Below are 72,089 nucleotides of genomic sequence, written 5' to 3'. Positions count from 1 at the left end.
GGTGGTTAAGGCCATCCACCCCCAAGATATAAGCTATTATTGAAGTGAAACTGATTCCAAAATGTGTAACTTCCATTCTAATCACTCCTCTGAGTGTCCCACTAAAACCTGCTCATTGACCTGCATGCGCTATACTGGAAGACAGTTTTAAACCTGCGTAGTCAGTGGCTCAGACGGTAAAGCGTCTGTCTGCAATGCAGGAGACCCAGGTTCAATCCCTGGGTTGGAAAGATCCCCTGGAGAAGGAAATGGCAGCCCACTCCAGTATTCTTGCCTGGAAAATCCCATGGACCGCGGAGCCTGGTAGTCTACCATCCATGGGGTCGCAAAGAGTCGGACAGGACTGAACGACTTCACTTTCACTTAGTCACTTGAGCTGTATTCCCAAATCACCTTTGACTCTGGTCTCTTTCTTATCCTTCACATCCAATGCATATCCAAGTCTGGTCAATTAATCTGGCAAATGGCTCCAGCTTCTTCATCCTCAGGGTTACAGTCCCGTGCCAGACTTTGTTCATTTTTTGCCTGGACTATTGCACCAGGCTCTTGGCTTCTTCTCTTTTTCTAGTTAGCTTGTTCCTGTTTCAGCTTTCGCTTGCTAGAATTATCTCTTTAAAACAACAATGCGAGCAACATTAAGATTGTCTGTTTCCAAAGTCAAGTATATTTTGAGACCTGGACTTTCAACTAAGTGTATGACTTTGGGAAAGATACACTGTCTCTTTCAGTTTCTTCAAGGGCCAATGGAGTAAAAACAGTATCGATCTCAGGGGATTTTTTGACAGCTAAACGGTACATATAAAGCTTTCAGGAGAAAATTCATCCTACAAAAATTCTCTATCAAATGTGGGCTCCTGTTAAATTACTATCATGATCATTTTCACCATTAAACTGGGTAGACTCCTGAGTATTGAAAAGGTAATTACTAATCATCATTCAATAAAAATGGTCTTTATTAAGTGAATTAACTCTAATGAAAAGTAGGTTGATTGCAAATCAATGCCTGCAATTTGGAACCTTTGCTCTCATGGCTTATAGTTGAAACCACTATCTATTCCTTTGTTCGTAGTATTTTATTTTGTTGTTAGTTCTTCCCCGTCAACTGTCATACAGGCCTCTTTCTGCCTTTTGAAGGATAGCTGCTTCTATGGCCCCCTAAAGTAAATTTAACATTTGTCAAGAACTTGCTCACCAACTCAAATGTAAATTCCAAATTTGACGAAGTAAATTCAATTCTTTTGCTATGATGAGGTAAAGGGCACTCAGAGGAGCTAATATATATTGAAGTTGTTTTAAAAATTGATGCTTTTTTACCCTATTCAAAAATTCAGCACTTCATGATCTGGCTTAAATGTACATTTCTGGGTTTATTTCTTTCCACTATTCAGTTCCCTCAAAGCAAACACAATGTTTTACATGTTAGCAATACTCATGCTTTTATTTTATTTATTTATTTTTTTCTGACTGTGCCAAGGGGCTTGCAGGATTTAAGTTGCCCAATCAAGGATTGAACCAGGCCCTCAGCAGTGACAGCGCAGTCCTAACCACTGGATCCCCAGGGAATTGTCAGACTGCATTTTCTTAATGTCTTTCTTTATGGGCCCAGAATCCTCTTCTCTTGCTCTGCCTAGTAACATATTGTCTTCTCCTAGGTCCGTATGTTGGTCCTACAATTTAACCATTCCCATGACTGACCTCCTTACCATCTAAAACTTTCTTTTGGAGTACACAAATAGCATTTTAACTATCATGTTGATGAATAGATCACATCTTTGTGTAGTTAACGGGCTTCCCTTGTAGCTTAGTTGGTAAGAATCTGCCTGCAGTGCAGGAGACCTGGGTTTGATCCCTGGGTTAGGAAGATTCCCTGGAGAAGGAAATGGAAACCCACTCCAGTATCCTTGCTTGGGAAATCTCATGAACAGAGGACCCTAGCGGGCTGTAGTCCATGGGGTCACAAATAGTCGGGTGCGACCAACACTTATTTACTTGCATAGTTAACTTTGTAGATCTGAGTCCCTTGATTAAGTAGTTAGCTTCTTTAGGATCATTAGTCCTTCTACAAATAATATCTAGTGCAGCACCTGGTATATAGATACTGATTGGATCTTTGCTTCATAAAATGGTATTATAATGATGTTTAGTACACTTTTGATAAACTTTGATTGGAGCTACTTCCAAACAAATTTTCCTAACTAGATTGTCTCCTGTGGGCAAACGTCATGCTTCATTCTTCTTTATATTTCTCAGAAAGGCTATTATAGCCTTTTGACCACAGGAGGGGCATAAACTGGCAAAATATTAATATGAGAATAGATATTACATTTTATTTGATTTTGGCATTTTAACTATTACATGCACAAAGGCTTTTCTAGAAAAGAAATGAAGGGAAACTCAAAGAAGCAGTTAAATCCAGGGGTTTCTATATCATTTTAACAAAAGGTAATAAATTTGGGAAGACATGATGAGATGAATAAAAAGGGATTTGAGCTTCTAGGGGTGGTAAGTTATGAGAAGATAAATATACAGGGTAAACTAATGGAAAAAGAGGGTCATTTTAGTAAGATTTATTTGTGCAGGCCCATCCCAATGCCTTCTTTCGTCTCCAGTGATAATGATTGCTTTTGCTTCCTGGTACAGGAAGAAAAAGAGGATAAACCTTCACAAACAGGAATTTATTTCTTGCTTTTAGGCAGGCAGGGGGAGGGCAGAGACCCCTTTCCATGTTTGCTGTTTTTTTGATTGATTTCAGCTTAAAACAAGTCTTATGCTAAAATGGCATATTTGGGGATGGCATATTCTGATCCTTATCCTATAACATAGGTGACATTTTAAAGTCAAAGAGGAAATGATTGATTGTTTAATAAATGATTTGGAGTGTACTGACAACTGTCTGGGGGACAAAAGTAAGTTTGTCCCCTTTAAGTACAAGTACATTCAAAAGGAAGGAATAGTCAAAAGAATAAATTAAAAAGAAAACAGAAAATAAAAATTAAAGGAAGATATGTGAGCTTTTTCTTTCAATTAAAAAAAAAGACTTTTTATAACACCAAAACCAGGAAATTTAATGTAAAATAGTGGCGGGTGGCTACATAGTTTTTTTTGAATTGGCAAAGACATAAATGAAGTTGAAAGACAGTTTTTTATCTATCTTCACCTACCTACTTATATATCTACTTATACCTATTTACCTATAGAGGGAGATCTCTTTTAAGAAAAGATGAGCCAAATCATACAAAATGGACAAACAAAAAAAAGTTGAAAAAATTGTGCAAGTGAAATATTGAAAGATGTTTAAGTCAATAACAGGAAAAGAAAGGAAAAAAAAATGTTACTTATCACCTTAAAAACTGATAATGGTTAAAAACAAGATTATGGGGCTTCCCTTGTAGTCCAGTGGCTAAGACTCCATGCTTCTAATGCAGGGGGCCCAGGTTCGATCCCTGGTCAGGGAACTAGATCTCACATGATGTAGTTAAGATCCCATAGGCTGCAAGGAAGATTGAAGATCCAACATGCAGCAACAGAAGACCTGACACAGCCCAATAAGTGAATATCAAAAAAAGAGGCCCATAATTGAGGAAACAAAGATTGGTACAAACTTTATAGAGAACTAAGGTGAAATATTAATAATATAAAATATATATCTTATATATTTTATAAATAATATTTTAAAATATGCATACTCAAATACTGTAAATAGATTAAAGACAACTGTCTTTGGGAATTATTAGACAAATATCATAAATTTTGTATCAAAAGATGTCTAATGCACATGTTTACAACAGCTACTATCAAGCAACCTAAATAGTGATTGTTATAAGATTGTTAAATATATTATGACATAGTTATGTAAGGAAAAGTGTTTCATTGCATGTATCAGTTAAAAAAGGATGCCAGATGTCCATATTAATGGTCAGACATGAAAAATATCCAAGAAACAGATCAAAGAGTAGTTTGTATTTCACATCTCATTCTTGGAAATATGGGTGTGTTTGTATTACATGGGTGTGTTTCTGTTTCTTTAAAGTAGGATATACACCAAATTGTGAATAGTGATGATTTTGTCTGAGGATAAAATACACAGAACATACATTTTATTCATTACTGAATCATTTACTAGAACACTTTCAAATTCTTTCTATTGGTTTTACTTTATTTTTTATTGGATATAGTTGACTCACAATGTTGGGTCAGTTTCACGTATACAACAAAATGAATCAGTCATACTTATATATATCTACTCTTTTCTAGAGTCTTCTCCCATACAGATCATTACAGAGTACTGAGTAGAGTTCCCTGTGCTATACAGCAGGTCCTTATTAGTTATCTATTTTATATCTATGTGTGTTCAGTCATGTATGGATGTGAGAGTTGGACTATAAAGAAAGCTGAGGGCCAATGAATTGATGCTTTTGAACTTGTGGTGTTGGAGAAAATTCTTGAGAGTCCCTTGGACTGCAAGGAGATCCAACCAATCCATCCTAAAGGAAATCAGTCTTGAATGTTCATTGGAAGCACTGATGCTAAAACTGAAACTCCAATACTTTAGCCACCTGATGTGAAGAACCAACTCATTTGAAAAGACCCTGATGCTAGGAAAGATTGAAGGTGGGAGGAGTAGGGGACGACAGAGGATGAGACAGTTGGGTGGCATCATGGACACGATGGACAAGAGTTTGTGTAGGCTCCTCCGGGAGTTGGTGATGGACAGGAAAGTCTGGTGTGCTACCATCCATGGGGTCACAAAGGGTGGGGCATGACTGAGTGACTGGACTGACGGAACTGTGCTCCATCACTCAGTTGTGTCCGGTTCTTTGGAACCCATGGACTGTAGTCAGCCAGGCTCCTCTGTCCATGGGATTTTTCAGGTGCGAATACTGGAGTGGGTTGCCATTTCTTCCTCCAGGGGATCTTCATGACCGAGCGATCGAACCCGTGTCCCTCTACCTCTCTTGCACTGGCGGGCAGATTCTTTACCACCGAGCCACCTAGGAAGCCCATATTTTACATACAATAGTGTGTATATGTCAATCCCAATCTTCCAATTTATCCCTCCCCCCACATACCCACTGATAATCATAAATTTGTTTTCTACATCTGTAGCTCTATTTCTGTTTTATCAGTTCAGTTCAGTTGCTTAGTCATGTCTGACTCTGTGCTACCTCACGGACTGCAGCACGCCAGGCCTCCCTGTCCATCACCAACTCCTGGAGTATATTCAAACTCATGTCCATTGAGTCAGTGATGCCATCCAACCATCTCAACCTCTGTTGTCGCCTTCTCCTCCCTCCTTTAATCTTTCCCAGCATCAGGGTCTTTTAAAATGAGTCAGTTCTTCACATCAGGTGGCTAAAGTATTGGAGTTTCAGCTTGAGCATCAGTCCTTCCAATGAATATTCAGGACTGATTTCCTTTAGGATGGACTGGTTGGATCTCCTTGCAGTCCAAGGGACTCTTAAGAGTTTTCTCCAGCACCATAGTTCAAAAGCATCAATTGTTCGGCGCTCAGCTTTCTTTACAGTCCAACTCTCATATCCATATACGACTACTGAAAAAACCATAGCTTTGACTAGATGGACCTTTGTTGGCAAAGTAATGTCTCCACTTTTTAATATGCTGTTTAGGTTGGTCATAACTTTTCTTCCAAGGAGTAAGTGTCTTTTAATTTCATGGCTGCAGTCACCATCTGCAGTGATTTGGAGCCCAGAAAAATAAAGTCTGACACTGTTTCCACTGTTTTTCCATCTATTTCCCATGAAGTGATGGGACCAGATGCCATGATCTTTGTTTTCTGAATGTTGAGCTTTAAGCCAACTTTTCACTCTCCTCTTTCACTTTCATCAAGTGGCTCTTTACTTCTTCACTTTCTGCCATTAGGGTGGTGTCATCTGCATATCTGAGGTTATTGATATTTCTCCCACCAATCTTGATTCCAGCTGTGCTTCATCCAGCCCAACGTTTCTCATGATGTACTCTGCAGAGAAGTTAAATAAGCAGGGTGACAATACATGCCTTGATGTACTCCTTTTCCTATTTGGAACCAGTCTGTTGTTTCATGCCCAGTTCTAACTGTTTCTTCCTGACCTGCATACAGATTTCTCAAGAGGCAGGTCAGGTGGTCTGGTATTCTCATTTCTTGAAGAATTTTCCACAGTTTGTTGTGATCCATACAGTCAAAGACTTTGGCATAGTCAGTAAAGCAGAAATAGATGTTTCTCTGGAACTCTCTTGCTTTTTTGATGATTCAACGGGTGTTGCTAATTTGATCTCTGGTTCCTCTCCCTTTTCTAAAACCAGTTTGAACAACTTGAAGTTCACAGATCACATACTGTTGAAGCCTGGCTTGGAGAATTTTGAGCACTACTGTATTAGCGTGTGAGATAAGTACAATTATGTGATAGTTTGAGCATTCTTTGGCATTACCTTTCTTTGGGATTGGAATGAAAACTGACCTTTTCCAGTCCTGTGGCCACTGCTGAGTTTTCCAAATTTGCTGGCATATTGAGTGCAGCTCTTTCACAGCATCATCTCCTTTTTAAAGTTCATTTGTCTCTTTCATTTTGTCTAGATCCCACATGTAAGTGATATCATAATGATAGTTGTCTTTTTCTGGCCAATTCACTTCAGTTAATACTATCTTCTCTAGGTCCATCCATGTTGTTGCAAATGGTATTATTTCATTCTTTTTTTAAGGCTAATATTCCATTGTGCGTAATTCACGTGTTCTCTAGCCATTCACTTATTGATGGACACTTAGGTTGCTTCCGTGTCTTGCTTATTGTAAATAGTGCTGGCAGAACATTGGAGTACATGTACCTTTCCCATTACAGTTTTCTTGGAATATGTGCCTAGCAGTGGGATTTCAGGATCATATGGACGTTCTATTTTTAGATTGTTTAAGGAACCTCCATACTGTTCACCATAGTGGCTAAATGAATTTACATTCCCATGAACAGTTGGAGGGTCCCACACCTTCTCCAGAATATATTTGTGTCCTCTTTTAATAATGGCCATTCTGACTGGTGTGAGGTGATACCTCATTGTAGTTTTGATTTGCATTTCTCTAATAATTAGTGCTATCAAGCATCTTTTCATGTGCCTGTTGGTCAGAAATGTACTCAATGATAACAAAACCTTTTAGCTCTAATTCAAAACAGTGCTGTAGGAACCCTGAGTTTTAATTACGTTGAATATTTACTTCTGTGTCCCTTGGTTTCCTTAAAAAAATATTCTGAGGCATCTCCCTTAGTCTGTAGTTTTCTTTCTAACCACTGAGGTAGCATCATGCTTTGACATTTAGATTTTAATTTGGGAATGTTTTGCACATTGCTGGTTGCTTTGCCTACATTATTTCTTTTGGGATATTCAGGTTTTGGCATATCCAAAGCTTCAGCAATCTAGGTATAGCCTTACTTATAGTCACCAATCTCAAAACTGTTATAAAGAGCCATGAGCAGTCTCTACCATTGATTACTAGATAAGGTAGAGCTGATGAAAAAATGAGATTCAAGCTTGCAGCCAAATTCACCTCCCAAATCAAAATTAAGCCAAAAGAAAATGCAATAAAACACAATTTGCATTGAGCTAAAAGCAGTGACTGAAGGGAAAAGGGCAAATGCCCTAGTTATCTAATGTAGACCTCTTTTTTTCCTTTTTAATAAAAAGCCTACCAGCAAATTACTCATTGTCCCAAACTCTATATGCGCCAGTGAAACCAATATCTAATTTCATCATTACACCTTATAAAAGGAAACTGGATAACCTTTTTATTATTTTTTTAACCCAGGAACTCTTGATGGCCAAGCTCTATTATTTGATGAGGGATAGTCTCTAGAAGGCAAGGAGTTAAAGACGTCACTTTCAATGACAAAAGCTAAACACTTTACCCCACTTTCAGTCTCTCATCTATTCACCCTTCTCATTGTGACTGATTTCAGCTTTCCAAGCTCCTCAACTACCTGCCCTTCATTTGTATTCCTAGCGAGAAGCCTGGCTGGAGATTTTGCATTTGTGTGCTAATGCTGATGAGCTTCCTTCTCTGGGGGAGGGGAGAGGAGGAAACTACAGAGCTGCCTGGGGGTGGGAGTAAAGGTGCTTGGTTTGCCTGGAGAGTCAGGCTGAATTTTAACCTTGAATTGCCTCCTACAGAGCTTCTAACAAAGCCTTACTGGTTTTGAGAAACCCTGTTCAAACGACTAGGTTAGCCAAAAGTGAAAGGTGGATTTAGGGAAATTATTTTGTTGTTATAATGATAACTAAGGAATAATAGGGAGAAGGCGATAGCACCCCACTCCAGTACGCTTGCCTGGAAAATCCCATGGATGGAGGAGCCTGGTAGGCTGCAGTCCATGGGGTCACTAAGAGTCGGGCACGACTGAGCGACTTCTCTTTCGCTTATCATTTTCATGCATTGGAGAAGGAAATGGCAACCCACTCCAGTGTTCTTGCCTGGAGAATCCCAGGGACGGGGGAGCCTGGTGGGCTGCCGTCTGTGGGGTCGCACAGAGTAGGATACGACTGAAGCGACTTAGCAGCAGCAGCAGCAGCAAGGAATAATAACGTTCAAAACCTCCCAAGTATATCAGTGCCTCAGAAATAAATCAAGAAATAGATAGATTTACTGCTCAGGCAAGGGTTTCCTGGTTGGCTCAGTGGGCAAAGGATCCGCCTTCAATGCCTTAGACACAGGAGACACAGGTTTGATCCCTGAGTCAGGAAGATCCCTTGGAGAAGGAAATGGCAACCCACTCCAGTATTCTTGTTTGGGAAATCCCATGGAGAGAGGAGCCTGGTGAGCTACAGCCCATGGGGTCAGAAAGAGTCAGCCCCGGCTGAAGCAACTGAGCACGAGCACCTTAAGCAAGTGTTAGGTAGAGAGAATAGGAAACAGGAGTCCAAAATGGTGGTGGCTAAAAGACAAGGAAGGGAAAAGCAAAAATAGAAACAAGGAAGGTCCAAGAACCTGAGTGAGGACCTCAGGTAGAAAAAACAGCACTCCTGGGTAGCCCAATTTACATAGGGCAGGCCCAGGGGGAAGAAAAAAAACATATAAAAGAGGAGCCAAAGCTCTCTTGCTCTCTCTCGCCCGCACGCTGGGTCAGCATGCCCTCATGCCTCCAGGATGGATTCTCTTGCTATTTTCTAAATAAAATAGAGCTGTAACATTGATTTGTCTAAGAGCTGTATCACGGTCTGTCCAAGACCCAAGAGCTGTGATGCGCCAAGGGCTTTAATGTCCATCACTCCAAATCTTTGTTGCGATGAGACAGAACCGAGGAGCATACCCTCACCTGCCAGAAGGGAAAAAGGGAAAGAAAAAATGTCAAGTATTTTACTGAAAGAAAGGGACAAATTTTCTTCCCCATTATTAGTAGACTAGGAGAAATGAATTGTCCAAGAAAATCATTTTAATTAGAATCATCATTTCAGATATCTTCATAGTTTAGAAATATTAATGCCCTGATTTAGTCATACCTGGTGTTTCATTCTATTTCTGAGGGCACTATGCAGTCAGACTAAATGAATGAAATACTTCTGATCTGCTATGTGTCAAGCTAAATAGCAGCATGCACATTATTATTATTTTATATACATGTAATTTTTATTTATTTATTCTTGGCTGTGCTGGGTCTTCCTTGCTGAGTGGGCCTTTCTCTAGTTGCCGTGAGCAGGGGCTACTCTCCAGTTGTGGTGCACTGGCTTCTCATGCTGCAGCTTCCAGGCTTTAGAACACAGGCTCAATAGTTGTGACACACGGGCTTAGCTGCTCCTTGGTATGTGGGATCTTCCCGGATCAGAGGTTGAACCCGAAACTCCTACACTGGCAGGTGGACTCTTCATTACTGAGCCATCAGGAAAGCCTGCTCATTGCTTTTGATTAACTTAAAAGCGGTAGCAAAACATCTGCCAGAAGGCACAGCTATGACCCATTATGGAAGAGTATTAATTCACCAGCTAACAAGGGGAAATTTCATTGCTTCTCATCAGCTATATCCAAACTCAAAATTCTCATAAAGGTGTAGAAGATCACTGGCTTTGTCTGATCAGTTACTATTCAAGGTTGTTGTGTGATCCTTTTTGAAGATGAGAGTAAATCATATTTTTTAACAAGAACAATTTTAAATGCAATCCTTAAAATATTTTCTGAAGGGGATGGCAAAAGGATCTTGAGAAAAAAGGGCATTCATTCAGGACATCACAAGCTAATGGACAAAGCTCTGAAGTAAAGGAGCAGAAATCAGAGATCAATGTTCAAACTGTGCATGGAGTACAAGTCCCTCAGATAAACAGTAGGATATCGTCCTCAAATTGACACTTGCCATCTACCACTATTGGAGAAGGCAATGGCAACCCACTCCAGTACTCTTGCCTGAAAAATCCCATGGATGGAGGAGCCTGGTAGGCTGCAGTCCATGGGGTCGCTACTAGTTGGACACGACTGAGCGACTTCACTTTCACTTTTCACTTTCATGCACTGGGGAAGGAAATGGCAACCCACTCCAGTGTTCTTGCCTGGAGAATCCCAGGGACAGGGGAGCCTGGTGGGCTTCCGTCTCTGGGGTCGCACAGAGTTGGACACAACTGAAGCGACTTAGCAGCAGCAGCAGCACCTACCACTACAATGATCCTGTACTTTTGCAGCCGCTGACCTTCAACACCCGCTGAAAGGAGTTCAGGGTGGAGAGCAGAAATGAGGCACACTGTGCTCCAGGAAAAACTGGCAGAACAGGTCTTCAGATAGTTAGATATTTTCAGGAGCTGATTTTATGAGCCCAATTCTTGCATCTCCTCATATCCAGAGAAGCACTAAATCCCTTCATGTTGATTACTCCTCTTGACTAGCAGTAACCTTCCACAAAAAATGTGTGCTTTATAGCTTCTACTCCCCCTTTTCACCAAAATCACAAACATCATGTTTCCGCTACCTCTTTGGAGTAGTTTCTCAGAGCTATCTGAAATTCTGTCTCTCGTGCAATAATCTTCATTGTGCCCCAATAAAAGTTCACTCTCACACTGTGCATTTTTTTAAGTCAGTGATGAATTTGCATGCCCTTGACCTTTCTATATCTCAGTTCTTTTATTTCTCAAATTAAGCTAATTGTAAAGAGAGAATAACAAAAATGCCAAAAAAGTTCTTAAGTGAAGTCGCTCAGTCATATCTGACTCTTTCAGATGCCAGGGACTATATAGTCCATGGAATCTCCAGGCCAGTATCCTGGAGTGGGTAGCCTTTGCCTTCTCCAGGGAATCTTCCCAACCCAGGAATCAAACTGGGTCTCCTGCATTGCAGGCGGATTCTTTACCAACTGAGCTATGAGTGAAGGCAAAAAGGTCTTAAATAGCCTTAAAAATGTCAAAAGGGATTCTTATTTTCCCACAAATAGTGCAAGCACTTATTCACTGGAAGGACTGATGCTGAAGCTGAAACTCCAATACTTTGGCCACCTGATGGGAAGAACTGACTCATTGGAAAAGACCCTGATGATAGGAAAGATTGAAGGCAGGAGGAGAAAGGGAAAACAGAGGATGAGATGGTTGGATGGCATCACCAACTTGATGGACATTAGTTTGAGCAGGCTCTGGGAGTTGGTGATGGACAGGGAAGCCTGGTGTGCTGCAGTCCATGGGGTCGCAAAGAGTCGGACATGACAAAGCAACTGAACTGTACTGAACTTATTGGCTGATTTACTCGTTTCCTCTGGAGTTTTAGCCTGTTAATTTAGTAATCTCTGCTCTCCCATGCTGTTTATCTTCATCCTATGAACACACTTAATGGACTCATCTTGCAATATTAGTGAACAGTATGCAAGAAATATAGGAATTCACAACAAATAAAAATAATGCCGAGGTCTGAAGTCTCTGGTTAACCTGACAAACACAGTCTTCAAGAAAAACAGAAAGAAATGTGCTTCTTATCTGATCATCCTAGTCTGCTTTAGGATGAGAGTATAGGCAATATTCTGAAATAGATTTTCCCTGTCAGATCAAGCCAAAGGTCTGGCATTTGACCCTGTCTTCCATTGAAAGGCTTGGAAACTGGCCATTCTATTTATTTATTTATCTCATTATTCATTTAATAAAAACTTGTTGACACATTTTGAGCTAGGTATTATGTAAGGATGGCATCTGGTTCCTTCATTTCATGGTAAATAGAAGGGGAAAAGGTGGAAGTAATGACAGATTTCCTCTTCTTGGGCTCTAAAATCACTGGGGATGGTGATTGCAGCCATAACATTTAAAGACACTTGCTTCTTGGGAGAAAAACCATGACAAACCTAGACAGTGTATTAAAAAGCAGAGATATCACTTTGATGACAAAGGTCTCTCTAGTCAAAACTATTACTTTTTCCAGTAGTAATGTATGAATGTGAGAGTCAGACTTCTTTAAGTCATAAAGAAGCCTTAGCACTGAAGAATTCATGTCTTCAAATAGTGGTGATGGAGAAGACCCTTGGAATCCCTTGGACTGCAAGGAGATCAATTCAGTCTATCCTAAAGGAAATCAACCCTGAATATTCATTGGAAGGACTGATGCTGATGTTGAAGCTCCAATACTTTGGCCACCTGGTGTGAGGAACTGACTCATTGGAAAAGACCCTGATGCTGGGAAAGATTGAAAGCAAAAGGAGAAGAGGGTGGCAGATGATGAGATGGTTAGACAGCATCACCGACTCAATGGACAGGAATGTGAGCAAACTCTGGGGGATAGTGGAGGACAGAGGATCCTGCCATGCCTCCATTCCATTGCATCTGTGGAGTCACAGTCAGTCATGACTTAGTGACTGCACAACAACAACAGCCACGTAAGGAAGATCTGTATATTTCGGGCACTGAAACAAAGGAGTAAAGACACACGTAATATTATCAGAGTAAGTATTCTGCCAAAACTTAGATGAGCTCCCAAGAAGTTGTGGGAGCTCGGTGATTGGAGACCAGAGTTAACAGACATATATTCAGTACAGTTTGTGTATGTCTGGTAAAGCAAAAAAAATGACAATATTCAGCTTACTTGTATCCTCATGCTTTTAGGATGATCTTACATGCTCTAATGTGTGATGTGGAAGGAACGGAGGAAGATATAAAGGAAAACTGCCTTAAAACCACAGGTAGGTCTGGGCCAGGTGTTTCAGTGAATGAGAAGAAAGTGGCTTTGAAATTATAATGATTCACACACCACCTCTGATTTCTTCATAAGGAATATGAGAACTCTTGTCGCCACCAGCAGCATCTGTTGGAGAACAAAAATAACATATAAATACATACATACAAATACATAGATATATTTATATGTAAACCAATAGTTTGGTTATGGAGAATTTATCATTTGTTTTGTGTTATGACAAGGACTAAAAGAAGTTTCATTTTTTTTTACAGCTGTGTAGTTCATTCATTTACTCAATTATTCAATCATTCATTAAAAATGTATTAGATATTGTTCTTCAGTCACCATCGATACAAAGATGAAGACAACATGGGCCTTGATAATCCTAAATTAGTTGGGAATACAAGGTGACATACGTGAAACAACTAGCTAATATGACAGTCCTGGAGACTGGCTTAGAAGCAGTGCCTTTCTATATATGGAGCAGAGCTAACATCAAAGGAATTTATCCTTTATGTAGGCAGAGATGAAGCTATTTATTAGAGACTAAAGGGGTGAATGCCTCACCATTTCCGGTAAAGAATAAAATAGAATTTGTCCTGCTCATTAAGCATGAATCTCTCTAATGCCTTGTTTCAGAAGCTACTCAAAGAGAAGGGTCTCACATCCTGGAAAAGAGAGGTGGCTGGGCAGGATGAAATCACTGGCAACAGAATTATCCAATTTGGTTTATTTTAATTAGGGTATCTCAGAAATTGGGGGTGAATGAATCACTTAATTCTCTCTCTCTTTCCCTAAGCAGGTAGGTTCAGTGGAAGTTGCATTTGCATCAGACCAGGTACAAATACTTATAAATGAAATCACTATGTGGTTAGAGTGTAATAGTTTCATTCTGCTTGCCCAGGTGATTGCTAAGAACCAGACTCTAGCGTGTAGAAGGTTTCCCGCAAGAGAAAAACCTGATGAGGCTATGGGAGCTCAAGCATGTGATGAAGGTTCACGAGTGGGGTGGTCTGATAGGTGTCAGTGCCCAGGGAAGGTATTCATGCAGGGCCTGCTGGTCAGCTTGCATAGCCCAAGAAGTGTAATGATAACCTTTCATAGTGCTGGTGGTAGGAGGGAATTGATCAGCTTGGGGTAACGCAGAGAGTCTAAGCAAGGTGATGAAATTGTCCATGTGGAAAAACTGACGGGGTTTTTGGAGCTGAAACAAATGAAGAGGTCTTCTAGATCGGGGGGTGTCGCGGAGAGGAGCGTTATATGCTGATACTAATGGGAGGGAGGTTGTAGTGGTGAGGGGAATTTAATTGCATTCTGTGAGATTGATCAAATGTATAAATACATGGATAATGTGAGATAGAGTTTTACTTTTAATAAGAAAGTTAGAAATAAGGAGAAGAAAATTACAGAGAATTCTGATTTTGAATTGTAATACAGGGCATTGGTATTAACTCATGAATTTTAATGTAGAGAAATAGATATAAAAATAGATGTTAATGTGTATGTACTGTGTGTGTGAGCTCAGTCATGTTGGACTCTTGTGACGTCATGGACTGTAGCCCACCAGGCTCCTCTGCTCATGAGATTTTCCAGCAAGAATATCGGAACACTGAGTTGCCATTGTGTATGTATCAGTTCAGTTCAGTTCAGTCGCTCAGTCATGTTTGACTCTTTGTAACCCCATGAACTGCAGCATGCCAGGCCTCCCTATCCATCACCAACTCTCTGAGTTCACCCAAACTCACATCCATTGAGTCAGTGATGCCATCCAACTATCTCATCCTCTGTCATCCCCTTCTCCTCCTGCCCTCAATCTTTCCCAGCATCAGGGTCTTTCCCAATGAGTCAGCTTTTCGCATCAGATGGCCAAAGTATTGGGGTTTCAGCTTCAACATCAGTCCTTCCAATGAACACCCAGGACTGATCTCCTTTAGAATGGACTGGTTGGATCTCCTTGCAATCCAAGGGACTCTCAAGAGTCTTCTCCAACACCAGTTCAAAAGCATCAATTCTTCTGCGCTCAGCTTTCTTTATAGTCCAACTCTCACATCCATACCTGACCACTCGGAAAACCATAGCCTTGACTAGACAGACCTGTGTTGACAAAGTAATGTCTCTGCTTTTCAATATGTTGTCTAGGTTGGTCATAACTTTCCTTCCAAGGAGTGAGCGTCTTTTAATTTCATGGCTGCAATCAACATCTACAATGATTTTGGAGCCCAGAAAAATAAAGTCAGCCACTGTTTCCACTGTTTCCACATCTTTTTGCCATAAAGTGATGGGACCAGATGCCATGATCTTAGTTTTCTGAATGTTGAGCTTTAAGCCAACTTTTTCACTCTCCTCTTTCACTTTCATCAAGAGGCTTTTTAGTTCCTCTTCACTTTCTGCCATAAGGGTGGTGTCATCTGCATATCTGAGGTTATTGATATTTCTCCCAGCAGTCTTGATTCCAGCTTGTGCTTCAACAAGCCCAGCGTTTCTCATGATGTACTCTGCATAGAAGTTAAATAAGCAGGGTGACAATATACAGCCTTGACATACTCCTTTTCCTATTTGGAACCAGTCTGTTGTTCCATGTCCAGTTCTAACTGTTGCTTCCTGACCTGCATACAGATTTCTCAAGAGGCAGGTCAGGTGGTCTGGTATCCCCATCTCTTTCAGAATTTTCCACAGTTTGTTGTGATCCACACAGTCAAAGTCTTTGGCATAGTCAATAAAGCAGAAATAGATGTTTTTCTGGAACTCTCTTGCTTTTTTGATGATCCAGCGGATGTTGGCAATATGATCTCTGGTTCCTCTACCTTTTCTAAAACCAGCTTGAACATCTGGAGATTCATGGTTCATGTATTGCTGAAGCCTGGCTTAGAGAATTTTGAACCTTACTTTACTAGCGTGTGAGATGAGTGCAATTGTGCGGTAGTTTGAGAATTCTTTGGCATTGCCTTTCTTTGAGATTGGAATGAAAACTAACCTTTTCCAGTCCTGTGGCCACTCCTGAGTTTTCCAAATTTGACACACATATATATTCCCTAGTGCTGTGAAATGGGCTGAGAAGATCACCTCAATAGCAATGAGAACACCTATCATCCAAAACTGGACTTAAAATATCATTCTCTACACGAAGGAACCAAAGAACTTTGAAGAAATGGCTGTTTATAGGGCCTTTGTTAACATGTCAAAAGGACACAGCAGCCAGTGTAAGTGGCTCCCACTGGCCAAAATATAAAGATACAAATAAATAATGATATGAATGGATTATAAATCATCGAATAAAGTAAAATCTTTAAGATGGCACTGATATAAATTAATAAATGAATAAGCTGGAAGTTTATTGAGGAATAGGATATTTCATAGCTACAAAAAACCTCCCCCACAAAAATTCTTTTAATTGTAAAGGAGCAAACATAGTTTCATAGTGGGAAGAGCTGCTGGGCATCACCTTAATTAATCAAGAGATTAAAGTGAACGTCTCTGTGTTCTCTCTTGATACACTGCAATGAAGGGAGCGCAGAATTACTTCTATGATATGCCTGTCAAGAGGCATAACTAATCAAGAGGAAAATCGGAAAAACAGAAATGGAGGGATATTTTACAAAATAAGTGCCTTAGGATTTTCAAAAGTCTTGAAAACTAAACAAAGATTGTGCAACTGTTCTAGTGTGCATAAGATTAAACAGACATGGCATCTACATGAAATGTGTGACTCTGAATTGGATCCATTTCTCATAAAGAATATTATTGGATCAACTGGTAAACGTTGACGAGAGTCTGAGGATTAGATGGTAATGTATCAAGCCTGAAGCTCCAATAATTTGGCCATCCGATTCGAACAGCCGACTCATTGGAAAAATCCCTGATGCTGAGAAAGATTGAGAAGCAGAAGGAGAAGAGGACGTCTGAGGATGAGATCGCTGGATGGCATCACCAACGCAATGGACATGAACTTGGGCAAACTCCAGGAGATGATGAGGGACAGAGAGGCCTGGAGTGCTGTAGTCCATAGGGTCGCAAAGAGTCAGACATGACTGGGCAACTAAACAATATTGTGTTTATATAAATGTCCTTATTTGTATGAAATACACACCTAAGTATTCAGTTGTGATGGGCCATCAGATCAGCTCCTTAGTCTCAAAAGGTTCAGGAAAAAGAAGGTCTTTGTTCTGTACTTGCAACTCTTATCTATGTTTGAAATTCTCTCAAGATAAAATAATATTTTACGCTGCTAAAAATAAAAATCCTGGGACTCTGTTGCCAAGTTGCATTGGCTCACATTTCAGCTGTGTGAGTTTGTTAAAACATGTAACCTCTCTGAGCTGCTGTTCCTTCATCTATGGAAGGACTATGATAATAGCAACTTCTTAAAAGGGATGTCCTTGCAGTCCAAGGGACTCTCAAGAGTCTTCTCCAACACCACAGTTCAAAAGCATCAATTCTTCTGCGCTCAGCTTTCTTTATAGTCCAACTCTCACATCCATACGTGACCATTGGAAAAACCATAGCCTTGACTAGACAGACCTGTATTGACAAAGTAATGTCTCTGCTTTTTAATATGTTGTCTAGGTTGGTTATAACCTTGTCTAGACCTAGTAGTTAGGAGAAGGCAATGGCACCCCACTCCAGTACTCTTGCCTGGAGAATCCCATGGGCAGAGGAGCCTGGTAGGCTGCAGTTCGTGGGGTCACGAAGAGTCGGACACGACTGAGTGACTTCACTTTCACTTTTCACTTTCATGCATTAGAGAAGGCAATGGCAACCCACTCCAGTATTCTTGCCTGGAGAACCCCAGGGACTGGGAAGCCTGGTGAGCAGCTGTCTATGGGGTCACACAAAGTCAGACACAACTGAAGCAACTTAGCAGCAGCAGCATGTTCACTGAAGTATTATTTACAATAGCCCAGATAAGGAAGCAACCTAAGTGTCCATCAACAGATGAATGAAGAAACAATATGTAGTGTATACATACAATGGAATATTACTCAACCATGAAAACCACTGAAATCTTGCCATTTGTGACAACTTGGGTGGATTTAGAAAGTATACTAAATGATATATTATTTATTGTCTTTTACTGTTACCCTGACAAATGACCACCAGCTTGGCTTGAAACAAAATCCATTTATTGTCTCACAGTTAAGTAAATACAGATCAGGGTGGGTTTGGCTTGGTCTTTGATTAGGGTTTCACAAGACAAAGTCAAGATTATCTCCTGAGCTGTATCTTTATTTGGAGGCTCTGGGGGAGAATCCCTGTGTAAGATCATTTAGGTTGTTGGCAGAGTCTATTTCTTGGCGTGTATAGATCTGAAACTGTATGAAGCAAATCATCAATATTAATTTCTCTTATATAAATGCAGGTAATTTTAAAGACAATTGAAATTGTACACTCCATATATACATACTATATAGAGAATACAAGATTATTTCAATTTTAACTCAGAAATTCAGGTTTACTTAAAACAGAACTCTCTAATATTAGACATTTAATATCTGTCTTTCACATCTTTTCTGGTTCCCCTTCTTAACTGCCAAATTAGCCAAATTATTATCTATGTAGGTGTTTATACACATTGAATCTCTATTGGGGTAGAGAGGGAAGGATGGCTTAGGAAGAAGTATTTAAGGTGATTTGAGAGTTCCCATCACCACAGCTGTCCATATCAGTTTTGTCTTTGTTGCCACAATGAAGAAAGTTTTGAAACATTCCAGAGAATTGGAGATTAGAAAGTGGAACATGACAACAATTCCATTGGGCAATTACAGACGCATGGAGGAGTGAAAGCGGTGGCCCTCCATATAAACAATAACCTGCATTTACGTGCTTTTGTGCGCATGCCCCCAGGAGGGCCTGAATCTGGCCACCTCCCTCCCCCATGGTTCTATAGCTCGGAGGCTTGGCTTAGGTGGGGTTGGAAATGTCCTAGAATGGCTCTTTGTTGATTTTCCCTCATGCTAGAGCCTAGTGTTGCTGTGAAGCAAAGTGCTATTGAATATGCTCACTCAGGCAGAACACTCAACAGGAAGGAAGGAAGCAGCCATTCTTTCTGGTCCTATTGTCCAGCCACCAGGCTTAAGCAATCAAACAGCTCTGTGACCATAGCTGGGTGCTTACAAGCCTGTTGTTGTTGTTTTGTTTTGTTTTGTTTTGTTTTTTTTGCCCAGTGGTGGGCACTGGGGAGGGGGGCAGGGATGTCTCTTTATGTTTTTCATTTATTTTTGATTCAGTCTGATGGCATGTTTACATGCTCACTCTCAGGTACCCATTTTCTTACAGAAAGTGAAAGGAGAGTCAGAGTGACTGAGAATAAATTTTGGAAGTGGAGTAGCCATATATTGGGCTTTCTCTATGGATGTGTTGTGAAAATAGGAAGAAGTAAGCATTTATGTCACTAACAAATTTTGACATGTGTCACTATTTTTGTTTTTTTTGTGTGTGTGTTTTAATATTTACTTATTTATTTTGGCTGTGCCAGGTCTTAGTTGTGGCATGTGGGCTCTAGTTCCCTGACTAGGGATGGAACCCAGGTCCATTGCACAGGAAGCATGGAGTCTTAGCCACTGGATCACCAGGGAAGTCTGCATCACTACTTTTAAATCACAGTGTTTAACATGCCTCTAACCTTGTCTTTGGACAAGTCTTTTATCTTCTTTGCAAGTCAGTTTTCTTTTCCATTTTCATTAACAGAATAAGGATAGTGACCTTACTTTGTTTATATAACAAGGCTAGTATAATAATCGAATGTATGAAGAACTACTTAGAAAAATATTGCATCAACCTAATATACAATATTAGGATTCTCCTGCAGAAAAAAATTGCCACCAATGAAAATAAGTAACCAAGGTGAGAAAGAGAACTTAATAAATGCTAAGAGTTACTGAATTAAAATAATACATTTTGCCATTGATATATCTGTTTGTAAATTAATAAAAACACATAAATAAAACTTTGACAGCTTTCTTCAAAGTTTGAGGCTTCTCCAAAACACTGTAACTCTGGGATTCCACAAGAAGGTAGTAGAAATCGATGCTTGGCAATGAAATTGTCCCTGCTCTCAGGAAGGGACAATTTTTTCCCCAAGTATTTTCCCAATTTTTAAGTGGTTTTAAAATGCATTTATTAAAACTAAAACTTCATGTGATCATTATTCTTTTACACAAACTTTGAAAGAAATGAAAATCTTAAAATCAAATACAATATTAAGAGTAATTACAGTTAAGTTTCATGGGGGAAATAGTGGCTTCATTAAAATAAGCTTTAAATTTAAACTTTTTGGACAAGAATCCTAAGTAATTATGTTGATTACAGTTATATCTTGTAAAATCCAGAAGTCATGAGGAGTTTAAATTACTCTGGATTATTTGGGACTTTCTGATAATCTCTGGGGAAACTATGCTATAATTTTTATTAAGTAATAAACTTTAAACTGTGGAGAATGGCAGTAGCTTTTAAGGCATGAGACAGTCATCAAGGTTAAATAATATCCTCTAAGAAACATAGTCAAAGAAATATTTTCCTTTTCTTGGAAAGGATTTGAATGGATTTTTCTTTCCTAGGGACCCAATGCCAGGAGACATCTGTGGCTAGATTGTTAATCTAGATCCCTATGATCCAGAGCAGAGCTCAGATGGGTGTATTGAAATATTACCTGCAAATCTGGGTCCCTTCCCTCTTTGACTTTCCATTTCTAGAAGTTGGGTAATGAAGCCAAGCTCTTCTTCGTGCCTTACCCACTATTCCTCTCGTTGTTGTTAGTCGCTTTAATCATGTCTGACTCTTTTGGGACCCCATGGACTGCAGCCCACCAGGCTCCTCTGTCCCTGGAATTCTCCGGGCAAGAATACTGCAGTGGGTTGCCATTTCCTTTTCCAGAGGATATTCCAGATCCAGGGATAGAACCTGCATCCCCTGGACTGGCAGGTGGATTTTTTACCCCTGGGCCTCTGGGGAAGCTCGCTCTTCTCATTAGCAATTCAGAATTTGGCACTGTCAGTGTAATTTTCCCAAGTGGATGTCAAAAGCATTTCTTTAGGAAGGGATTGAGGGTACCTGAGGAGAGAATCTGTTTCATCCTGCTACTTATGGATGTGTGTAGCCTGGTTATGATGCCAGGGCTATCAGAACTGTGATGGCAGCTTTCAAAAGCGGACAGCCTCACAGAGATTGCAAGAGAACAGTAATTCCTCAACTGTAGACTAGGTTTAGATAGTCTCTTTGTTGTAATTTATACTGGGGCTTGGAGAGAGTCCAACCTTTGAAAAACTATTTACCTAGTTAACTCAGTGTCAAACTTCAGTGTTTTAAGGTTATCTCTTTGGATTGTTATACCTTTGGGTGGAGGCTCCTTCTTATTTATGCCTTCCCTGGTGGCTCAGATGGTAAAGAATCCTCCCACAATATGGGAGACCTGGCTTGAGAAGATCCCCTGGAGAAGAGAGTGGCAACCCACTCCAGTATTCTTGGCTGGAGAATTCCATGGACAGGGGAGCATGGTGGGCTACAGTCCACGGGCTTCAAAGAGCTGGACATGACTGAGCAGCTCACACACACACACACACACACACACACACACACACCCTTCTTATTTAGGATGAATTTGTTTCCTAGTTTCTCTTTCTAGGGATGAATCAATGTGAAAATACCAGTGCCCATAGGACAGTAAGGGCAAGCTGTGCTGAGAAGGGAGAAAAGTTGTCCAAGAGAGAGGAAAGGCACTTGAAAAAGAGATTTTTCTTCCCTTACATGTTTGTCTATTGCCCCTCATTCAAGGCTTCAAATTCTGAAGTTTTAGGTAGAGAAAATAGAAAGGAAAGGTGATTAGATTGAGAGTCTAGTGAACTCTGATAAAGGTCCTGCATTTCCACCGAAAGCATGTATTATAATTTAAATTTCTATTGCAATTTCCTCCTTTGTTAAGTGAGAGTCTTGGACCAAATGCTTTTTCATAGTGCTGCAAGTTTAAAATTCTCAGGTTCCCTGAGTATGATTCGGAAACCCACATTCACAAATTTGTTCAAAGCCTAGGATAACTTATCCAGTTCTTTTTGTGACAGAGAAGAAAAAGAAATGACCTACTTTATTGATGTACAAAATCCTTATTGAAAGAGCTACAGAATTTGCTCTCAGGAAGAGCAGGAACCTCTTCTCTGGATAGGACCACGTCTTTGTTATTGAAGACATACTAGTTAGATATAGACTTAATTTAGTAATTTACTCCAGATAAATCTACACTGCATCAGTAATCCTCAGGTCTGAAGAAGGACAAAATAAAATCTAAAGTGAATCTTCAACTTACCAAATTTCTTCTCCAGAGATTCAGACCAAGTTTGTCGAGTAGCATTTCCTACAGTTTCTAGCTGAGCAAAATTTCTTATTCATTCTCTAGAACTAAGCTTTCTCTGAAATATACCAGCTCAGGCATACACTTGTCATAAAACAAAATTAAGAAAAAGAGAGCAAATCAGTAATAATGGTTGCTAATACTTCCATAGTAATTGCTACAAGGTAGTTATATTCTAAATGCTTCACATTCAAAATACATTTAATTCTCACAACTATGCTATGAGGAATATACTATTATTATTTTCATTTAACAGATAAGAAAATTGAAGCATGAAAAGTTTAAATGTTTGCCCAACACTACCTTCAAGTAATAAGTATACTCACAATGTGAATGGAGAGTCTAGGCTATTTCTGGGCCTTTCAGGTGGCTCAGTGGTAGAGAATCTGTCTGCCAAACAGGAGATGCAAGATCAATCCCTGGGTTGGGAAGATCCCTTGGAGGAGGTCATGGCAACCTACTCCAGTATTCTTGCCTGAGAAACCCCATGGACAGAGGAGCCTGGAGGGCCACAGGCTGACTCTGTCAAAGAGTCAGACACCACTGAGCAACTAAACAACAGGAGGCTGTTTCCAGAGCCCTTACTCTTAACTCCAACACAATTCCATTTTTCTAGCTAGATAGAGGAACATGCTTATTAAAAACATGCTGCCATTTAATTTCTAGAGTATAGGCTATTCTCGATCCACACTATTAATGCATTAAAATGTACCTGGAAAGGAGTAAACTGAATGTAAGTAACTGTCTACTGGAAGTATAATATTCTTTAAAGAGAAAAAAATATCTAACACTCAACAATGTAAAATTCATAATGTCCAGCATCTGACCAAAAAAGGCAGGCAAAGTAGAAAAATGTGACCTATGACCTGGAAAAAAAAATTCTGGTTGAAAGAGAAGCAAAATGGCAGAGACACTGGTATTATCAAACAAGGAGGTTAGAAAAGCTCAAGGATTAAAAAAGAAAGCACAACCATAATGAGGAGAACAATGGAAGATACACACAAGAAGCAGATGAAAATTTAGAGATAAAATGCAATATTTTAAATAATAACATCTCTACAGATTATAAACTGCAGGAGAAAAAAATCATTAAACTTGAAGCATAGCATTAGAACTTTAGAAAATGAAGTCCAAGGACTTCTGGTTTCCAGTTTCTCACACAAGAAGCTTAGAGATTGCCATTCCACATTAACAAGTGAAAATCTAAACATGGTGAGAAGCCAAAAATTCTTCTTAGAACTATCAGAGAAGTGAAGTTGAAGGATAGACCACTGATCCCCAAGCTGGAGAGACAGGCAAGCAAATACAGATAATCAATTTATCAGAGCTGAAACACCAGAGCAGAAATCTATCCAGGCTCAGATAAAGGAGTGATACTGACCCTCTTGGGCTTCCCAGGTGGTGCAAGTGGTAAAGAATCTGCCTGCCATTGCAAGTCTGATACAAGAGACTTGGATTGATCCTTTGCTGGGAAGATCCCCTGGAGGAGGCAATCCGCTCCAGTATTCCTGCCTGAAAAATTCCATGGACAGAGGTACATAGTATTAAAATAGGGACATACTATGATTTTTAAAGTCAAATGAAATATCCAGCATCCTCTCCTGCACCACTGAGTAAAATCTCTTTCTCCCATGTGAGACCGGGTTGAAATATTTCAAGAAATGTTCTGTTTTAAGCTGCAACCCTCTAGTTTTCTCATCCGTGTCCATCCATTCATTAGTGCCCTCTAGGTGTACAAACTGCCAACGTTCCATTAAAAGAATGCACTGAATGCAGTGTTTCCAAGAGGGTTATTCTATTGTGCCAAGGATAGGACTCATCTTCCTGCCTGGAAATGGAGACCACAGATCAACTCAACAGCCCAACTGAGAGCAATTTGTGAATTTTTTATGATTTGGCAATGCCATTTCAATTGAATTGCTTTCTTTGCAACTCCTCTGCCCCATGAGCCACAGGAAGCCTGTTTCCAATTTACAAAACTCTTAATATGAATGATATTTATCTTCCATTTCTATGGACTTCCCTTGTGGCTCAGCTGGTAAAGAATCCACCTGCAATGTGGGAGACCTGGGTTCAATCCCTGGGTTGGGAAGATGCCCTGGAGAAGGGAAAGGCTATCCACTCCAGTATTCTGGCCTGGAGAATTCCATGGACTATATGGTCCATGGGGTTGCAAAGAGTGGGGCACGACTGAGCGACTTTCACTCAATTTCCATTTCTATTTCAAAATAGAAAAAGGAAAATGAATACTTTTGGCTGTTGCTTCTCATCAGTTAGCTTCACACCATTTCCCCCAAGCAACACTCTTGCCTGGGGGCAAAAATAAATTAGAATATTGAATGGCTGATTTAATGGCGGTCAAAAATAAACAATCCCCCCCCTAACAAATCCAAACCAGTTGCCTGTAACAAGTGGACTCTCAAACTGGCCTGGAATTCAGGGGAGTAGAGTGTCTAAACCAACGTTACATAGGTAATCTCTCACCTCCAGTGGCAACTCCAATCATCTCTTTCTTGGCACCCCAACATCTCGCATCTTCTTGACTTTTCACTAGGTTCCTTTCCTCTATCCCCAGCTCTAACAACTTCCTATAACAAATTTCTGTCCCCTGGTCCCTTTGCTTCAGATCAATGTTAGAAAGTGAAGAGAAAGTATTGACCGCATTGTCAAAATTCTTTTCTTTCACAAAAATGCTTCATTCCTAGCATTCATAAACTATGACTATTTCCCATCTCTTCTATAACCTTTTAGTTTCTAAACCTGTTCTTCACTCTGTTGGCTGTCACTGAACTTTTATGATTTGTACCTGTTTCCAATATTTTAGGAATTTTAAAATTTTGTTCCCCCTTAGCTGCTTCCTTTCCTGCTTCTAATCTGATAATCTATTGAATAATGTTTCTAATTAATGATATAATTGTAATTTTTCTACCCTTCTCCCTACAACTTAACACACATATACGCACACTACCACACTCAGCATATATTCATATACATGATATTTCACTGTTTATTTGCTTTTACTGCGTGTGCTCAACTTGACTTTTTTCCCTCTCTCAGAACAACTGTGCTATGAGATATTTTATGTTCTTCAGAAGATTTCTATGTGGGACACACAAGCTATAGAACATCATATTTATGAATGTGTGATCTTTTCTATGCAGTTTAATCTTTCAGTATAAGAATTTTCATGCTTGGTACTTCTTCTCTTATCCAGTATTTATTCTTTCATTTATTAACAAATATTCATTAAGAACCTTCTAGGTCCAAGAGATTGCAATAATTTTTACAGGGAGACCAGTATGTCTAAGATATAATTATTTTCCCATAGAACTTAAAAATCAGGCACCATTTGATATGAGCAAAAATAATTTCAATTCAAGAAAGAAGGGATAAATTCACTCATCTCTTCCAAATAACCTATATTACCTGGGTGGTAAAAAGGATTTCAAAGCATCACTAAATACTAGGCTGAGGACAAATTACATGGATTTGACACAAATACAATAAATGGAGTCTCTTGCTTTCTCTAGTCATGCTTAGCAGCCTGAAATTGAGTGTGTACAAAACTTATTGTGAAAATAACATTTCACAATAAAATGATGTTGTATTGACATGTGAGGTGCAGTGGAGTCACAAGGGATGAAGAAACTGGAGACCTAAATAACTAGGTAGGTATAGTGAGGATACATGAATCAGAAAGGGATTGGCAAGAAGGGGTTTCTCTAAAGGAGATACACAAATATCCGATACACACATAAAAAATAATCATCATTACACATTAGAGAGAAGCAAATCAAAACCACAATGAGATACCACTTCATAGCTACTGGCATGGTGATAATTTTTAAAAATTAAGTAAACAAACAGAAAAACAAAAATTCCAAGTAGAGTTGGTGGAAACATCTGCCACAACTGTCTCACAGTTCTATTTCTCTTTTTGCCCAACTCTGCTTCCCTTACCTTTAGAGGTGTTTTTCTCTGATATAATTTCCAGAAAACCTCCTTCAGGCAAATCTACACCTTAGAATCACTTACGGTGGAAATGCAACCTAAAACAAATATAGGGTTGGAATCTTAACTAGGTAATCGAATTCCTTTTGCAATGTAATTATTTGACAAAACGTAGTTTTGCTGTAGTTTGATTTTCACAACAAGAAAGACTAGATTCAATTTTATTTTTTAACACAGTCATCATTATTAATTTAATCACTTATTCATTTATGCGGGCTTCCCTGGTGGCTCAGTTGGCAAAGAATCTGCCTGCAATGCAGGAGACCTGGGTTCGATCTCTGGGTTAGGAAGATCCCCTGGAGGATGGAATAGCTACCCACTCTAGCATTCTTGCCTGGAGAATCCCATGGACAGAGGAGCCTGGTGGACTACAGCCATGAGGTTGCAAAAAAGTCAGACACAACTGAGCAACTAACACTTTCACTTTCATTTATTCAGCTAATACTTGTTGACTACCTATTATGGGTCAGACTCTGTGCCAGGAAATCAGTCAAATAAATGAGTGAGAAAGTCCAACATTGTCTACTAAATACTGTTCTACAATTTGTAAATAATAATTTTACTCCAAGTTTAAACCTACCTAAATTCTCCAAGCTAGGCTTCAACAGTATATGAGCCTAGAACTTCCAAATGTTCAAACTGGATTTAGAAAGGCAGAGGAACCAGAGATCAAATTGCCAACATCCATTGGATAACTGAGAAAGCAAAAGAATTCCAGAAAAACATCTACTTCTGCTTCATTGACTACGCTAAAGCCTTTGACTGTGTGGATCACAACAAACTGTGGAAAAATTCTGAAAGAGATTGGACTACCAGACCACTTAACCTGCCTCTTGAGAAACCTGTATTCAGGTCAAGAAGCAATAGGTAGAACCAGACATGGAACAACAAACTGGTTCCAAATAGGAAAAGGAGTACATCAAGGCTGTATATTGTCACCCTGCTTATTTAACTTATATGCAGAGTACATCATGAGAAATGCTGTGCTGGATGAAGCACAAGCTGGAATCAAGATTGCTGGGAGAAATATCAATAACCTCAGATATGCAGATGACACCAGGAAGCAAAGAGGAACTAAAGAACCTTTTGATGAAGGTGAAAGAGGACAGTGAAAAAGTTGCCTTAAAATTCAACATACAAAAAACTAAGATCATGGCATCAAATCCTATCACTTCAAGGCAAATAGATGGGGAAACAATGGAAACAGTGACAGACTTTATTTACTTTGTCTCCAAAATCACTGCAGATGGTGACTGCAGCCACAAAATTAAAACACACCTTCTCCTTGGAAGAAAAGCTATGACAAACCTAGACAGTGTATTAAAAAGCAGAGACATTACTTTGCCTACAAAGGTCCATCTGGTCAAAGCTATGGTTTTTCCAATAGTCATATATGGATGTGAGAGTTGGACAGTGAAAAAGGCTGAGCACCAAAGAATTGATGCTTTTGAACTGTGGTGTTGGAGAAGACTCTTGAGAGTTCCTTGGAGTGCAAGGAAGTCAAACCAGTCAATCCTAAAGGAAATCAATCTTGAATTTTCATTGAAAGGACTGATGCTGAAGCTGAAACTCCAATACTTTGGCCTCCTGATGTGAAGAGCCAACTCATTTGAAAAGACCCTGATGCTGGGAAAGACTGAAGGCAGGAGGAGAAGGGGACAACAGAGGATGAGATGGTTGGATGGCATCACCAACTCAATGGACCAGAATCTGAGCAAGCTTGGGGAGATAATGAAGGACAGGGAAGCCTGGCATGCTGCAGTCCACGGGGTCACAAAGAGTCAGATATGACTAAATGACTGAACAATCACAACAAAAGTTGTTAAAATTTTTTGTTTCTCCTAATTCCACAGGGGACAGAATGTTCTATTAAAATGATCTGCTGTTAGAAAGCTAATAGGAATTAGAGATATAATCTAGACAGGCTGAGGAAGATTAAAAAAAAGTAAGAACAGAGGTCAAAAATTACTGTAGTATTACGTTAGCATATTTGTTGATTGCTACCACTCATTGGAAAAGACTCTGATGCTGGGAGATATTGGGGGCAGGAGGAGAAGGGGATGACAGAGGACGAGATGGCTGGATGGCATCACTGACTCGATGGACATGAGTCTGAGTGAACTCCGGGAGTTGGTGATGGACAGGCAGGCCTGGCGTGCTGCGATTCATGGGGTCACAAAGAGCCGGACACGACTGAGCGACTGAACTAAACTGAACCACGAAAGCTAAACTTGGACTTGTAATTTTATTCTAATACAAAGAATAAGAATAAAATCATTTTAACAAATTTGTATACACATTAAGAGACTTTGTTATCACAGTCATACACAAAAATTGATAGGAAAACATAAGCAATCCTCTTGTATCTTTCAACCAATTTCCTTTATGGCCAATTTTTTTCATCTATACCCATATCTACTTTCCCTCCTCTCATAATATTTTGATATAAATCTCACCCATTGAGTTACATCTGTTAAATGTTTGAATATATTCCTGTAAAAGGTAAGGGCTCTAAAAAAATACACATCAAAAAAATTAGGTTATATGGTATGGTGTGTGTGCTTAGTTGTGGCCAATTCTTTGCAACCCATGGACTGTAGCTGCCAGGTTCCTCTGTGCATGGAATTTTCCAGGCAAGAATACTGGAGTAAGTTGTCCATTTCTACTCCAGGTGATCTTTCCAACCCAGGAATTGAACTCTCATTTCTTGTCTCTTGCATCTCCTGCACTGGCAGGCAGATTCTTTACCATTGCGCCACCTTAACCGTAAAAAAGAATGAAATAATATCATTTGCAGCAACACGAATGGACCTAGAAATTATCATACTAAGTGAAGTGAATCAAAGACAGATATCATATGATATGACTTATATGTGGAATCTAAAATAATACAAATTAACTTACATCAATATATGAAACAAAAATGACCAAATGACATAGGAAACAAATTTATGGTTACCAAAGGGTAAAGGGTAGGAGGATAAATTAGGAGTTTTATTAATGGATATACATTATTTTACATAAAATAGATAATACTATATATAGTAGTAGAAATTAATTCTTAGCCTACTTAGGTGACAGAGTTGTTGTGACAATAAAGTGAGATAATAGGCATCTTTGGAGACATTAATATTAAAGAAGCAAAGAAGTTTGTGGAAATAATATTAGTGAGAGGATTTTGAGTCAGCTTTTCAGACTATGTGACTCAAAAGTGCATCTTATGAAATTAGCTATCTTTCCACCATTATATGAAGGGCTCAGAGGTGACCATCTTGAAGGTATTTTATCATCATTTAAGCATTCTGACCCATATAAATGATTATTTCACACGATTCCAGCTAATACTTCAAAACTTACAGTAAGAAAGAAAAGATATTTGATATTCTAAGTCAGCATTTTTTTCCCACCATATTCCCAATATAGCAAACAAGCTATTTCTATTGAGTCCTAAATGGAAAGCTTCCATGTTTAGCTTCTGTATCCATAAACAAACTTCCATCCATAAGCTTCTGTATCTCCACTTCTGCCTGATAGTCTAAAAGAATTCCATTTTAGGGCTCAAGATTTATGATAGGAAGACAGAAAATGAAAGAAGGAAAGGTGAGAAGACCCAGCAGCAGCATAAAGGCATTTTTCCCTCCTTTTTCTTCCTTCCAAAAAAATTAGATGTTTGTGTTCCAGACTAAACAACAGTAAGTTACAAGTAGCAATCAGTTATCAGTCAGGAAGAGCTAGGTTATGCTGCAGCAACAAAGACCAAAATCTCAGTAAATCAACAACAAAATGTTTTTTAACAACCATTCTACATATTCAAGTTGCTCTTCAGGGGGTCTTTACTTCTGGTAGTCTCTGGGACTTAGGTTGATGAAAACACCATCTTGATAAGATAAGATGCTCATCAAGGCAATGGGAAAGGGACATTGATAATCACACATGAGTACTTAAAACATTTTTTTTTTCGTGAAAATGACAAAGACTACTTTCGCACACATTTCTTTGACCTAAAGAATCATTCATCTGTTTGCAACTTACCATGTACCCAGAAGGAGGAGTATTATAATATTTGTGGGCATCCCTAATGACTATCACTACCGTATTTGATGAAGGGTGATAATAATAGCTCTTATAGATTACTGTGAGAATTTATATCACACTTAAGGATAGAGTGAGCTCTAGTATATGAATTATATTTAAAAATATTTAACTTATACAATAGATATTTTTAGAGAAAACAAATGTATGGGGATTATGATTGGTTAATATATTCTCTGGGAGACTTATGTGTGGAATTCTCATGTTTTACTTATGTAATTTTGTTTCTGGCTTATTTCCCTGTTTACAAAATCATTGATATATCTAGACAATTTTCATTTTTAAATAATCATTGACTTCCCTTCACTGATGAAAACAGAGGTTGGAAAATAAACATCAGTTGTATCACTCCAAGCATATACACATACATACATGAATTCAGAATATGCTTTTATTAAATATTGTTTTGATGAACTGTTAAATTCTCTCACAAAGGATTGTATATGAGCTATATACAATACAAATAAAATAACTGACCTTTTTCATGGTCAACCAAGCTTTAAAAAACCATTTCATCAAATGCTTCACAAAGAGTTATGAAGATAATAGAAAAGATATCTCTATCATATGTTAACATAGACACACCTCTAAAAACTTGGTAGGAGGCAACTAAACTCAGAACTGCTTAGGATTAGAATCGAGATGAAGTCAGTTCCTGTCTACACAAAGGAAGTGTCTGTAGATGCAAAGTACAATTATGCAATGAGTTGCATCCACATAGAGGATACCAATCTTGATAAAATCAAAAAAGGCAGGTTTTTCTCAATGCATTTGTTTTGGACTGAAATATTTCAATGATTGTCTTAACCATCCACTTCATTTAAGGAGTTCTTTCTAAAGCCAAAGTAGTGTTTTGGCAGGTAGCCAATGATTTGGACAGTAAAATAGACAATTCAAGCCAGTGCAGTACTTGGGGTAGGGATGGAAATTTGTAGGCTTGCTGAAATGATGACAACGGAGAACTATAAAACCCTTCCGCCCCTGCAACTGATGGATTCAATGGCTCCATCAGGACCTTCTTCTGCAATCTCCTTCTACCCAGATCCTCTTTTCCCAGCTGATTTTAACCTGATGCACATGAGAAACAGTGTGGTCACAAAATATTCAAATCCTAGAAAAGCTCTTTTTCTTTTCTAAACCATATGAGATATGGAAGGGGATTCAGATATATTGTAAACATAGTGATTTGTAAAACCAAATTAGAAAATAATAATTTTACTAGATGTAAAACCAAAGATAAATAGAACCAGATGTAGAAAACTAATAATCTGAGAGTAATGGAATTTGGCTACATTGAGAGGTACAAAACCATATTCTCAGGAAGTAAACATTACATTAGATAGTTTTTTTCCCAGAATCTAAAGAATTTTATAGTAATGTATTTTATTCCCAGAAATTAACAAAAATAAGTTACAGAGTTCCCAGAAAATACAGTTTAAAGTTGCCTTTACAGAAAAGGAAATACTCTATTAGCAATTGTTACCAAAAGAAGAATTTATTGCCTTGAGTGAAAAATAAAACTGGAAGTTCAAAAAATTTTGGAATCCAGATTTTTCTTTTTCAGTCAAGAAGGATTAAGTATTTGTAACAGTACATTTGGAGAGCCCTATCAAATTAAAATATACTAAATGTTTTTACCATTAGAGATTTTTGTTTTTATTATGCAAAGTTCTTAAATGATGCTATGATTGGAGAAGAAGATCAAATATAGAAGAAACGTCTTTTTATAGATACAGAGAATTTTTTATTCCCATAAATGAATAGATTGTTTGATTTAGATTTTTTTCAGAAGAGTGTGTTTCATATGTACATACAGCTGCCACTGTCTGTAAGAAACTCCCCTTTTGAATCAAAGAAAACTTTATTTTCCTCAAGATGGTGTTTTTGTTTTTTTCTTGTTTGTCTTTACATTTCTTCCTTGCAACTGAAGCTGCAAGTCAACATGTTCCTTTATTATGAGTTAATACACTCAGATTTTTATAAAAAGCAGATGTTCTGAGTTTTAAATTCAAATCATATTATTAAGAAGCATCCTTTTACTTACTTTTTTCTTCCTTGTCCTCCCTCCACCCTTTATTCTATTTTCATTTCCTTTATTATTCACAGATCTTTCCTTAGATTTCCGCCCTTCAGAAGATTATGGTCTTCCAATGTTAAACCATTTAAATCTGTCCTAATGGAAACGCTTTTCTTCGGTGGTTAAGAAGGACATTGTTTTTGACATGACTGAGTCTAAATTTCCTCCCTCCTTCTTTTATGTAGCTTTTATTTTCTCACTGTTCGCATTTTTCCCCAAATGCCATTTTATGGGTTGCTTTCATAATAACATTGCCAATATTATAGTACCTATTATTTATATGGTGTTTTATAACTTTATAACACACTTTTCGGAGAAGGCAATGGCAACCCACTCCAGTACTCTTGCCTGGAAGATCCCATGGACAGAGGAGCCTGGTGGGCTGCAGTCCATGGGGTCGCTAAGAGTCAGACATGACTGAACGACTTCATTTTCACTTTTCACTTTCCTCTTTCATGCATTGGAGAAGGCAATGGCAACCTACTCCAGTGTTCTTGCCTGGAGAATCCCAGGGACGGGGGAGCCTGGTGGGCTGCTGTCTATGGGGTCGCACAGAGTCGGACACGACTGAAGTGACTTAGCAGCAGTAGCAGTAGCAACGCACTTTTATTTCTTTGGCTTATTTATCACATTTTGCTTCTAAAAAATGTATTTGTCAAAACTTTTTTCATGTGGAAAATGAGTCACAAATGAGGCATATATTATTGTAGAGCATCAATTGCCAGAAATACTTTTCTTTTAACTACTTTCAGAATTATATTAATCCTGGAGCTCAAGTCATTTCTCAAATATATTAATCCAGAATTTAAAGCTGCAAAGCATTAACTGTTGTTTTCATAATTTCTCATCCTAAAGTTACTTTAGATAATGGTATGATTTATTTATTTGTTTTTCGACAGACTGTTAGAGGTATTATCAGCTTCAGTTTGAAAGAACCATGCCAAGATGTTAGCATCCTAAAAGATAAGTATTTCTTGGGGAGTATATCTGGCTATGCATATGTCGTGGTCACGCATTGGATCTATTTTAAATTGAGTGCTAAAATTATGAATGTAATTTTGTATTTTTTTTAATCCCAGTAGGATTATTATCTTCTTAGTGCCAAAGAGTAATAACCCTTTAGTGGAGACTAGTAAGCATTTTGTTTGTTTGTTTGTTTTGTTTCTAAGAAAACAAGTGACTACAGTTCAATTTTCACTGTCAAAGCAAGACAAAGTAAATTATGGATTATCCATAGTAGTGAACACAGCTTGTGATACTTCAGATATCTTTCATTTTACCGAGATTTGAGGATTTCATAGCTGAATTTGTTAGGCTGAAATTTCTCTTTAGACACTTGAGGAATTCTATTATTAGAGTTAGTTAGTGGGAGATGGAATTACCCATGATGATACATTGACCTTTGGATAGTACTTTAAAAATCATTTTTGGGGGGAGTATCTTCTTTAATTTTAAGAAATTAATAAGTTATTCAGCAAACTTATAACAGTTTGCTGAAGTAGGTGCTGTGTAAGAAATTATCCTCAACCTTAGCAGTTTAAACCATTTAAGAGCTCATAATTTCTCAGGGTCTGGAATCTGGAAGTAGCTTACCTGGCTAAATTCTGGCTCAGGGTCTATCTAGAGATTATAGTCAAGATATCTGCTAGGGTTGTAGTCATCTCAAGACTTGACTGGTTGAAGTGTCTAATCCTAAGTTCAGTCACATGGTTATTGGCAGGCTTCACTTCCTGACTGTTACCCAGAGACTTCAGTCTCTTGGCATGTGAGTCTCTCTACAGACAGAGTCAGAGCTCATGGCAGCTGGCTTATGCCAGGAGAAAGAAAGAGGATAAGAAAGGGGAGAGATGATAAAATACTTAGGAATATATCTACCTAAAGAAACTAAAGACCTATATATAGAAAACTATAAAACACTGATGAAAGAAATCAAAGAGGACACTAATAGATGGAGAAATATACCATGTTCATGGATTGGAAGAATCAATATAGTGAAAATGAGTATACTACCCAAAGCAATTTACAAATTCAATGCAATCCCTATCTAGCTACCAGCCACATTTTTCACAGAACTAGAACAAATAATTTCAAGATTTGTATGGAAATACAAAAAACCTCGAATAGCCAAAGCAATCTTGAGAAAGAAGAATGGAACTGGAGGAATCAACTTGCCTGACTTCAGGCTCTACTACAAAGCCACAGTCATCAAGACAGTATGGTACTGGCACAAAGACAGACATATAGATCAATGGAACAAAATAGAAAGCCCAGAGATAAATCCACACACATATGGACACCTTATCTTTGACAAAGGAGGCAAGAATATACAATGGAGTAAAGACAATCTCTTTAACAAGTGGTGCTGGGAAAACTGGTCAACCACTTGTAAAAGAATGAAACTAGATCACTTCCTAACACCGCACACAAAAATAAGCTCAAAATGGATTAAAGATCTAAATGTAAGATCAGAAACTATAAAACTCCTAGAGGAGAACATAGGCAAAACACTCTCAGACATAAATCACAGCAGGATCCTCTATGATCCACCTCCCAGAATTCTGGAAATAAAAGCAAAAATAAACAAATGGGATCTAATTAAAATTAAAAGCTTCTGCACAACAAAGGAAAATATAAGCAAGGTGAAAAGACAGCCTTCTGAATGGGAGAAAATAATAGCAAATGAAGCAACTGACAAACAACTAATCTCAAAAATATACAAGCAACTTATGCAGCTCAATTCCAGAAAAATAAACGACCCAATCAAAAAATGGGCCAAAGAACTAAATAGACATTTCTCCAAAGAAGACATATGGATGGCTAACAAACACATGAAAAGATGCTCAACATCACTCATTATTAGAGAAATGCAAATCAAAACCACAATGAGGTACCACTTCACACCAGTCAGAATGGCTGCGATCCAAAAATCTGCAAGCAATAAATGCTGGAGAGGGTGTGGAGAAAAGGGAACCCTCCTACACTGTTGGTGGGAATGCAAACTAGTACAGCCACTTTGGAGAACAGTGTGGAGATTCCTTAAAAAATTGCAAATAGAACTACCTTATGACCCAGCAATCCCACTTCTGGGCATACACACCGAGGAAACCAGAATTGAAAGAGACACATGTACCCCAATGTTCATCGCAGCACTGTTTATAATAGCCAGGACATGGAAACAACCTAGATGTCCATCAGCAGATGAATGGATAAGAAAGCTGTGGTACATATACACAATGGAGTATTACTCAGCCGTTAAAAAGAATTCATTTGAATCAGTTCTGATGAGATGGATGAAACTGGAGCCGATTATACAGAGTGAAGTAAGCCAGAAAGAAAAACACCAATACAGTATACTAACACATATATATGGAATTTAGGAAGATGGCAATGACGACCCTGTATGCAAGACAGGGAAAGAGACACAGATGTGTATAACGGACTTTTGGACTCAGAGGGAGAGGGAGAGGGTGGGATGATTTGGGAGAATGACATTCTAACATGTATACTATCATGTGAAATGAATCGCTAGTCTATGTCTGACGCAGGATGCAGCATGCTTGGGGCTGGTGCATGGGGATGACCCAGAAAGATGTTATGGGGAGGGAGGTGGGAGGGGGGTTCATGTTTGGGAAAGCATGTATGAATTAAAGATTTTAAAATTTAAAAAATAAAAAACTAAAAAAAAAAAAAAAAGGGGGAGAGATGAAAAAGAAGAGAAAGTGAAAGAAGGAGAAGAAGAAGTCATTCAAAACAGAAGCCCAGAAACCACAGCATTTTTTATAAACTGACCTCAGACATGATACACCATTACTTCTGCTGTATGCTGCTATTCACAGACCTGCCCAGGTATAATGTAAGAGGGGACTTCATATGAATATGAATACAAATAGGTAAAGATCACTGGGTGTCATCGAGGAAATTGGCTACCACAAAAGGCAATCAGATATTATAAAAATAAGTCAACAGAGGCCCTGGGAAACAATTGACTTGAAGATCATATACATAATATTGTGGCTATAAATTTTTTACATGAGAATCTCACATCCTTCATACGTTTCTTTCCCCATAATCATTGTTTCCTACATGATGATAAAAATTTACAAGTTAAGAAAATTAACTTCCTGGATTCTTTATTTTTCAATTCATGACAAGCTCGTTTTTTAAGCACAGAAAATGAGACATGCGGTCCATGTGCCATTGTTCACTTCTACACTGAACTAGGACACCACTCAGGTAGAGAATGGAATGTGTTCTGTGTGATTTTTGATCACCCTCTCTTCCCTGTCTCATCAGCCAAACTAGGAACGGTAAGTACGGAGAGTTGTGACTACAAAGTCCCTTTATGCCATGAGTACAGCGATTTGGAAAAGTTGTATGGGAAAGCAAGGTGAATGGGTGTCTGAGAACTTCAGTGTGGTTAAGGTTTAATCTACAAAGCAGTAAGTGAAAAAATATGTGATAATTATCAGGAGAATTTTCTACATTGTTCAGTCATGCTATTGAAAACAGCTCATTTAACTGAAAGCTTACAGTAATAAAATGGATGATCTACTATTTTCCATCACAAGACTGTTACACTCAACCGACTGTGTTAGTCATTGAACTTTTTGTATTGTTTTTAACTTCTCAGCATAGCGCCCGTGGTCCTTTAGAATTGGATTTTTACCTCTCTCAACAACTCCCATTCCTCAATTCCTGAAATTTACATTTGATGATTCCTGCAGTAAAAGTATGCTCCCAAATCTGTATTTCTTGCCACTTTTGCACGTGCATCCATTTATCTGAAAGCACATGTGCTGTGCCAGGCATAGGGTGAGAGGACAGGAGATAATGTAAAGAAGGCTGACCAATTGCCTCCTCTTAATCTCTCTGTGGGAGATTTTCCTGAATAAATGATTAGACATACATTAAATTATAATTGTTAGTTCAGTTCTTGTGTCCAACTCTTTGTGACCTCATGGACTGCAGCACTCCAGGCTTGCCTGTCTTTCCTTATTTCCTGGAGCTTGCTCAAACTCACGTCCATTAAGTGGTATAATAAAAAAAGGAGGACCAAGCGAGGAAAGGTGGGGATGGGGGGTCCTAACCTAATGTGTACTTCCCTGAAAAAGTCTTCCCTGAGGAAGTTTGTAACAGTCTGAGGCTTATATGAGGCTTGGCATGGGCAGATTCTTAGGTATGTTTAAGATTGTTCTTTAATATGCCATTAATTTATGAGGAGTTTCTGAATTGCCAAGTGCAGTTACAGATGTTACCATCCTTTGAAAGTTCTGGAAATGTTCTAGTATTGGACAACTACTTCACACAAAAGAGGTGAAAACAAAGCATACACTTAAGCATAGGATTAAAGATAACTTTAATTTGTTATTATAATTAATGCATGTATTAAATAGCATCTCATGGTGATAAGCAGAGAAGGCAATGGCACCCCACTCCAGTACTCTTGCCTGGAAAATCCCATGGATGGAGGAGCCTGGTAGGCTGCAGTCCATGGGGTCGCTAAGAGTCAGACATGACTGAGAGACTTCATTTTCACATTTCACTTTCATGCACTGGAGAAGGAAATGGCAACCTACTCCAGGACTCCCATTCTTGCCTGGAGAATCCCAGGGACGGGGGAGCCTGGTGGGCTGCCGTCTATGGGATCGCACAGGGTCGGACACGACTGAAGTGACTTAGCAGCAGCAGCAGCAGCATGGTGATAAGAGAATGAGCCTTCGAATCGGAGATCTGGGGCCAGTCTTTACTTTAACATTACTGTTTTGGGGAACAGGGATCCCCAACCTCCAGGCCATTGACCACTACGTCCTGTCAGATTGGTGGCAGCATTACATTAGAAATAAAGTGCATCATAAATACAATGTACTAGAATCATCTCAAAACCATCCCCCCACCCCCAGTCTATGGAAAATTTATCTTCCAGGAAATCAATTCCAGGGACCAAAAAGGTTGGGGACCACTGTTAGGGATGAATCTGACCCTCACTGAGATTGAATCTATTCATCTGTAAAATGGGGACAGTGATACACACTTAGAGAACTGTTGAGATAATGCAGATGTATTATCTATCTATGAACAGTTGGGGCATTGTCAGTCTTCAATACATGGTAGCGATTATTATTATTATTGTTAATTATTATTTGCCAAGGTTGAAAATGAATCAGATTTAGCTTGAGACATAATAATTGTTCTGTAATTCAGTTGTGGAAATGTTATCAAAGTTTAACTATCTCAATACAGAGCCCCTAAGAATTACATTTGTAATTATCATTATCCAAGAATACTTGACTACTGTCTGCGACGTGGAGAATGTGGTAATATATTCTAATTCAATAATTAGGGGTATTGAAGAACCACAGGTTGTGCATAAAAGAACGGGAAATGACTAAATAGCCTTGATTTTGGTAACTTGTATTTATGGTTATGCTCATGTATGTAATTAGGAGCTACTTACTGAAACCAGGAGTGGTGGGAGTTGGTGGTGGAAAGGAGGAGGTGGAGGCTGCTTAGAGGGCATGGTCAGCCCTGCTAAAGCTTGAGACCTTCATGGTATATGTGACAGAGACAGGGAAATGTCATAAGCAGAAGCGTGATGCAGGCAGATCTGTTTTTCGATGGCTTGCTTGGGGGAAGGAGTGGAAGAAGAACGGAGTGAAAAGCAGAGAAGCCTGCTTTGGGTGCCTTAGCAGACCAGGTGAAAACTGCTGAGGAACTGAACTGGTCAGTTCAGTTGTAAAGCAATAAAGTACTAAATGATAATGAGAAATGATAATGGCCTGAAACAGGTGAAATGAAAATGAGTCCTTAGGAGATTTAATTGGCAGGTTTTTGTTTTGTTTTGTTTTGTTTTTAACGAATTGAAAGGAGAAAGGTAGTTGTTTTTAAGGAAATGAATGATTCGGAGGTAGTGACAATATTGACAGAAAAACAAGGACAGATTTGGGGGAAAAAAAATTTCAAGGATGAAACTCAACTAGACTTGGTGATTAAGAGGATGGGTGGAGGTAAGAGAAAGGACTCAGAAATGATCCCTGGGAGGGGCTACCTTTTGAGCAACAGAGCATAGATGAGAAATGTGTTGAGAGGGGAAGTTTACAATTTCTACTCAAATCCAACCTGCTGACTTTGAAGTGCTAATGGGACTGTTGTGGCTATAACAGTCAGATGCTGGGCAATATGTGTCTGTTCTGTAGATGTATGTCTGGGAGGTATCAACTGATGTGTGGCAGCTGACCCTGTGAATGGCGATTTTCTCTGAGAAGAGAGCAGCTGCTGCTGCTAAGTCACTTCAGTCGTGTCCGACTCTGTGTGACCCCATAGATGGCAGCCCACCAGGCTCCCCTGTCCCTGGGATTCTCCAGGCAAGAACACTGGAGTGGGTTGCCATTTCCTTCTCCAATGCATGAAAGTGAAAGTGAAGTCGCTCAGTCGTGTCCGGCTGTTCTCGACGCTATGGACTGCAGCCGACCAGGCTCCCCTGTCCATGGGATTTTCCAGGCAAGAGTCCTGGAGTGGGGTGCCATTGCCTTCTCCGCTCTGAGACGAGAGCAGTGCCACCCTTAACTTCTCCCTTGCCCTTATTCATCCAAAGAAACGTCTTTCAAAGGGGCCCCTTTTATTACATTATTCCATGTCAGGAACCTCATTCAGATCTTTACTATCTGTTTCTCATAAAGTCTTGGGAAAAGTCCATTCCTGATACCCAGCAGGGCCCTGTGGGGCTCCTGAGCACAAAGCCTTTCTCTGTCCCTCCTTCCTTTGATTATAGGCCACAGCTTTCATTCAACCTCCATGACCTTCCCTGAGTTCCAGTGGGCAGATTCAAGCACTTGTTAATTAGGGAAGGGAGGGGATGCAAGACTAGGGAGAAACAAGCAGTCTAGAGCAGCTCTGGGGCAAGGTCCTGGTTCCCCATCAGTGGGTACACACAATATCTTTGAGCTGTTTTGAGGATACTGAAACCCCCTCCAGGTGGGAGAAGTGAAGTGAAAGTCAGTCAGTAATGTCTGACTCTTTGGGACCCCATGGACTATACAGTCCATGGAATTCTCCAGGCCAGAATATTGGAGTGGGTAGCCTTTCCCTTCTCCAAGGGATCCTCCCAACCCAGGGATGGAACCCAGGTCTCCTGCATTGCAAGCTGATTCTTTACCAGCTGAGCCACGAGAGAAGCCCTCTAGGTGGGGGGAGTTAATGATTAATGAGGGTAGACTGCTAACAAGCATATATATCCCTTTGTAACATAAAACTATGAGGGATGCTTACCTCAGTTGGACCTGAAGGTTGATGCTGCTGACTCCTACTTACCTCACCACCAATCAACCCATCAGAAGAATATCCATCAGATCATGCCCTCTTTGAACAATTACTATGAAACTTCTCTGTTAGGACATACATTTTGAGGGCATTAGCCTGCTGTGGCTCCCTTTGCCTGGCAACTTAGTAAAGCTATCCTTTTCTACTTCACCCAAAACTGTCTCTGAGATTTGATTCAGTGCTGGTGTACAGAGAAGCTGAGTTTTCAGCATCATTCCCAGTTTCCTCTAGTGCCACCAGAATTTTCTTTCCATGATAAAAATCGAATTTATAATCATGTGATTTGGTATTAAAAACTAGTAATTCATTTTCACTGCTCACAGTGTGTAAACCTCATTTTGTAACATGAAACTATGAGGGGTGCGTACCTCACATAACATCTTCCCTTGTGCTCACAAGGGAAGATCTCACTACCATCTCCTGCACACATCATGCATTTTTACATATCTAACATCCTTGCTCATGATCTTGAACTCACTAAAATATCCCTAATGACCTTGTTTGCATGATGAGCTACTATTCAGCCACCAAGAATCACGTGGAGCCATTTTACATTTTGAAGTTTCCCCTGGCTCCTGACTTCTCACCATTCCCAATTCAACTGTGTGTGTGTGTACTTCTACATATGTGTTCACATTTGCTGACATGTGTGTGAGCTTTTAAAAAGATAATCCATTGCCTTTTTCATCTTGTTATTTCATTGCTGACACATAAAAAAGGCATTTAATAATTGTTTACTGAATTGAATATGGCAAGAATAAATTCAGTAAAATTCTGCAGATGAGTATATATGAAAACAATGACTACATTACGTATTTGATTGCTGTGAAGAGATCAGTTTACACCAGGGTTTGTTTTTTGGAAGTATATGTAGAAATGTTAATTCTTTCCCAAAAAGCTAAAATCTTGAGAGAAACAGCCCCTGCAATGGTTTAAAGGAATAAGTATATTTGGAAGAGGGCTGGGAAAACAACCCTACAGGCACTCTTCATCACTAAGTAAAGTTAAGCCAAGGGAATTTAATTGATGAGAGACAGTGAAATTAGACTTTACCTATTATTCACAATCACACTTTATCCTGCATAGTAAAGATGAGCTATTGCATCTATGAGAACTTTAAACAGAGCTGATGCTTAAGTTATAACTGGTGAATTTTAAATAATATTAACTATTTCCTGAAATAAATGTGTCATAGAAAAAAATAGGCAATTTTTACTCTTCATAAACTGAATAGAAAAACATTTTTTCCTAATTAATCTCAAGGACATCTTTACAAGGATCTAATAAAGTATAGAATATAGAAAATTAACATAGAACTTCAATAAAAAGAAATTGGCAAAGTAACTTTCATCACTCTGATTATAAAAATTGTACATATTCACTGTAGAAAATTAGAAGTTATATACACATTTGAAGAATATAAGAAATCACTCAATAATTTTCCTCTCAGAGTAAACAATCATTTTTGACACATCATGGAATTTCTTTCATACAAAATGGTTTTTAATAATTGGGGTCACTTCATATATGTCATTTTTATTCTACTTTTTCATTTTGGTATTATTAAGGGGGCTCAGATGGTAAAGAATCTGACTTCAATTCAGGAGACTCAGGTTTGATCCCTCGGTTGGGAAGATCCCCTGAGAAGGGAATGGCTACCCACTCTAGTATTTTTGCCTGGAGAATTCCATGGACAGAGGACACAGCCCTGGGGGGCTATAGTCCAGGGAGTTGGAAAGAGTCAGATACTACTGAGCAACTAACACACACATTACAAAGTGAATCTGAGTCAGTAAGCTTCCTTCAGAAAAGCTTAAACTTAGCTTTTTCACACTGTCATTTCGTCACACTGTCATTTCTTACTATACTTAATAACATTCCAATTGTGATGTTTCCTTTTGTTAGCTGTTAAAATTGGTCACTGTCTTCATTTCTTTGCTGCCTGAGCTTTTTTTTTTTTTTTCTTTTTTAAACACATTATACCCTAAGCTTCTGCCTGTAAGTCAGCAGAGAAGACATTATGGCAAAGGTCACCAAAACCTTAGTGCCCATGTCATAGGATTCTTTGCAGTAACAGAGAAACAATAACTGCAGACTCTAGAATTAGATGTGGCTGGGGCTAAATTCTGTCTTAGAAACTGTGATCATGGACAAGTGATTTAATTCTCTGGAGATCAGTTTTCTCATCTGTAGAGTGGAGCTCATGTTTGCAAATGTGATTTTCCTACGATGGCTGGAGAATTAAATGAGCTATCCATCTAAAGTGCTTGAAGAAATTCTTGTCTAAATTCTCTTGTTTCTTGACTTCTATAACGGTCTAATGGTAATTCCTCCATGCTTTTCTGTTGATAATCTTCAAAGTTCTGTTAACCTAACTCCTTCTAACTGCCCTTGGATGACCCTCTGCCCATATTTCTCATACCTCTCTAGCTGCTTCTTTACTGACCTGTAACAGATTCACTCTCTTCTACTCACCATTAATTAAAACTTTTAGTTCCTCAGTGTAGACACCTTTCTTGCCTCACACTCCTTTCTCTCCCCTGCCCTTTTGACTAAGCGTTAAGAATTCAACTACCAGCTATGGAAAATTTGACTCACAAACAGGTTTCTAGCCCAGACCTCTCCTTTGAGTTTTAGACTTTTATTTGATATGGGTGTATTTGCCATCACTTGATTGTCTGTTTGACATCTCCCCTCGTGTCTGACTCTGTGTAGCCCCATGGACTGTAGCCAGCCAGGTTCCTCTCCGTGGAATTTTCCATGCAAGAATACTGGAGTGGGTTGCCATGCCCTCCTCCAAGGGATCTTCCCCACCCACAGATCAAACTCAAGTCTCTCTTGTCTTCTGCATTGGCACGCAGATTCTCTACCACTAGATCCACCTGGAAAGCTCATTTGGTTCCCAAAGGCACCAAAAATTCAACATGGCTCTAAAATGACATTTTGATCTTCTGATCTTATTCCTTTCCAGTATCACTTGGGCATCATTCTTAGTCCCTTCTCCCCCATCCTTATCTGCTGCTGCTAAGTCACTTCTGCTGCTGCTAAGTCACTTCAGTCGTGTCCGACTCTGTGCGACCCCATAGATGGCAGCCCACCAGGCTCTGCCATCCCTGGGATTCTCCAGGCAAGAACACTGGAGTGGGTTTCCATTTCCTTCTCCAATGCATGAAAGTGAAAAGTGAAAATGAAGTTGCTCAGCCGTGTCTGACTCTTCGAGACCCCATGGACTGCAGCCTACAGGCTCCACCGTCCATGGGATTTTCCAGGCAAGAGTACTGGAGTGGGTTGCCATTTCCTTCTCCACCATCCTTATCTAATCTGTCATTAATGGTTGATTTTACCTCCTGAGTAGTCCAAACTACCACCATCACTTACTTGAAATTTTAGTAGCACCCTATTCTATTCCCTAAGCATGGTCACAAAACTCCATCCATACTGAATTTTTCTTTATACAAATATGACTGGGTCACATTCCTGCTTTAAAAATTCCCTTGGTTTCCTGGTATTTAAGGATAAAGGATGGTGGTGGTAGATGACAATCTCTTTAGCAAAACACCTAAGACACACTCCCTTAGTGTGTCCTTCCAGTTACACCTTTACAGCCTTTTCCCCCTATCTCCCTTCCTCTTCCCTCAGCTTTAATACTCAGTCACCCTAAGATCCCTTTCTATTCACATCTTTATGTTTTTGTTCATGTAACATCCTCTGCTTAAAATGCCTTTTTCCATGCCCTAACTTACCCAGCAGATACCTCATCTTCATTTAAGTCTCAAATCAAAGGTTACCCCCTAAATTGATCTAAAGCAATTGATTGCTTTTCCCTCTGACCCTTAAGTGCATGGCCAAAATTTAATTATGCCATTGCAACACTTTATTCTGCTTATTTATTTATAGGCCTTATGTCCATCTACTAGATAGGACCCATTACTTCATGGCAAGCAGATGGGGAAACAATGGAAACAGTAGCAGATCTTATTTTCTTGGGCTCCAAAAATCACTGCAGACAGTTTCTGCAGTCTTGAAATTAAAAGGTAATTGTTCCTTGGAAGAAAAGCTATGACCAAATTAGACAGCATGTTAAAAAGCAGAGACATTACTTTGCCAGCAAAGGTCCGTCTAATCAAAGCTATGGTTTTTCCAGTAGTCATGTATGGATGTGAGAGTTGGACCATAAAGAAGGCTAAGTGCTGAAGAATTGATGATTTCAAACTGTGGAGAAGACACTTGAGAGTCCCTTGGACTGCAAAGAGATCAAACCAGTCAATCCTAAAGGAAATCAATCCTGAATATTCGTTGGAAGGACTGATGCTGAAGCTGAAACTCCAATATTTTGGCCACCTGATGCAAAGAGCTGACTCATTGGAAAAGACCCTGATGCTGGCAATGATCAAGGGCAAGAGGAGAAGGGGGCAACCAAGGATGAGTTGATTGGATGGCACCACTGACTCAATGGACCTAAGTTTAGGCAAGCTCCAGGAGATAGTGAAGGGCGGGGAAGCCTGGTGTGCTGTAGGTTGCCAAGAGTCAGACACAACTTAGTGACTAAACAACAGCAATAACTAGAAAGTTAAATTTCATGATGATAACATGTAAAAGAAAACCCAGCATAGGGCCCAGTACAAGGTAATAAGAAAAGCTAACAGCTATTCTACTCTTAGTAAGTATAAGGCAGTTTGCAGTACTTTACAGGTTTTAATTTACCTAACTTTAAAAGTTCTATCAGAAAGGTAGTAGTAACAGATGAAGAAGAGACACAGTAAATGGTGCCTTCAGACTTTGAAATCAGAAGAAACTGGCCCTCAATTTTAGCCTTTCAGTATAGGTACTTAAAATATTTGCTGAATGAATTACTGAATTGCTTTCTAGTGTAGTATCTTTGATGTCTCTTCCACCTTGATAGAAACTAAGCTGAACCAGGAAACTAGGCTTAAGGTATTTAGGGTACTTGGTGACTGCCCTCATGTCACATGTGATGGATACAGAACTGATGGTGTCCCAGTCATGCTGTAGGGAGTTTTATTTCATGGTTGAGGAAGTTCTTTCGTTCTTCTGTCTCTTCTGCTGGACTTGAACAAAGAAGATGGTTATCCCAGTTGTCACTGGCAGCTATTTTGCTACCATGAAGGGAGTCACAGGGAGGACAAAACTATCTCAGAGAAGAGAGCCAAGAGCATTGCCAAGACCGAATTGGGGACTCCATATACCAAACCCGGACGCTGGCTCATTTCTATATTCCTGTTCCTATAAGGTGATTCTTATTTTTTAAGCCCACTTAAGGAGACTCCTGATCCTGGCAGCATGTCATTTCCAAGCTGCTTTGGTTTTGCAATAGCTAGCATTTCTTGAGTGCTTACTATTTGACATTTACAGCTCTGAGAGCAATAAACCACAAGGTAGGTGCTATTATTAGCCTCAGTGTACAGGAGGAAGCTAAGACTTTGAAAGCTTCATTAATTAGTCTTGCTCACTTCACTAGTAAGTACTTCAGTTATAATCCAAACCTGAGTTTCTCCGACTCCACCCTCCTCCATTAGCAGCATGGTTCTCAGTTTGACACAAACTCACTTTGCAGGCAGCTACAGCATGACCATTCCTCAGTAACTCACTTCCAAGCAACTGAGGCACTGGCAGAAGCTCTCCCTCTAGATTCTCTTTACATTCTCTTTTTCCCCCCTCCTCCCACGGGTGGGGGAAGGCTGGTTGTGGGAACTTAGTTCCCAGACCAAGAATTGAACCCCGACCAAGGCAGTGAAAATACAGAGTACTAGCCCCTAGACCACCAGGGAATGCCCTTATCTCACATGCTGATTGCAGAGATAAGGTTCACTTTTAATAGCATATTGGGATACAGAGTTCGGAGTTAGGTAGAGGGTAATTGTAAAGAAGTGAAGAGAAGTGAAGTGAAGTGACATGAAGTCGCTCAGTCATGTCTGACTCTTCGCGACCCCATGGACTGTAGCCTACCAGGCTCTTCAGTCCATGGAATTTTCCAGGCAAGAGTACTGGAGTGGTGAGAAGAGAGTGGTAAAGACTCAAGCAAGAAGACGGTTTTGAAGGTGAGGCCACTATTTACCTAGGTGATGCTGATGGCAATTTATATAGATTCTGGAAACTCACTGGGAAAACAATCACGAACATTAATAAAGTTCTAAGGTCAGCGCTGGGAGAGATGAGTGATTCATAGATAATCTTACTGAGGGAGAATATGCCAATGTCACATTTTCTTCCCCTTTTGCTTCCTTCTTTCTGGCCTCACTGGGTCTTTTTTGTTGCCCAAAGGCTTTCTCTAGTTGCAGTAAGTGGGGGGTACTCTTTGTTACGCTGCACAAGCTTCTCATTGTGGTGGCTTCTCTTGTTGTGGAACACAAGCTCTAGACACATGGGCTCAGTAGTTGGGGCTCGTGGGCTCTAGAGCTCGGGTTCATTCATTGTGATGCACAGGCTTTAGCTGCCCGCGCGGCATGTGGAGTCTTCCCAGACCAGGGACCGAACTTGTGTCCCTTGCACTGGCAGATGGGTTCTCACCCACTCTACCATGAGAGAAGCACTTATATTTTCAATATAAGTTTTAAATAAAGTTTGAGATTATAAAATGCAAGCAGTACACAGAAATTAAAATCAGACGAAAACAAGTCAAAGTCTTGTATTGTTTTTTCTGACTCTGTGACTTTTGCTTTAGCATGAATCTGTCTTATGTGGCTGAAAAGAATTTCTAAGCATCATCTCTGAATTATGCTTTCAAAAACCCAATCCAGGAATCTGTTTTATCAGTCTTTCCTCCTGCAACAATTTATGTTTGTTCATAAGCATGGATCTTTTAGTTCTGATCGGATTTTTTTTTTTTTTAAGAGTGTTGAAAGGAGGAAAATACTCGCCTGGACCAACTGTTTGTCTTCATAGAGCTGCTCTTTAACTGGTGTGACTAAATCAGATGAAGTGGCCTCATGCAGACACTCTGACACAAAGAATTTCAGAGCCACCTCTAATGACAGCATTTACTCTTAATACAGAGAGTGTGAGAACAGAAACATAATGTTTATTAGCAGCCCTTACTAAAACAGTCACTCAAAGAAAGAGCAAAGAAGATGAAAAAGGGAAGTCCTCAGCTAAGAGCTCCCATTTTCTTGTGAAATTAATTCACATTATTGGGTGTGCTGCCTTGAATGAATTTCCTTCCTTTTACACTCCCACTTAGCTTTCCTTTAAGTGTCAAATGAAGCGGGTGGTGGAAAATGCGGTGCACCAGTCATTTTGACATTCCTTTGCAAATTAGTCAGGCTTTGATAGTACAGGTCGGCTCCACCAAGCAGGGGGGCTTTCAGCCTTGGGAGTCTGGCAGGAGTTCAAGAGCAACGCATTGCTTTGAACTCACTTGTTAGCCGTGCAAAATAAACACCATCCACCTTGCAATAAAAAAGCATCAGCAGGAGAAAAAAGAGAACATTCTAAACCCCTCCCTGGAGACTTCAAAACCCTCTCTGGGGCTGCTAAATTAGGACAGGAAAAAGAAGGCCTGCTTGTGAAAAGAAAGGAGCGGGGGAAAGAACCATCCTACAACAAACACACACACAAAATTACAATCACTGAGAACTAATTATGTTTTCATGATCACAAATGCATTGAGAGTTTGAAAGCTCACGGACGCATCCTGATGCTGCTATAAAATGTTTCCTGGCTAATTATTTGCCAGTACAACTGTTCACTTCCTGTGGTGGATTTATGCTAAATCCTGTTATTAGTCTTGCTCTGCAATTGCCATTGTCTATGACTAGAAGCAAGGCTGAAAGGCTACAGTCGGCCTTTTATTACACAACATGTGAATGGAGATTTGACTCAATGTCCGACCACTTCCCCCCTTTGGTTTTTATGTGAGCCCCCTGGGCCTCTCCCTATAAATCACCAGGTTCCAATGAACTTTTACTCTTTTTTCTCTCCTTTCAACTCCTCTACTGTGTGTGAGTGCGTGCACACACTTGAAAAATAAACCACACAATTTCTTTATTCTCATTAACAGTCGTTAAAATCTTTTCATCATATGCCATTTCTACAGTTCTTGATTTAAAAAAACGAAACCAATTTTTGATGATTTGAGTGGTTGAAACTGGGAGTGGTAAAAAAATTTTCAAGAAAGAAAATTTACATTTCAGCAAGGTTATAATTTTAAACAAATATAATGTGTGAACTATCATAGTAGCCACAGTAAAAATTAAATGCTTTCTGTAGAAATCCCAGTAATTATTTTCTAGAATACTTGATATTTTGGGTATCTTAAGCAGACTTGGTAACAACTTCAATATAATGTTTTTCTTCAGATAAAATTAATACAAATATTGTGAATCATCTCAAAGAAATGTTCTCAAATATAGTTTATACTATTCTGTATCTCCAAAATATAAATATAGTATTCTTGATTTGTGGTGATACTATATTCAAGGATATATTCTATATTTAAAAGTTATTCTCACATTTAGAAATGAAACCTTAAAGATTTATGAAAACTATAGGTTTTTAAGAGAAAAGTAGATTATGAGAGTGAAAAAAAATTGGATTGGTAACAGGACTTGATTTTCGAGTTATTTACTCAATTTTTTCAGTTTTTAATGGTTGCATACACTTCATTATTATGCATTCTTTATTTAAATTTTTTAAATCAAAATTGCATCCACAAATATCTGTAAATATTCACAGGAATCATTCTTGTGGACTTTTAAATTTTCTCACAGATCTTTTTTCTAATGTTCATGTAGACATTTGATATTAATCACTTTGAAAATCTTAAGTGCAAATATTCTTTGTCCCAGAAATTTTGTTTTTAGGAATCAATTTTGTCAGAAAATTTCATCTAATTTCCTCAAATATTTTCTTTCCAGACTTTTTTAAAATTATAAAATTGTAGGCAACCCAAATAGATATCAGATATCAGGGAGAGTTAAATAAATTATCCCATACCAAACTATGGCATACTGCATAGCCATAAAAAGAAAGAAAGAAAAAAAAACGAAGAGAGAGAAAGGGGTCAATGTTGCATGGAAGATGGATGCATGGAAAGATGTCCATAATCATTTAAAAAAATATTTATTTATTTTTGGCTGTGGCATGTAGGATCTTTCCTTGTGGCTCACAGGCTTCTTTCTAGTTGTGGGACTCGGGCTCAAGAGTTGCAGTGCAAGGGCTTAGTTGCCCCGTGGCATGTTTCCTGGCCAGGGATTGAACCCTTGCCCCCTGCATCAGAAGGCAGATTCTTAACCACTGGACCACCAGGGAAGTCCACATGATCATTTTTGAATGAAAAGAGTAAGAAGCAAATAATATGTATAGAATAATATCATTCTATATTACCCAGCTATATAAGCATACGTAAACAGAAGAATTTCAGAGGACTATGTACCAGCACATCAAAAGTTTGTTCTTAGGGACACAGGTAAGAAGGTGGGGGGTACCATTTTCACTATTTGCCTTGTGTAAAAACGTATTGCTTATTTTGATATTTTTAAAAGTAATAGAAATTATTATTAGGGTTTCCCTGGCAGCTTGGTGGTAAAGAATTATCCTGCAGTGCAGGAGACGTGGGTTCGATCCCTGGGTCAGGAAGATCCCCTGGAGGATGGCATGACAATCCACTCCAGTATTCTTGTCTGGAGAATCCCCAAGGACAGAGGAGCCTGGCAGGCTATAGTCCATGAGACTGCAAAAAGAGTTGGACACAATTTAGCGACTAAACAACAGCAGCAATCACAGGCCTTTGCATCTTTGATGTGTGTCTTTGGTGTCAGTAAGTCTTTTATATCATCAGTAATATTTTAGTTCTGCTGCGTGAGACGTCTATAAGGAGGAAATGCTTCCTGGGGGCACATCCTCTCTCTGAGGCAGACTGTAGATACTGTCTAATACTGGCCTAAGTTCTCCTTCACTCTTCTTCCCTTCTAATAAACAGTGGAAAAGGGTACTGAGAATACTGGCTGCAATAGACCTGAATTTCTGAGGGCAGGTGAGTGTCTCCTCTACACTCAGAATGGGGCTCTGGAGGACATCTGGATGAATAAACCTCATCACTCCACTGCCCTCCATTACAGTCCATTACCTCAGAGTCTCTTTATTGTGTTACACTCCTCCACCTCTACACATACACACACACACACACACACACACACGCACACACAGGAACTTCCTCCCCTTCCTCCTCCAAAGGTGCAAAATTCCTAATCTGATCCCTGTATAAAGTATGTCTGGAGAGGATGGTGCATCTAAGTCGAGGACCCTGTAGCATGAATTGAGGAAAGAACTCAGGCATTAACCCTGAATCTTGGCATTTTCTTCTTTATAGGAATTTTACACATTTTAAAACAGAAACTTGCCTTTACCAGGGTTCACAGGCACAAAAAATAATTGCCCATCAATCACTTTACCTAGTTCGTGGTGTTCAATCAACAAAGTAAAAGTGTTTGCCACTCAGTCGTGTCTGACTTTTTGCAATCAGATGGACTGTAGCCCGCCAGGCGCCTCTGTCCATGGGATTTCCTAGGCAAGAATACTAGAGTGGGTTGCCATTTCCTTCTCCAGGGGAATCTTCCCAACCCAGGGTTCAGACCTGGGTCTCATGTACCACAGGCAGATTCTTTACCATCTAAGCCACCAGGGAAGCCCAAACAAGTAACGAAACAAATACTAATATTACAAATGGCAGCTATCATTAGTTTTTTTGTTTTTGTTTTTTGCTGCAGTTTCCCTGGGTTCTTAGCAAACAGCTCTGGGACCTGGAATTTTCTTTATTCTGTCTCGATTATATACTTTGCCCAAGGGCTGCACATTATAGTAGTTGCCCTTTGTCCACAGGGGCTATCTTCCAAGAGCCTTTGTGGATGCCTGAAACTGTGGATAGAACTGACTCTATGTATGTTTTTCCTTACACATATACTTTTACGTTAGAATCTAATTTATAAATTAGGCTGTAAGAGATTAACAAAAATAGCGAATAAAACTAATTCTGACAATAAACTCTAATTAACAATAACTAAGCACTCATCATGCACTGTGTTTGTAAGTTTTGCTGTCTGAGGAGTGACAGCAAAGCTAGCGTGAATTTTTTTTTTCCTTCTTCATGATTTGATGAATAGATTTATTCTTAGCAACTTCAGCATATAATTATTTTCTTTCCTTATTGAGCCAAGAACTTTTTGCTTTTCACTTAAAAGAAACATGTTTTATGACTTCTCTTTGGTATACCCAAACTGCCGGTGTCACTAATCTGGGACCATTATTAAGTAAAAGAAGGGTTACTGGAACCTAAGACAGTTCACAATCTATCCGATAACCAAGATAGATACTAAATTACTAAAAGGGCAAGGGGGGTATTTGGGGGGAGGGGACACCAGACAATGCGATGAGTCTCAGGGGCACCCAGCAGAATAGCACAAGGTTTATCACACCACTCAGAATGGTGTGAGATTAACACAGACCAATTATTTACTTCTGGAACTTTTCATTTAATATTTTCAGGCTGTGCTTGACCTAGGGGAACTAAAACTGTGGGAAGAAAAATTACTACTGTACATCTACCACTGTTTATAAGTAACAGTGTCAATATATGCTCTTATGGTGAATTTTTGTGTAAAGTTACTTAGGTGAGTCTCACCAACTGAACTAGGTAACTTCATTCCTAATTCCTTCAACCTTGGAAAGATCACAATATTCCCTGAATATGGTTGGTGGAAAATATCTTCCCTAGAATACTTTCTTGGTGCCAAAATATTTTCTATGGGGAGTGAAAATGAGAGGCAGTACATGAACCCATTAACATCATGGTAGAAGCTGGTTCCGGAGAAGGCAATGGCACCCCACTCCAGTACTCTTGCCTGGAAATCCCATGGACAGAGGAGCCTGGTAGGCTGCAGTCCATGGGGTCACAAAGAGTCGGACACGACTGAGCCACTTCACTTTCACTTTTCACTTTCATGCATTGGAGAAGGAAATGGCAACCCATGCCAGTGTTCTTGCCTGGAGAATCCCAGGGATGGCAGAGCCTGGTGGGCTGCTGTCTATGGGGTCGCACAGAGTCGGACACAACTGAAGCAACTTAGCAGCAGCAGCAGCAGAAGCTAGTTCATGAGACTAGATTTAAGAAGTTGGAAACCTAGAAAAAAAGTAAGAGGTTCTCATGAACGTCCGTTGCTTAGTAGGTGGATTTGTAGAGCACAGAGGTATAACTGACAGACCCGGCTTGGCGGAATCTAGCTGTAACACTTCCTTGTTATATGATCTAGCGTCCCTAATGTAATCTCTGATCCTTCACTTGTGAAAAAAGAGCAATGATACCTAACACTGTTGCTGTGAGAATAAAATGTGAAAGGTTTTTTCATTTTTAAGCTGCAGAAGACATCTGCTGCTGCTAAGTCGCTTCAGTCGTGTCCTACTCTGTGTGACCCCAGAGACAGTAGCTCACTAGGCTCCCCCGTCCCTGGGATTCTCCAGGCAAGAACACTGGAGTGGGTTGTCATTTCCTTCTCCAGCAGAAGACATCTGGTAAATATTAATTACTTTTGTTGTTCTGTTGAGCTCGGTGCCTTGTGTACAGTGTTCTAGCTTTGATTGAGAAGATAGGTACTCAAGAATCAACTGTATTTCAGATATTATGAATATGAAAGCACAATATTTATAAATAGATGACGACAGAGTGATTGGTTATATAGGAGCTTGTGGTCTGATAGGGGAATCAGATGAACACTTTATGCATCAGTGTGAAAAGAGCTATGGGCAAGCACATAATTTGGGGGCAAAAGCATAGACTGAGGAAAAGGTATGTGGAGGACAAGACCTTTGAAGATAAAGTACTACCTAGAAACTGAAAGGAAAAAAAGAGGGTCAGTACAGTAAATATTTTACGTGTTGTGAGCAGTGACAAAAACCAAGGATATTACATAAGAGAGTAAAAATTTCTACAAATTTTGCATTGATAAAATTTAAAATAATACTAATAAAGTGAGTTTTTTTGTAATACAGGTCTACCAACAAGGAGAATACAATTCCTTTTGGGGGAAGGTTGAAAATGTTTCACATAATTAGGGTCCAAAATTAGTTATCTATCTTCAAAATTGATTGTAAATGTTTATCTGATTTACAAATGATGATTGGTAAAATGTGTATGAGATTTTAGATATTTCATCTTTGAAAATGTCCTTTCAGACATATGTATCCATTAGCATCTAACTTCAACTGAGTGAGTGTATTCATCTTTTAGAAGGCATTTATAGAATTCTATTAGAGTTAATGCTATACAGGATATCCTTAATTACACATTTAAATGAATTCTGAAATCTGGAAATTTCCTTCAGATTTACATCATGTTGGAAAATGTTACTAGAGGGCAGAAGCTATATTCACAATACGTGTGTGTGCAAATGGAGATCTCACTCCTTTCTTTAACCTTCAGCAGCTTTGACACTTCAGCAGCCTCGACATTACTTGTGATTCAAACAGTGTTAGTTCTTGTCAAAATGCCTTTATTTAGTACAAGTTTCTCTGATAGTGCTGTTTGACTTGTAAGTGTAGCCTGAGTTCATAAAGAGGCAAAATCAATTCTATAGCAAAAGCTAATTTCTAAGACCATTCAGTATTTGATAATAGTGGTTGAGGGTAAATTCTTTCAGAAAACATTTCATCTTGGCACTGAACTAAAAAAAAAAAAATTACAATTAAATTTTCTCACTGCTAAAACAATAAGCTATTGTACTTAGGGCAAGTCAGAATATTCAGCTTTTATTTCTAACAAGAATTCATGGAACCAATGATGTTCGTTAGCCCACAGAGTGAAGGAAATTTGCTGTCATCACTGCTGGTTCAAAACCACACAGTAGATTAATGTATTTTCTGCAAAGCCCTGCTGATGAATAATCGCGGGCTTTAAACACTTTGCATTGTCGCAAACTTTTAAAATTTGTCCATAAGAATTTTCTGTTCTGTTTACATTTTTACTACCATTAGTTTTAAAACATCTTAGCAGATTCCACTTCATGTTGTATGGAATTAATATTTTGTTAACGTCTTTGAGAACATTCTTGCCTATAGTTTTAAATGCAGACTATTCTTAGTGGCTAGTTCCTCAGTCTGGCTGAGCATTGTCAATATTATCAATATTGACAATAGCTTTAACATCTGTCAATTCATAAAGAGTCAGAGAAAACTATTCAAAATCATGTGCCTTGTATTTTAATTGGCTATTGATACTTCTCTCAACGTCCTCAAGTCTTTACCCAAGAATTCTCACCAATAGACTACTAGTCTAAAGAATGTTTTTCTTTCTCTGGACATGTTTGTCTAGTTTAGTTAGTGTGTCAAACATGATTTAATCACATCACCATCAGTAAATAGGTTTCCTTGAATGGCTAACAAATGTACATTTTTTGGTTGCAGCTCATTTTAACTCTTCATTTTGGTGAAGAAATTGTACTGCTGATTCTGCTGCTGCTGCTGCTAAGTCACTTCAGTCGTGTCCGACGCTGTGCGACCCCAGAGACGGCAGCCCACCAGGCTCCCCCGTCCCTGGGATTCTCCAGGCAAGAACACTGGAGTGGGTTGCCATTTCCTTCCCCAGTGCATGAAACTGAAAAGTGAAAGTGAAGTTGCTCAGTTGTGTCCGACTCTTTGCGACCCCATGGACTGCAGCCTACCAGGCTCCTCTGCCCATGGGATTTTCCAGGCAAGAGTACTGGAATGGGTTGCCATTGCCTTCTCCTGGAATTGTACTAAGATGAAATATTTTAACTTTTCTAATTGTCCCAACCTCTGTTCTCCTTCAAGTTGGAAATACTGAAATGAGTGCTTGGTCTGGTGGTGTTGAAGTGCATTGTATTCTGTTAGCATAGCCATGCTGTGTTTGCATAATAAACATAATGCTTTAACCATCCAATTCCATACTGAAATAATCCACATTCAATTGTGCCTCGAAAGTGTGACGCTCAAAATCCACTTTGTAAGGGGCTTCCCTAGTGGTCCAGTGATTAAACATCTGCCTTGTGATGCAGGGGATGTGAGTTCAATGCTTGGTTGGAGAACCAACGAAGAGTAGACCCTGCTCGCCCCAAGTAGAAAAAGACCCATGCGCAGCTATGAAGATCCACCACAAACAAAAATAAATAAATAAGCAAAGTAAAATGAGATGCAGTACAGTGACACGCATGACCCTAGAAACACTGTTGAGGTATAACTGGGTCACTGTTGTTTGTGTTGTGCTTAGCAGTAGTGTAAAACCAATGAGTTCACCACTTGACTCTGTTGCGACTATCTGACTGTGCTGTTGCGACATGAAAGCAGAGAGACATGCAGAAATTAATGAGAGTAGCTGTGTGCCAATAAAACTGCATGTACAGACTAAATGTTGACTTGCATAAAATCTTTATCTGTCCCAAAATGGTATTCTTTTTTTTTTGAGTTTTTAGAACTATTTAAAAATTAAAACCCGTTCTTGGTTCACAGGCTGTATAAAACAGGCGCTAGTCTGGATTTGGTCTTCATGCTTAGTTTGCCAATCTCCAACCTAGAATAGTGCCTGGTATATAGTAAGCAGGCTTCCCTGGTGGCTCATTTGGTAAAGAATTTGCCTGTATTACAGGAGACCTGGGTTCTATTCCTGGGTTGGGAAGTTTCCCTGGAGAAGGAAATGGCAACCCCCTCCAGTATTCTTGCCTGGAGAATTCCATGAACAGAGGAGCCTCTTGAGCTACAGTTCATAGCATCACAAAGACTCCAACATGCCTGAGTCACTAAACCACCACCACATATTGTAAGTATTCAATCCAAATATTTGTGATTTAGTGGATAGTTTGCAGACTATAGTGTACTTGTGAATCATATTCACTTACTCAAATAGGATTTCTGATATTAACCCTCATAATTTGACTGAGTGATTCAGGCAGCCCACAGAGCTGCATTTTTAATGAGTACACTTGGCCATCCATTACTGGCAGTCCTTGGCCCATTCGTTAGAAAAATTGCTGTTTCTTAATTTTCTTAAACCTCCCTGATAATTTTCTTCCTTCAGTTCAGTTCAGTTCAGTCGCTCAGTCGTGTCCGACCCTTTGCGACCCCATGAATCACAGCTCGCCAGGCCTCCCTGTCCATCACCAACTCCCGGACTTAAACTGTACTTTAACTCTTAAGACAAAAATTGTGTGCCTTCCTATTTTTGACGTTGAAAAACTCAACTTAATACTTGAATTAGTTACCTTTTGAGTAGAAAATGTACAAATGTTATGAGATTAAATGAATGTAATTACCAAAAATAAAAAAAAAAACACTTTTAAGTCTCAAGATGGAATGGCAAATTCCTTCAAACTTGAGAACTCATCAGCCTCTGTTGGGCCTGGGCAAACACCTGCAAAATTCTTACACCCTATTAGGGATATTAACCAAACTATATATTTGCTTTCTACACTATAGGTTTATGAAATGGTAAACCATTTCAGATATTGTGAGATGCATGAGTCAAATCCTATTTGCAAATCTGTTTGCTCCTCATTTCAAATTACAGTGTTTTAAATATGCATGTGGATAATATGACATACATTGGCTAGAACTTGCGAAATATCTGAAGTACCATACAAATGTGGTATTTTATAAAAGTATGTTAGGTGGATAATGGATACCTAAGTGGACAATGTCAGAAATCTTTGTTTCCAATAGGACTTAATTATCACATATTTCACTAAGAAATCAGTGCTCATATCATTAGCATATACAGAGTTTAACTATTGCTAAGAGATCAGAGTAAATGCTGAAATTTTATAATTTCATTTGAATTTATTTTCCCTGAATATCTACTTGAGATTCTGAGGTCAAAACGGATGATATAGGTCAATAATTTCTACTATGCATACAGAAAGAATATTCATGTGTCTCAAAAATTTAAAGAAAAAAAGGTAGAGATTTTATACTCAGGACCAAATTAGGTATAACGTGTCTTGTATTATATTGAAGTAAGTACTGAAATGTTAGAAAATTGAAGGCAGTCCTAGAAATGGTGGTGAACAGTACTTTCACAGAAGAAAAGATCATGACATTTACATATTTAAATCACTTAGCTCTAAATTTTCATGCAACCAGTATAAGGAGAGCTATAATAAAATTTCATATATGTTTGAGTTAGACAAAACATTTGTATTAATTTTGGGTGATTGATTAGAATTAACCTCAGAAGTAAGTGCTGAAAATCAATGACACCATAAAAAATGATAAAGATGACTCTACAGCTTCAGTTTAGTTCAGTGCAGTCGCTTAGTTGTGTCCGACTCTTTGCGACCCCATGAATCGCAGCATGCCAGGCCTCCCTGTCCATCACCAACTCCCGGAGTTCACTCAGACTCACGTCCATTGAGTCAGTGATGCAATCCAGCCATCTCATCCTCTGTCATCCCCTTCTTCTCCTGCCCCAATCCCTCCCAGCATCAGAGTCTTTTCCAATGAGTCAACTCTTCGCATGAGGTGGCCAAAGTACTGGAGCTTCAGCTTCAGCATCATTCTCTCCAAAGAAGTCCCAGGGCTGATCTCCTTCAGAATGGACTGGTTGGATCTCCTTGCAGTCCAAGGGACTCTCAAGAGTCTTCTCCAACACCACAGTTCAAAAGCATCAATTCTTGGGTGCTCAGCTTTCTTCACAGTCCAACTCTCACATCCATACATGACCACTGGAAACAACATAACCTTGACTAGATGGACCTTTGTTGGCAAAGTAATGTTTCTGCTTTTTAATATGCTATCTAGGTTGGTCATAACTTTTCTTCCAAGGAGTAAGCATTTTTTAATTTCATGGCTGCAATCACCATCTGCAGTGATTTTGGAGGCCCCCCCCCCAAAAAAGTCTGACACTGTTTCCACTGTTTCCCCATCTATTTCCCATGAAGTGATGGGACCAGATGCCATGATCTTCTTTTTCTGAATGTTGAGCTTTAAGCCAACTTTTTCACTCTCCAGTCTCCAGCTTAGTGACTTCTAAACTAGAGTAGCTGGGTTGTAGTTATCTGAAGATTGATAATTTATGAGAGGTAAACTTGGACAGTTATATATTATATCAACAGTTAATGTATTGGAGGAGACTGTGAAGACTATGTATAACTCCTGCTCACTATGAAACTGATAGAATTACATTAAACTCTTACAACCTATCTGTCAGGCAAATATTGTGTGTTTGTGTTAGTCACTCAATCACATCCGACTCTTTGAGAGTCCATGGACTTTAGCTTGCCAGGCTCCTCTGTCCATGGAATTCTCCAGGCAAGAATACTGAAGTGGGTTGCCATTCCCTTCTCCAGGGAATCTTCCCAACCCAGGGATCGAATCTGGCTCTCCCACATTGCAGGCAAATTCTTTACCATTTGAGCCACCGAAGAAGCCCCAGGCAGATATTATTGAACTGATTTTAAAGAGAGATAAAAAGCTCATAGAAGTTAGGTTACTTGTTCAAGGTCACATATAAGACACAGGACCTGGATCTAAAGCTCCTCTTTCCATTATATGCTATTAAAAGTCTGCCTTCTTGACCTTCACTTTGGATTACTTTATCAAATTCAGTTATTTCAGTGGATAAAAAAGTTTCCATTTTATGACTTTCATGACTCATTTTGATATAAAATGATAAATGAGTCATGCTTTATTTCCTCTCTCCCTAACTTCCCCATCCTCCTCTTCCATCCCACATATTCATTAATACACTGCATCCATAAAGGTAAAGTATTTTTTTAAAGATGTGAACTCCTGAGTCACTATGCCAATCAAGTGTAATTATATGTCAAGTAGTGTTTTCTTGGTGTTAGTCATAGAATACGGTTGATTTTATGCATATCATTGGCTTATTCATTTTGACTAAATTTATTGGTATCTTTCAAGATGAGTGTGTCTTTAGGTTCTATTATTGACATTAATTTCAGACTTCAGTGTGGGAGATGGAATAAAGTTTTCCCAAGATATCCACATCCCCGAACCTGCAAAATATATTCCTTTATATGGCAAAAAAGACTTTGCAGATGTGGTCAAATTAAGGATCTTGAAACGAGGAGACTATCCAAGATTATCCATTGGACCCAATGTATAATGATAAGAAGGAAGTAGGAGGACAAGTCAGAGAGGAGACATGACAGTGAGAGTTGAAGTGATGAACTCTGCAGATGAAAGGAAGGACCACGAGCCTAAAAATGAACATGACCCCTAGAAGCTGGAAAAGCAAGGGAAATGACTATCTCTGAAACCTCAGAGGAAGCATGGCCTTGCCAACACCTTAATTTTGCTCCAATGTAACCCACTGCAGATTTTTGACCTCCTGAACTATTAAACAATAAACTAGTGTTGTTTTAAACCACTAAGTTTGTGGTTATTTGTTACAGCAATACAAGGAAACTAATACATTTAGCATATCCTCTTACAGTCAATTTTCATTGAATAGTATTTCACTAAGATGGCATGCTGTGATTCATGGGGTCGCAAAGAGTTGGACATGACTGAGGGACTGAATTGAACTGAACTGAAGATATGGTAGCTATCATGTGGCCATCTCCAAAAAACTGAGGATCAGAATGACCTTGATAATTTTTTAGAGTCATTTCAAGTAGAAACTTTAACAGCATCCAACCTTTCTAATTGCCAGTACTTTGTTGCAAACTAGCGGTTTGTAACTCTTCCAGATCAATGATGCCTTTTCAGTTCAGTTAAGTTGCTCAGTCATGTCAGACTCTTTGTGACCCCATGATGCACAGCATACCAGCCTCCCTGTCCATCACCAACTTACAGAGTCCACCCAAACCCATGTTCACTGAGTTGGTGATGCCATCCAACCATCTCATTCTCTGTTGTCCCCTTCTCCTCCTGCCCTCAATCTTTCCCAGCATCAGGGTCTTTTCCAATGAGTCAGCTCTTCACATGAGGTGGCCAAAGTATTGGCGTTTCAGCTTCAACATCAGTCCTACCAATGAACACCCAGGACTGATCTCCTTTAGGATGGACTGGTTGGATCTCCTTGTAGTCCAAGGGACTCTCAAGAGTCTTCTCCAACACCACAGTTCAAAAGCACCAATTCTTCGGTGCTCAGTTTTCTTCACAGTCCAACTCTCACATCCATACATGACCACAGGAAAAACCATAGCCTTGACTAGATGGACCTTTGTTGGCAAAGTAATGTCTCTGTTTTTAATATGCTGTCTAGCTTGGTCATAACTTTCTTTCCAAGGAGTAAGCGTCTTTTAATTTCATGGCTGCAATCACCATCTGCAGAGATTGTGGAGCCAAAAAAATATTAAGTCTGACACTGTTTCCACTGTTTCCCCATCTACTTGCCATGAAGTAGTGGGACCAGATGCCATGATCTTAGTTTTCTGAATGTTCAGCTTTAAGCCAACTTTTTCACTCTCCTTTTTCACTTTCATCAAGAGGCTCTTTAGTTCTTCTTCACTTTCTGCCATAAGGGTGGTGTCATCTGCGTATCTGAGGTTATTGATATGTCTGCTGGCAATCTTGATTCCAGCTTGTGCTTCATCCAACCCAGCGTTTCTCAAGATGTACTCTGCATAGAAGTTAAATAAGCAGGGTGACAATATACAGCCTTGATGTACTCCTTTTCCTATTTGGAACCAGTCAGTTGTTCCATGTCCAGTTCTAACTGTTGCTTCCTGGCCTGCATACAGATTTCTCAAGAGGCAGGTCGGGTGGTCTGGTATTCCCATCTCTTGAAGAATCTTCCCCAGTTTATTGTGATCCACACAGTTAAAGGCTTTGGCATAGTCAATCAAGCAGAAATAGATGTTTTTCTGGAACTCTCTTGCTTTTTCCATGATCCAGCGGATGTTGGCAATTTGATCTCTGGTTCCTCTGCCTTTTCTAAAACCAGCTTGAACATCTGCAAGTTCACGTATTTCTGAAGCCTGGCTTAGAGAATTTTGAGCATTACTTTACTAGCATGTGAGATGAGTGCAATTGTGCGGTAGTTTGAGCATTCTTTGGCATTGCCTTTCTTTGGGATTGGAATGAAAACTGACCTTTTCCAGTCCTGTGGCCACTGCTGAGTTTTCCAAATTTGCTGGCATATTGAGTGCAACACTTTCACAGGATCATCTTTCAGAATTTTAAACAGCTCAACTGGAATTTCATCACCTCCACTAGCTTTTATTTAAATGGCTATCTTTAGAGTGGTGAATTTCAGACCCGAATTTAATATGTTTCTCGTGATGACACATTCTACTAAGACTGACAAATACCTATGATACAAAGAGCTGACTCACTGGAAAAAACCCTGATGCTGGGAAGGATTGAGAGCAGGAGAAGAAGGGGGCTACAGAAGATGAAATAGATGGCATTACTGATTCAATGAACATGAATTTGAACAGACTCCATGAGACAGTGAAAGACAGGGAAGCCTGATGTGCTGCAGTTTATGGGGTTGAAAAGAGTCAGACATGAGTAGCTATTGAAATACAACAAATGAGCCAACACAAAAACCAAAGTGTATCACCTGTAATGTTTGAAATAGTCACATTTTATAAGATAATCTTTAGGAAAATTATAAAGTAAATGCAGTGATTTTTCATATTCCCAACAAATTGGGGAATTTTGTTCTAAAAATCTTAACTTCCTCCCATCCATCTTTCATGGCTTATCTTTTTGGAATTACTGTTAATTGAATTTTGGATTTTCTGAAATAAATCTCTGTGTTGTTCTTCTTTTTTCCTAATGTTTTATTTTTCAGCTTTTAAGTTTGGCAATCATATTTTTAATTTCTAAAAACTAACTTTTTTCCCTCTGGCTGTTTCTATTTTCATGAATTAAGCTGTCAGATCTCTTTGAGCATAATAATTAAAGATGCATTTTTTCCTGTTTTCTGAATTACTTCTATTTATTTTGCTCCGTTAAAATTTTTTTAAAAAAATGTTATGTAATGTTTCCTAGTTTTTAAAAATGTAGATTCTGGGAACTAGACTTCTGGCTTTCAAGCTCAGCTCTATCACTTATTAACTCTGGCTTTTGAAATCGTGTAATTCAGACTGGAACTGAACCCACTGTCTTTTAACTGAGATCACACATCTGGTCTCAGGACTTACTAAAGTTCAGGTTCTTGATGTTTCATAGCAGAAATAATTCATTGAGAGACAAAGTGATTGGTAAGAAGTGGACTTGTTTAAAGAGAAACACACTCCACAGACAGAGTGTGGGCCATCTCAGAAGGCCCCAGGTATGGGGTTGTCAGTTTTTACAGGAATGGGTAATTTCATAGGCTAACGAGTAGGAGGAGTTTTCAGCTATTTGGGGGAACAGATGGGGATTTCTAGAAATTGGGCTACTGTCCACTTTTTGACCTTTATGGTCATCCTTGGAACAGTGATGTGATGGCACCTGTGGGTGTGTCACTTAGCTTGCTGAAGTGTTACAATGAGTGTATACTGAGGCTCAAGTTCTGGTGGACATCAACTCATCTGTCATCTTGAACCTATTTGGGTCTAATCAGTTTATATTGTGTCCTTGGGCTATGCCATTCCTTCAAAGGCTGTGACCGGTTGCTTTCTCTCCTGTTTCACTTTGTACAAGTGATTAAACTTTTAATGTGACTGAGTTTCCTCAGTTGTAAAATGGGGATTCTAATAGCACCTGCTTGACAGAGATTTTATTTCTAAAAGGATTACATAAATAAATGAAGAATGTAAAGGCATTGAATGGTTTCTGTTACACAGCTCAGTTCAGTCACTCAGTTGTGTCTAACTCTGTGACCCCATGGACTGCAGCACACAGACCTCCCTGTCCATCACCAACTCCTGGAGCTTGCTCAAACTCATGTCCATTGAGTTGATGATGCCATCCAACCATCTTATCCTCTGTTGTCCCCTTCTCCTCCAGTCTTCAATCTTTCCCAGCACCAGGGTCTTTTCCAATGAGTCAGATCTTCGCATCAGGTGGCCAAAGTTTTGGAGTTTCAGCTTCAGCATCAGTCCTTCCAATGAATATTCAGGACTGGTTTCCTTTAGGATGGACTGGTTTAATCTCCTTGCAGTAGTAAGTACTAATAAATTATAGCTGAAACTATTGGTCTTTCATGTAGTTTTCCCTTGTAACTGAAAAAAGAATGTCTATTTTAGACAGCCAGTGTGGATATGTGTGTTAGTCACTTAGTTGTGTCTGACTCTTTATGACGCCATGGACTGTAGCCGACCACCAGACAGAATACTGGAGTTGGTTGCCATTCTCTTCTCCAGTGGATCTTCCTGGCCCAGGGATCAAACCCAGGTATCCTGCATTGCAGGTCTTGACCATCTGAGCCACCATGGAAGCAGATGAAGGGAGTTATAATGCAGCGAGGTTAGTTTCCACAAGGGCTTCTCCTCCAAGTGGGAAAACTACTCAGGATACAAATGAAGTACTTCAGTTCAATGGACAGACTTCACTTTACTGCAGGGACATGTGCAGGGAGAAAGCCAGAGATGCTCTGGGCTCTGAAAGACTGGAGCAAGGAGTTTTATCCTCATCCACACTGGAAGTCTGAGATTTCAACGAGAAGCTTGTTCACTTTTTTTCTGGATAAAGCCCTACGCTGTTTTGCCTGAAGGTAAATGCTGGGCTGCAATTCCAGTTTTTCTGCCTGCAGTGGGGATGAGGAAGCTGGGTGGGAGAGCTGGAGCTAGCTGTAGATGGAAGTCCTTTTTAATGCCCCTGTTTTAGCTTCCTTCCTCACTCCCAATCTCCACGCTGTCAGCTCGGAGCCCACAGTTCCACAGTCAAGAAGACTGGCAGGCACCAAGCTCCCCCAGGGTCCTGTCTGGAATGTGGATTCCCCCTTTGTTTCTCTGGTTTTCCTGGTCAGCAGCTTTCAGCTGCTCCTACTCTCCCGGGATTTGTTGAAATCTCTTATCTGCTAATGACTACACCCACTCCCTCCTTCCCTTTATTGTTATCAGTTTACCCCCTTTACCACTTCCTTAGAGTCTTTTCAGTGTGGTCCCAGGGCAAGGGTCTTGACTCCGGAGACACAGACTTTGTCCCTTGAAGATAATGTTGATTGCCCTATCCCTCCAACCCCCTCTCATATAATTTTCATTAACTCTTACAATTTTATAAAGAAAAATATATTATTATTGTTTCAATTTTATGCATGAAAGTTTTAAAAGGACCAGAACACATCATGCGAGAGTGATAGCACTCAGGTTCAAATCTTTCTAAAAAAAAAAAAAAAAAATCCTAACCCCTTCTTCTAAAATCCAAGAACGAGGGCCCAGTGTGAGGATAAGCATTATGACTACTTAATATAAACATTTTGGAAAAAATAAAATATTAATCCTATAGATTTTGATGCTGTGTAAACCAATTATTTCAAAATTAAAAACAAATTAACTATGCATTTTTTAACTTTAAAAAAAATTTTTATTGGAGTATAGTTGCTTTATAATGTTGTGTTAGTTTCTGCTGTACAGCAAACTGAATTAGTTATACATATACATATATATAGTCTGTTGTTCCATGTCCAGTTCTAACTGTTGCCTCCTGACCTGCATATAGGTTTCTCAAGAGGCAGGTCAGGTGCTCTGGTATTCCCATCTCTTGAAGAATCTTCCCCAGTTTATTGTGATCCACACAGTTAAAGGCTTTGGCATAGTCAATCAAGCAGAAATAGATGTTCTTCTGGAACTCTCTTGCTTTTTCCATGATCCAGCAGATGTTGGCAATTTGATCTCTGATTCCTCTGCCTTTTCTAAAACCAGCTTGAACATCTGCAAGTTCACGTATTTCTGAAGCATGGCTTAGAGAATTTTGAGCATTACTTTACTAGAGTGTGAGATGAGTGCAACTGTGTGGTAGTTTGAGCATTCTTTGTCATTGCCTTTCTTTGGAATTGGAATGAAAACTGACCTTTTCCAGTCCTGTGACCACTGCTGAGTTTTCCAAATTTGCTGGCATATTGAGTGCAGCACTTTCACAGCATCATCTTTCAGGATTTGAAATAGCTCAAATAGAATTCCATCACCTCCACTAGCTTTGTTTGTAGTGATGGTTTCGAAGGCCTGCTTGACTTCACATTCCAGGATGTCTAGCTCTAGATGAGTGATCACACCATCGTGATTATCTGGGTCATGAAGATCTTTTTTGTACAGTTCTCCTGTGTATTCTTGCCACCTCTTCTTAATATCTTTTGCTTCTGTTAGATCCATACCATTTCCATCCTTTATTGAGCCCATCTTGGCATGAAATGTTCCCTTGGTATCTCTAATTTTATTGAAGAGATCTCTAGTCTTTCTGTTGTTTTCCTCTATTTCTTTGCATTAATCGCTGAGGAAGGCTTTCTTATCTCTTCTTGCTATTCTTTGGAACTCTGCATTCAGATGCTTATATCTTTCCTTTTCTCCTTTGCTTTTTGCTTCTCTTCTTTTCACAGCTATTTGTAAGGCTTCCTCAGACAACCATTTTGCTTTTTTGCATTTCTTTTCCATGGGGATGGTCTTGATCCCTGTCTCCTGTACAATGTCATGAACTTCTATCCATAGTTCATCAGGCACTCTGTCTATCAGATCTAGTCCTTTAAATCTATTTCTCACTTCCATTATATATCATAAGGGATTTGATTTAGGTCATACCTGAATGGTCTAGTGGTTTTCCCTACTTTCTTCAATTTAAGCCTGAATTTGGCAATAAGGAATTCATGATCTGAGCCACAGTCAGCTCCTGGTCTTGTTTTTGCTGACTGTATAGAGCTTCTCCATCTTTGGCTGCAAAGAATATAATCAATCTGATTTCAGTGTTGACCATCTGGGATGTCCATGTGAAGAGTCCTCTCCTGTGTTGTTGGAAGAGGGTGCCTGCCATGACCAGTGCATTCTCTTGGCAAAACTCTATTAGCCTTTGCCCTGCTTCATTCCACACTCCAAGGCTAAATTTGCCTGTCACTCCAGGTGTTTCTTGACTTCCTACTTTTGCATTCCAGTCCCCTATAATGAAAAGGACATCTTTTTTGGGTGGTAGTTCTAAAAGGTCTCGTAGGTCTTCATAGAAAAGTTCAACTTCAGCTTCTTCAGTGTTACTGGTTGGGGCATAGGCTTGGATTGCTATGATATTGAATGATTTGCCTTGAAAATGAACAGAGATCATTCTGTCATTTTTGAGATTGCATCCAAGTACTGCATTTTGGACTCTTTTGTTGACCATGATAGCTACTCCATTCCTTCTAAGGAATTCCTGCCCACAGTAGTAGATATAATAGTCATCTGAGTTAAATTCACCCATTCCAGTCCATTTTAGTTTGCTGATTCCAAGAATGTCAACGTTCACTCTTGCCATCTCCTGTTTGACCACTTCCAATTTGCCTTGATTCATGGACCTGACATTCCAGGTCCCTATGCAATATTTCTCTTTACAGCCTTGGACCTTGCTTCTATCACCAGTCACATCCACAACTGGGTATTGTTTTTGCTTTGGCTCCATCCCTTCATTTTTTCTGGAGTTATTTCTCCACTGATCTCCAATAGCATATTGGGCACCTACTGACCCAGGGAGTTCCTCTTTCAGTATCCTATCATTTTGCCTTTTCATATTGTTCATACTGAAGTGGTTTGCCATTCTCTTCTCTAGTGGACCACATTCTATCAGACCTCTCTACCATGACCCGCCCATCCTGGGTGGCCCCACACAGCCTGGCTTAGTTTCATCACTTCATGGGCAATAGATGGGAAAACAGTGGAAACAGTGTCAGGCTTTATTTCTCTGGGCTCCAAAATCACTGCAGATGGTGATTGCAGCCATGAAATTAAAAGACGCTTACTCTTTGGAAGGAAAGTTATGACCAACCTAGATAGCATATTCAAAAGCAGAGATATTACTTTGCCAACAAAGGTCCATCTAATCAAGGCTATGGTTTTTCCAATGGTCATGTATGGATGTGAGAGTTGGACTGTGAAGAAAGCTGAACACTGAAGAATTGATGCTTTTGAATTGTGGTGTTGGAGAAGACTCTTGAGAGTCCCTTGGACTGCAAGGAGATCCAACCAGTCCATCCAAAAGAAGACCAGTCCTGAATGATCATTGGAAGGACTGATGCTAAAACTGAAACTCCAATAACTTTGGCCACCTCACGCAAAGAGCTGATTCATTGGAAAAGACCCTGATTCTGGGAGGGATTGGGGGCAGGAGGAGAAGGGGACGACTGAGGATGAGATGGCAGGATGGCATCACTGACTCGATGGACATGAGTCTGAGTGAACTCCGGGAGTTGGTGATGGACAGGGAGGCCTGGTGTGCTGCGATTCATGGGATTGAAAAGAGTCAGACATGACTGAGCGACCAAACTGAACTGATACATGTACTCCCTATTTTTTGGATTTCCTTTCTTTATAGGTCACTGGTGTCAGAATCTGCCTGCCAAGGTAGGAGATGCAAGAGACATGGTTTCGATCCCTGGGTTGGAAAGATTCCCTGGAGGAAGAAATGGCAACCCGCTCCAGTATTCTAGCCTAGAAAATCTCACTGACAAAAGAGCCTGGCAGGCTATATACAGTCCATGGGGCTGCAGTCAAGCAACACTGAGCACGTGTCACTTAGTCAGAGCATCTGGTGCAGTGCCCTGTGCTATATAATAGGTTATGGCTTGTTTTCTGTTTGTTTTTTTTAACCATAGTGCTGGTGACAGTGTTTGAATTCTTTCATTTGGAACCCAAGACTCGGAGTTGTGTGATTTGGAAGGCCGGTGTCACATATTCTTCACTGGCCAATTTCATCTGGAGTTTATTACAGCTCCGTCAGTAGAATCAAAATCACAAGGAGAGCTAGACTTTCCATGTTCTTCCAAGCCCTTCAGGTGGCAAGAGCCCACAGTTACATTTCTCCAGAAGCAAATTCAGCATGATATAGAAGCAAAGGGGGCTCAGCAGTAAATAATCCACCAGCAATGCAGGAGATGGGAGTTCAATCCCTGGGTTGGGAAGATCCCCTGGAGGAGGGCACAGCAAGAATCCCATGGACAGAAGAGGCTGGCCAGCTACAGTCCATAGGGTCGCAAAAAGTCAGACATGACTGAAATGGCTGAGCACGCAGAGAACCAAAGCAAATCACCACTCTAGCAGAGGGCTGAAATATTACCTTAGATCTACATTTTCACTTTTGATGGCATGATGAGGAAAACATTAAAAGCCTGACAAGATTTTTATGGATTTGTAGTGCAAAAGTTACTACTACTAACCATACCAAGACAATACTCCTTGGATTAAGTTTGAGAAAATGCTGTTATTATTATTCCAGAAATTATCTGTGTATTGCCTCCCAACAATCTGTCAATAAATGCAATGTGAGAGGAAAAGGAAACAACCACTGTATTTAAACAAAAATGCCACCTTTACTTGCTGAGTCCAGTTGCCCTCAGGCCTATGATTGAGGGAAACTATCAAAAAATATGCCATAGATTCCTTTGGTTCTTTTGGTTTTGTTTAAATGTTTTTACTTATTTATTTGGCTGTGTCAGGTCTTAGTGGTGGCATGTGGGACCTTCTAGTTGTGGCATGCTGCTGCTGCTGCTGCTGCTGCTGCTGCTGCTGCTAAGTTGCGTCAGTTGTGTCCGACTCTGTGCGACCCCATAGACGGAAGCCCACCAGGCTCCTCTGTCCCTGGGATTCTCCAGGCAAGAACACTGGAGTGGGTTGCCATTTCCTTCTCCAATGCATGAAAGTGAAAAGTGAAAGTGAAGTCGCACACTCGTGTCCAACTCTTAGCAACCCCATGGACTGTAGCCTACGAGGCTCCTCCGTCCATGGGGTTTCCCAGGCAAGAGTACTGCAGTGGGGTGCCATTGCCTTCTCCAGTTGTGGCATGAAGTATCTTTAATTGCATCATGTGAACTCTTGGTTGCAATGTGCGGGATCTACTTCCCTGACCAGGAATGGAACCCAGGTTCCCCAACTCTGTGTTGGGCGTGCAGAGTTTTAGCCACTGAACCACCAGGGAAGTCCCTTATCCTTTGTTACTTTTTGAATGATATTTGTGGTCTTAGCTGTTTGCAAAGAGAAGACTGGAAGAAAAGCCAGCATGGTTCTTCTGATGATCTGTGGCTGTGACTAGATTTGTTCGTTATGACCACATGACCTCTAAGAAGAAACTTTGTGATTAGTTCTTTCTCTTGATCTGTTTTTGACAATTTGAAAATCTTCAGTGGTTTGCACATGAGTTCAACTTGAAAAGCAATATATTCAGAAAAGCATTAAATATTCAGAGGAATAAATAAGGGAAGCAAAGAAAGAATTTTCCTACTCAAGTCTGAAAATATCAATTGATTCAAATTTCTAATAACACAATCTATCAATATAATTTTAAGTCTCTACTGGTACAAATTGTTATGTTTCCTGGCCAAGGTCATTAGGATTCTTCTTTATATACCAAAGTGTTAGTCACGCAGTCATGTCTGACTATGACCCCATGGACTATAGCCCAACAGGTTCCTCTGTCCATAAAATTCGCCAGCCTGGAGATTGGAGACTCCAACACAGCCTACTGGAGTGGGTTGCCATTTCCTTGTCCAGGGTATCTTCCTTGCCCAGGGATTGAACTGCAGTCTCCTGCACTGCAGGAGGATTTTTTACTGTCTGAACAATGAGGGAAGCCCTTATACACAAAAGGTATGATTTTATTGTTTGAATAATTTTGAATTTGTTGTTCAAATGTTGCTCCTAATTGGTATGCTCAGTGAAATATTACTGTGTACTTTTTCTCTTTCCTAGCTAAAATATTTTATTAGCCATTCTTTCTATTTTTTAATATTGCTATGATTTTCTTATTTAAATATAGAAATCTGTGTATCTGTTTATCTGTGTATTTATATATTTTTAATAATATATATTTATCTGTATAAACTCATGAGAAATAAGAAATGGGGCCCAGTTTTTTTTTACAAAGTCAAGGACTACAGTTGAATTGAGAAATAATAATATCCATGTATTTTTAACAACTTAGTGCTATAGCCTAAACATGTCTGCCTGCATTCTTTATTTCTCTTGAGTGGTCTTTCTTGTGAAAGATTTTGTTTGTATTGCTACAGTCAGAGAAAAGTACACTCTTTGGCAAGTTGGACACGGAAAGTTTTCTGAAAGGATAAAAAACACATGTTCTGACCATCACCACCTGTCTCAGCTCAAATCTGAACCCCAAATTTGAAACACTCTAGAAGCATCTAAAATCTAATATTCCCACTTATGCTACTGTGGCTTCTGAATCTAAGATCCCTGAAGAACCAGGGGTTGCTAAGAAGCAGTTCAGTTACAGAATGTAGAAGAAGCTGGATATCTTTACTTTCAACTTGCATTGCAGTGGAATGAGTATTTCTTATCTTTTGTAACATAATATAATTTTGAACCAATTTCAGGAAGACTATTTATTATAGGATAAATTGGTGTTAATCAAAATACGTTCAAATACTTCACATCTGTTCTGATGGTAGTATAATCAGGTCCAAAATAAGTCCCCGTTGTAACCTGCCCACATGCAAGCTGGAAAAAACGATCTTTGTTTTTGGTTGATTTGTAAGGCCACTCTACAAATGGGAATAAAATCAATCCCTCCTCCAGATTTAAAATTCAAATGTGTTTCAGATTACCCTCTCGAACATATACAATTCAGTTAACTTGTTTAAAACAGACTGATTCTCTGTAGGCTGCTCCACCTGGGAGGAACTGATTTCCATCCAAGTATGTAAACTTTTTTTTTTCCCCTGGCCAAACACATATGCGTGCATGCACACACACACACGTGCACACACAGAGTGGATTTTTTTTTTTTCACATTGAAACTGAAGATGTAAATGAAGGCCTGCAGTCTCTCTGGTTCTAGTTACCAGCTCTGTTTGTTGACATCACAGATGAAGGCCTGCTGTGTCTCTGGCTCTGTCTACTCCATTTCCCCTCTAATTAGGCTTTGCCCTCAATTAACGTAATGATGCAACTTTTCCTATAGATCATTTGCCCTTTCAATCAATTAACACAACATGAGGGTGCATCCCTCCTTGGCTTGGGGATGCAATTGCCTGAGGGCAGACTGTTCAGTTCTCAGAAGTACCACATAAGCAAAAGCAAGATGCTGACTACTCTGTCACATATTATCTCTGAAAAAATTAGGCCTAATGGAAGCCTTAACCAAACTGTGTCTCTTTACTGATTTGTATCAGG

Source organism: Ovis canadensis, chromosome 10, assembly GCF_042477335.2.
Source record: "Ovis canadensis isolate MfBH-ARS-UI-01 breed Bighorn chromosome 10, ARS-UI_OviCan_v2, whole genome shotgun sequence".
NCBI lineage: Eukaryota > Metazoa > Chordata > Mammalia > Artiodactyla > Bovidae > Ovis > Ovis canadensis.
This window is presented reverse-complemented; position numbering follows the sequence as displayed.